The sequence below is a fragment of the Salvia miltiorrhiza genome, chromosome 1 (genome assembly GCF_028751815.1).
Source record: "Salvia miltiorrhiza cultivar Shanhuang (shh) chromosome 1, IMPLAD_Smil_shh, whole genome shotgun sequence".
NCBI lineage: Eukaryota > Viridiplantae > Streptophyta > Magnoliopsida > Lamiales > Lamiaceae > Salvia > Salvia miltiorrhiza.
This window is the reverse complement of record NC_080387.1, coordinates 9,919,336-9,990,601: the sequence shown is the minus strand read 5'-3', so window position 1 is coordinate 9,990,601 and position 71,266 is coordinate 9,919,336. Positions and strand designations below refer to the sequence as shown.

General features: G+C 39.6%; 5 protein-coding genes and 4 long non-coding RNA genes across 10 annotated transcripts in view; 6 read left to right on the top strand and 3 right to left on the bottom strand.

Annotated features, from left to right (window-relative positions):
• Nucleotides 1–14,822: 14,822 nt before the first annotated feature.
• Nucleotides 14,823–18,124, top strand: LOC131006553 (uncharacterized). Its single transcript, XR_009095583.1, has 3 exons — nt 14,823–15,456; nt 17,097–17,177; nt 17,780–18,124. It is a non-coding gene; the product is annotated as an uncharacterized LOC131006553 (long non-coding RNA).
• A 938-nt stretch (nt 18,125–19,062) lies between these two features.
• LOC131006545 (uncharacterized) lies at nt 19,063–22,581 on the top strand. The gene is made up of 3 exons (XR_009095576.1): nt 19,063–19,950; nt 21,569–21,649; nt 22,252–22,581. It is a non-coding gene; the product is annotated as an uncharacterized LOC131006545 (long non-coding RNA).
• Nucleotides 22,582–28,633: 6,052 nt separating this feature from the next.
• LOC131017520 (uncharacterized) lies at nt 28,634–31,180 on the top strand. Its single transcript, XM_057946331.1, has one exon. The coding sequence runs from the start codon at nt 28,634–28,636 to the stop codon at nt 31,178–31,180; it is 2,547 nt and encodes an 848-aa protein (XP_057802314.1).
• Nucleotides 31,181–34,729: 3,549 nt separating this feature from the next.
• On the top strand, nt 34,730–36,904 carry LOC131017365 (uncharacterized). The gene is made up of 2 exons (XM_057946125.1): nt 34,730–36,382; nt 36,431–36,904. The coding sequence occupies exons 1-2, from the start codon at nt 34,730–34,732 to the stop codon at nt 36,902–36,904; spliced, it is 2,127 nt and encodes a 708-aa protein (XP_057802108.1).
• Nucleotides 36,905–38,610: 1,706 nt separating this feature from the next.
• On the top strand, nt 38,611–40,247 carry LOC131006536 (uncharacterized). Its single transcript, XM_057933690.1, has 3 exons — nt 38,611–38,982; nt 39,056–39,159; nt 39,868–40,247. Exons 1-3 carry the CDS (start codon nt 38,674–38,676, stop codon nt 40,124–40,126), a joined length of 672 nt encoding a protein of 223 aa, XP_057789673.1. The 5' UTR covers nt 38,611–38,673; the 3' UTR covers nt 40,127–40,247.
• Nucleotides 40,248–47,213: 6,966 nt separating this feature from the next.
• LOC131006552 (uncharacterized) lies at nt 47,214–48,015 on the top strand. The gene is made up of 3 exons (XR_009095582.1): nt 47,214–47,354; nt 47,443–47,499; nt 47,783–48,015. It is a non-coding gene; the product is annotated as an uncharacterized LOC131006552 (long non-coding RNA).
• Nucleotides 48,016–56,117: 8,102 nt separating this feature from the next.
• Nucleotides 56,118–57,692, bottom strand: LOC131017278 (uncharacterized). Its single transcript, XM_057946024.1, has 2 exons — nt 57,117–57,692; nt 56,118–56,156 (listed from the first exon to the last, which is right to left on the bottom strand). Exons 1-2 carry the CDS (start codon nt 57,690–57,692, stop codon nt 56,118–56,120), a joined length of 615 nt encoding a protein of 204 aa, XP_057802007.1.
• A 4,322-nt stretch (nt 57,693–62,014) lies between these two features.
• Nucleotides 62,015–65,687, bottom strand: LOC131006544 (uncharacterized). 2 transcript variants are annotated; one of them, XR_009095575.1, is made up of 6 exons: nt 64,799–65,687; nt 64,111–64,217; nt 63,760–64,012; nt 63,206–63,314; nt 62,500–62,619; nt 62,015–62,398 (listed from the first exon to the last, which is right to left on the bottom strand). It is a non-coding gene; the product is annotated as an uncharacterized LOC131006544 (long non-coding RNA). The 2 variants fall into 2 exon arrangements; XR_009095574.1 differs by having other exon boundaries at nt 63,760–64,017; nt 64,799–65,672.
• A 5,472-nt stretch (nt 65,688–71,159) lies between these two features.
• The window catches only part of LOC131017083 (uncharacterized), a 624-nt gene continuing 517 nt past the window's right edge, over nt 71,160–71,266 (bottom strand). The window contains exon 1 of the mRNA XM_057945864.1: nt 71,160–71,266. This exon is cut by the window's right edge and continues 517 nt beyond it. Coding sequence (XP_057801847.1) covers nt 71,160–71,266 — 107 coding nt within the window.

Here is a 71,266-nt window from a genome sequence, read left to right as displayed (position 1 = left end):
TCAGAGATGATTGGCGGGCTCCGATTATACACTTTCTGAAGACAGGGGAACGACTAAGCAGAGAGTCCAACCAGAGGGCTCGCTATGAAAATTACTGCCTAATCAATGATCAACTCTTCAAAAGATCTTTTACTCAACCTCTGCTAAAATGTTTATCGCCAGAGGAAGCTAACTTTGCTCTGAAAGAGATTCATGCAGGTTGCTGCGGCGGGCATACCGGATTTCGAGACCTTGTACGCAAGATAATTCGGGCAGGTTTTTATTGGCCTCACATCAATCAGGAAGCCAGAGAGTTTGTCCGCAAGTGTGAAGCTTGCCAGCGGCATGCCGGGAAAATCAACATACCAGGGGAGCCCATGGGTGTAATGTACGCTGCTTGTCCGTTCGATAAATGGGGCATCGATATAGTCGGGAAGCTACCTACAGCACCTGGAGGGAAATGCTTTCTCATTGTGGCAGTGGACTATTTTTCCAAATGGGTCGAAGCTGAGGCCGTGAACAAGATCGATGAAGTTACAGTGGAACGTTTTATCTGGAGGAATATCTGTTGCAGATTCGGAGTGCCACGCATCATCGTGTCTGATAACGGGACTCAGTTCACGGGGCAAAGGATCGCGGATTTCTGCGACCGAATGGATATCACACAGTGTTTTGTCTCGGTGGCTCATCCACAGGCAAATGGACAAGTAGAATTGGCTAATAGGACCATATGTGAGGGCATCAAGAAGAGGCTAAATCAGAGCAGAGGGAAGTGGGTGGAGGAGCTGGATACCGTTCTTTGGGCTTACCGAACCAGTCCAAAAACGGCGACAGGGGAGGCACCGTTCACGCTGGTGTATGGATCCAATGCGGTGATACCAGCAGAGGCACGACTAGAATCATACCGGATTACCACGTATGACACTGAGCACAATGAGGAGCTCCGCCGAGCAGAACTGGACTTGGTGGAAGCACAGAGGGAGGAAGCCCGTATCAGAGCGGCCAAGTACAAAGGCATCATCAAGGCGGGGCTTTTTCCCTTTTCTCCTAGGTGGAGAAGGAGGAGGTGCAGTTTGAGATTCGTCAGAAGTAGAGGGGGAAGGAAGATTTTCAGGATCTGTCCGCGTTGGGGAGGAAGATGAAGGGTCTTGGGCAGAAGGAGAGGGCGAGCGAGAGGGTTGAGGGGCGGAGGTGCAGGCCATGATGGGAGATGCCAACCCTAGGGTTTCTAGCACGCTCAATCAGAGCACCAACAGTTGTACCACTACACTACGATTAAATACAAAATTGCAGTGAAGAGGATACGCGAGTTACCTAGACCGGAAAAAGATGGACGGTAAAACCTGGAGCGGAAGGGTCGTGGGAGAATGCCGGAACAGTGAGGAAATCGCCGAAAAATGCAGAAAATTCGCTCGGAAAACTTGGAGAAGAAGAATAGTGAAAAAAGGGGAGTTCGAATCGGCTAAGTAAGATTGTACGCGGGTAACCACCAGCACGCGGGATGAACGGCACGTGGCATAAGGAAGAAATCAACGGATGGGAATTTATACGGAAAGGCGAAAGGACGCAAAAGTTTAAAAAGTAACCTCGGGTACGGGGAAAATACTGTAGACTGGGCAGACATTTAATGCGGATGACGTCATCCACGCTGGCGAATCCTCTGACTAGTTGCACCTCTCCAGAGTGAACTAGCCAGACCAGGGAGCGGGAGTAACAAAAATGCCAGAGAACAATTTACAGGGTCTCTTTTTACTCTCATAATGTCAAAATGTCAAAATGCTTATGTCTTTATGATTTACAGGGGCCAAGGAAAATAACAAAGCTTTGATGCTGATAACACACCACTGGTTGAACGCGAAGAATACCCGGTTCAACCAGACCAGAGGGGGGAGTGGTTGGTGAGGAGCAATATATGCAGAGTAGGGAGAGAGTACAAATCAGAGGAACCACTCTCATCAGAGGAAGCCGTATGGGTCAGAAGAACCATTTATACCAGAAGGATTTCATCCATCAGAGGAATGATTCTAGCCAGAGGAGTCATCCGTACCAGAGAAGTCATGCTTGACAGAGGAGCCCTCTCCTCCAGAGAAATCATCCGCGCCGGAAAAGTCACCATCGTCAGGGAGGTCATCGTCATCAGAAAAGTCAACTCCATCAGAGAAGTCACTACCGCCAGAGGAGACGCCCTTGCCAGAGAAGACGTGTTTACCAGAGGAGTCCCTCATGCCAGAGATGTCAATATCACCAGAGAAGACGCCTTCGCCAGAGAAGACATTTCCATCAGAGGAGCCAATAAACGCGCGGGAAGGTCTCCCGCGTATTATCGAAATTACCAACGTACCCTTCCACCACGCAGGACGCATGCACCGAAGATGTTTTTACTATTTTACCCCTCCGCTTGTAAATCTATAAATAGGGTCCGAGCTCGTGTATTATTTCTTACGCTATCTCATATTTTCGAATACTGCAGTTGTTTTCTCTCTTGAGCAAGGTTCCCGATCAACTCTTTTTACTCTTTCCAGCCTTCTCGACTAGGTAGAATTTTACGTTTCCTTTCATAGATTTAGGTGTTGGTTTCGTAAACACCATAACCTTTTGATAAAACAATATTAGTGAAACCTCCAACGGCTCAAGGAATTCCATGTGTAAGCCACGTGGGGTGGACAGTTACACACGAACTCCTCAACCAGACTATTTACCTAGTCATTTAATTTCTATCCATGTCAACTTAACCTTTTGACAAAAGAAATTAATAGTTGGCACCTTGACTAGACCATATCATCATCAAGAAGGGACTCTGTGGGGGAGTTGTACATTGTACTTGATATGATATCTAAACAATAACCACATTTTAACCTTAAAAATTAAATTCTCGAAATTAACATACTCACGCGGACCATGTCACTTTCAATTTAATTTTCTTGGTTATCTTATTTAATACCATTCTCCAAAGTACTTATGAAAATTACACAAGTAAGCCACGTGGGGTGGACCGTTACTGCATAACTCCCACTACTTCAATGGTTTAAATATTTTTTTATAGAAACCTCTTCTGACAAACTTATGAGAAACAGATATGAAGTAAGCCACGTGGGGTGGACCGTTACTCATATTGCTAATCACTTTGTCTAGAGACCGCATGTGGAGGTCTGAAAATAATTTTTAATTACTATAAAAATTATTAAACAGCTTAGTCTTTTTCTTTCAAAAGGTTTGTTCATGCTCAAGCACATAAACCTAAACATGCTTCTCTAGAACGCAACATGTAAATCATGCTCACAGAATTCTAAAACATATTTAGGAAAACGATAAACCTACTATCATGCTCGTCTAAGCGCAATTAATAAACAAATATTAACAAGCAAAGACGTGCAAAAGCAGGTAAAGAGCATAGGGATTAACAACCACGACATGCAAAGAACAGTAATAAAAGAATTAATCGTGACCCATTCGTGGAAACCCAACATCTATTCTATTACAAAATAAAATAGAAAACAAGCCCAAAACTGAATAAAAAACTTGGCCCGAACACATGGGCCCGTCAACCTAGGGTTTGGGCCCCCCTAGGGTTTGAAACGCAGCTAGGGTTTGAGAAACCCCTAGCCGCCGCCGCCGCCTTCCATCACAGCCGCCGCACAGCGCCGCCCGGCAGGACGCGGCGACCCGGCGCTGGCAGCAGCTCCTCCAGGATGAACGCAGCAACAGCAGCGGGCTCCGGCGTGGACTGGACAGCAGCAGCGACAGCGGCAGTGCGTCGCCTGCCGGGCACGCCGCGCGCACAGCGCGCAGGCACTGCCCCAGGCGCGCGCTGCCCCCATCGCTCGCCTCCTCCTCGCCCTGACCCGGCCTTGGCGTCCCCGGCAGCAGCAATGAATCGGCGACAGCAGCGGCTCCAGCGTGCGGCAACAGCAGCGGCAGCGTGCCGCCCGCTGGGCGCGCAGCGCGCAGGCGCAGCCCCGGGCGCGCACCGCCCCTGCCCGCTGCTTCCAGCCCTCGCCCAGCCTCGCCACGGGCGCGCACCTTCCTCGTCGTTGATTCGTCGTCATCCTCGTTTCGTTCCTCAGTTTTACAGATTTACAACGGAAAAACAAATACAATTGAAAACCTAATCTAACCACGGATTTTCTCGTGGTGAAAAACGATTACAACGTCAAACGACGTATTCCACGAATCAACGAATCACGAAGAACAACAGCAGTTAAAAGCAACGCACATTATTAATCGTACATAAATTAATAATAGAGCCAAGAAATTAATCCTGGGCTCTGATACCAATTGAAGGAATATTAAATTGAATTAATACTCGATTGCCCGATGATCGTTTCTTGGATTATTATTAATTCATCATACAACGATTAAATCCTAACATGCTCCTATGAATTTAACAGCTGCACACAGGTGTTAGGAAAACTTACTTGAGAATCGGATGCACAAACGGTTGATGATCGTGTCGAAAGAATCTGACTCCAGCTCTGATCTTCTCGACTGTATCCCGCTCAATTCCCAACGTTGGATGGACAACGAGCTATGGAAATTCACAAGACAGAAAGTCACCTCACGTTTTCTGCGCCCCACTCTTCTCTCAAAACCCTAATTTTTATCAGTGTATTTTCCTGAGAGCTGACAGCTGTATTTAATAATACAGAAAAGGAGGAGGGGGCGCCAATTTCTAGTGAGGGCCGAAAATCTGCCCTACTTGGGCTAGGAGACATTGGGCCAGCCCAGGGACCAGATACAAGGAATAAAGATGGGCCTCAAATAAATTAATTTATCTATGGTCAGCCCAGACCATAATTAATTTATAAATATCAGTTCATTCCACTAGAGAACCGATACTGACTTACCCCTTTATTGCCGGTGATGAGTCGGGGCTTTTATTTAGACTTATTAAATCTCCGTATTTAAAATATCCGACATCCATTAATTATTTAGAGCTCTGACAGCTTAAATTAATTAATCTCTTAATAATTCCTTAAGCAGTACCACTCAAACTTTATTATTATGCCTGAACTTAATCAACCTGCAGGGTTTAGCGTAATAAACCTTATTGAGCTCCTTAAGGGGATGTCATTATCCTATACCGGATACGGGTACTAATACAGATAATCAAATATCATATATTAACCGCTATCACCCAAGATACAGAGTACTCGAGTTAGTATATAACTTTCACCCATAGTAAGTCAAAGTGATATACGAATTAATATATATATCTGAATACTTATTAGTATTAAGATTTATCAGTCACCGAGATCTTGATTCTTCACTTAAGTCAGATAGAATAATACATCTCAAACTGTGGTCCTATCAATACGTAATGACGTACCAGTATAGACAAGTAGCCAAGACAAACTACTTCCATCTATACTGGAGCCTAAACCAATAACTTGTCCTAGAGTTATTTCGGCTGTGATCATATTATATCTCTTAAGGTTATTCCAATTATATGGTCTTCTGTGATCTACAACACACCATATAATCTACTTATACAGAGATAAAGAACATACATATGTAATCATGAACACAATCAGATAGGAGATAAGAATAGTGAAAACAGGAATCATTGTACACAAGCATAAAGTTCTTGCTTTTAGTATACAAATCCAACACAAACCCTGTTCAACTTTTTTTGACATTATTACTGAAACAAAGAAAAGGTTAGTAGCAATAAAACAAAAGAAGACCTCACCACCTCACAACACTCGTGTATGTCACTCAAGGATGAATCGCTCAACACTCGTGTATCACACACAGGATGGCTTTTCCCTCTATTGATCTCACCACTCTTGCCTTTTTCCGCTCTATTTCTCGCCTCAAGAAAATCAAACTCCCTCGATCTACCACATGAAGTCAACGTACCAACTGCACAACGAGATCAACAAGCGCACTCGACGAGAGCACTCGATGTCACGCCTCACAAGAACCACAGCAAACACATAGAATTGATAGGACTCGACAAAAGAAAAAAAAAGACTCCTAAACGCAGACTGGAACCCCAAAGTCAGTGCTGCGCAGAAAACAAACGCCGCAACTAGCTATGTTACCCAAAGAATTAAAGAACACACGAAGGGTTAAGAGACAAGAAGTTTCGAGATTTGCAAACACAAATTTGATGCTTTCTGCGTCCTTTTTCTTTCGTACCTTTTTTTTTTTGCTTATGGAATAAGGATTTCGGAAAAAAAAAAAAACTGATGTGAAGTATATGGAATTATGTAGTAAAAAGGGGTGGAATATGGTATATGCGATAGGTATGAATGGTGTGAAAATGAAATATGGAACGTAAAAGAATATGTATAACGAACCCTAATATGGCAACCCTTACGAAACCTGGAAAACTGATACCAGATGATATGATCTTCGCCGGTGCAGAACTGAATCCTGCAGGACTGATCTCACAAACACGTTCGGAAGACTTAAAAACGAGAACTGAAATAAAGATAAAGTGTGGATATCCCAAAACCCCTGACCTAATCTACGTAGTTTCCTAGACAACGAATCTCTAGTCCCCAACGATGTGATCGGTGCAGCAACTCAGAGACGTTGAATGACACACGGCGAGGGATGATGAACTCGTTGATTCGTCGATAGGTTGAATTCTTGTTTGGACAAATCAAGAAGAATTCGAAACTTGAGAGAGAATTAACTCACTGTAATATTATCAAAATTCAATCCCTTTGTCCAACACATAGCGTTCATATTTATAGGTAACAGGAAACCCTAACGTAAAGAAGGAAACAACTCAAACTAAAGGAAACTTAAAAACAAGAAACAAGGAAACACGTTTGAACCAAAAGAAACTAACGAGAAATAAGATTTCTCTGCTCTGACTAGTGATTCCTCTGCTCTGACTATCGACTTCTCTGGCTGTTGGTTTCTCTGCTCTGGAGATTGGTTCTTCTACTCTAACGAGTTGACTTCGCTGCTCTGGCTTTTGATTTCTCTGCTCTGGCCTTTTGATTTCTCTGCTCTGGGAATTCTCTGCTCTGGCTTCCGCTCCTCTGCTCTGGAAAGTCCGCTCCTCTGCTATGGGAATTCTCTGCTCTGGCAATTCCGCTCCTCTGCTCTGGAAAGTCCGGCTCTACTCTCACAAGTAATAAGATTTACTACTTTTGAACTCTGATCTGTCGGCCCTTCTCCAATTGGTCTCTTTAGCTCTTGCCTCCAGATTTCTTCCACCAACGTCATTAAATTAGCCTTGAACGTCTTGGCTCTAGCTCTCGTCACCAGACCAACTGGCACGTATACCGGATCTCCACTCTGTGCAGCTTCTGAACCTCGGCTCTGCTCGGCATCCAGAGCTCTGCTCTGAACTGCATCAACATGGCCTTAACAGAAGCAGTTAAGGAAGCTTTATAGCTAAGAGGTATGTTATTTGAACTAGGGGTTGAGCAAAGTGTTGTAGAAGTTAACTGTGATAGGCAGAGTGCCATTCATCTTGTGAAACATCAAGTATTTCATGAGAGATCGAAACACATTGATGTGAGATACCATTTTGTAAGAGATATTGTCAACAAGGGTAAGGTGAAAGTTGTCAAGGTATCTACTGATGAAAATGCAGCAGATGCATTAACAAAGCCACTGCCTAGCTCTAAGTTTAAGTATTGCTTAGAGTTAGTGAGTGTGAAGTCTTTTAACTGATGTTTGAGGATGAAGCCCTGTTATGGGGCAAATTTGCAGAGGAACATGGGATGGTTAGATTGTATCTGTTGGTAGAAGATTACACCAAGGTGGAGATTGTTATATGTTGGTGTAATTTCCACGTTTGCATATAGGAGTTATGAGCAATTAACTATTGTTCAGGGACTGTTTTGCAAAGCTGCGTAAAGAGTCTGTTAAAACCGATTCTAGAAGAACTTATGCAGCTGAAGATTTTTTCTTCTACTGTTTTTCAGTATATATACATGTATTCTAGTCTTGTATAGATTGCTAAGAGTTTTGATTGGCATATACACTAGAGAGAAGAGTTTCATTACGAGAGGAAAGATCTGGAGATGATTTCTTATAGCATTTCATCTTCGTGGTGTATTGTGTAGCTTGATCAGAAAAGATTCAATCTAATAAAAGTGTGACTCTGCCGTGGATGTAGGCATTCTTCCCAAACCACGTATATCTTGTGTCTTTAGCTTGATAGGGTTTATTTCTCGTTTGTTCGTTGATTGCTTGAGCCAAGAATCGGCATTTGTTCTCAACAATATAAATTCAGTTATGATTCTGAATTATATATTATTGGAGACATAGTCATTACGCTAGTAGTATGTATTTATTTTCACGTAAGAAAGACCGCGACATGAATTAGGGAGTCGGCCAATATTTATTATTTTTAAGTTATAACTGACTTAGCGAAGTCATGTTATTTATGTAATCGAGATGGAATTATAATCCTATTTATTTACATGGTTACGTAAGTCGTGTATTATTTTTGACTTGTGAAGTAAATTAAATGTCCTTCGGGTCGGCCGGTCACGGTACTTGAGAAGGAGGCCTACTTCTCAGTACCTTAAATGATGATGATTTGTAGATGTGGTACATACATAACAAGAACTTTGACCGGTCATTTATTTATGATGTTTATGATGATTGTTAACTGCTTACACAGGTTCTTTTGAGTAAAATCCCCGTGTATTGCTTATGTGAAAAGTTCAATCTATAGCTCTAAGAGCTAGTTTTCATTGATTTTCGGCATATGTCCACTGAGTATTCTATACTCAGCCCTGCATGTATTTCTAAACGTGCAGGATAAGCGAGGAGGGAGATTGGACTGGTGCTGGCAGGGATTTTGTTTCGGATGATCTTTATTATACCGTAATTATATTCCTTGCGGTAACATCAAGATGTTGAGGTTTATTTTGAACTTAATCAAGAAATTTACTCTCGGCTATATGTCTTCATACATATAGTCTGTTCGCATTTTACTGCGATACTCTGTATATCCCGAGTCATTGTGAGTAATTAGCTATGTCTACTTTGTAAAGATTGGCAAGAATCTCGATGATTTAAAAGTTATAAAGCCAATAATATTTTTATTGATGATGATGTCATCTTTCTTGATTTATCACGTTTCAGTGATTGCTTCCGCTTGACGTTCAATCTAGTTTTCTCTTTTTACCTTATTAATTTATTTAGTCGTATCGATACCCGGTCTACGCTATCACTGGCTAGGCGTCGGGCTGCGACAATAGCCTTTTATTTCGCCTATTGAGTTGTCTCCGAATGCAACTTTTAATCCAGCTTTCTCAACGTATTGAGTTAGATATTCTTTATAGCCTGTCATGTGCTTCTAGCTGCCGCTATCTGGGTACCATATTTTAATTGAAGCTTTAACTTCTTCCTTCGTTTTTTGTTTCCTGTTTTTGCCCTGCAAGGAAGAGTTATTTTAGGTACCCAATCAATGTTTGGGTCCTTCAATGTCAGTTCGTGTTCCTTTTGGAACCCATATCTGCTTCAGAATAGGTCTTGATGCTGATCCTCTGCGGTTGACTGGTCGTCTAACTGAAGTGGTTGGTGCTTCAGTTGGCACACGAGCTTTCTTCGGTTGAGCTTTCTTCTTGGTGACCTTTTTCATGTAGAGTCCTTCACCGGTGTAATGTTGAGGTCTGCTTTGCTTCTTGGTGTATATCCTTTGAGATACTTGAGTTGTTCTTGACTGATTGAGTCTTGACTGGTACTGAGGAGCATGAGACTAGTGTTGTCTGAGCTGAGACTGATAACGTCCAGTTGCACGGTATTGTGAATGAAATTGAGCTTGTCTAGAATTGTCATTGTTCTGTCTCCATGGTTGTTGCTCTCTTTGAAACTGAACTGGTTTCAGCTTCGTATTGTTCTTCGCCCTAGACTGTTGAGGAAGACTCTGTCTCTTTGCTCCGCTGGCATGTTGTTGTTTCAGTCTAGATGTTCCTTCCCCATACTTTGACTGAAATCTATTTTCCAGTCTTCTTAGTAGAATGAACTGATTGGGGACCTCCTTGGCTCGTCTGTAGCTTTGTGGAGGTGGAACATTTCTTCTCGCCATCAATTTTCTCTTCTGGATTTCCTCCTTGTCATAATCCCCTGACTCATCTGAGGTGTCGTCGTTCAATGTGTCAGTTACGTCCTGGATTATGACTTTCTTTCCTTTGTCGGCAGGAACCACCTTTCCTCTGATATTCTCCACAATGGCTTTTGATGGAAAGTTGTTGATCATGGGAGATTTGTTTATGCAGTCCTTAACTGTTTTCTCGAGTTTGTAATTGAGCCTCTTGATTTCATGTGAGGCTCTCTCACATTCCGATGTAGAAATCTTGAGCTTTTCTTTCAATTGGTTGTTCTCCCTGATCAGTCCATCAAGACAGGTTTCATCTGAAAAGTAGATGACTATCCTATTCTTGGTTCGCTCTTCATTGATCTCTTTTTCCATTTTCTGATTCTGCAGCAAGAGATCTTAGAACATTTTCCTTAACTAACAGTGATCAGTCATAAGCTGATTAGTATTAAGAGTTCTTGAGTAAGTGTTTACCTCTGGCCCATTCATTCCATTGTCGTAGTTGTCGCCAGTGTTGTCAGCTACGCTTTCGGTGTCCTTGGCCATGAGGGCTTGGCTCTCATCATATGAGCTGGTGGAGTTGAAGGCGGATTATTCTGATGCATATTCGGAAGATCCTGTATCTTCAGCAACCATCGTTTTCTTCTTCGCATAATTGCGATCTCTCCTAGCTTTCATCTCTTTGCGCTCTGCTTGCGACAATTCAGGGCTTTCTGATTTGTAGTGCCCTTTCTTCTTGCATCCATAGCATTCCACATCTTTTAGATCAATTGCGGATGATTTTTTCTCTCCGCTTATGTCAGTGGAATATCTAGACTTGCTCTATCTCACTCTTTTCCTTTGTAGTGCTGTTTGTGGAACTTCCTGTACTTGCGAAACTTGGATTCCATCTTGTTGAACCTCTCAGTCAACAGAATATATTGACTGAAAAAGTCTTCAGGTTTGAGTTCAGTCGGTTCCTTCGACTGCTTCTTGCTCTCCTTCGCTGAAACTTCCAGCACTACTCCTTTCGATGCTGATGGAGCATCATCGTCTGATCCTCCAACTTTCTTTATTTCTAGATTTATCTGGATGTCGAATTTATTTGCCAAGAGATCCGAGAAAAGCTTGTTCGTTGGGAGCTGGTTGAATCCTGACTTGTTCTGATGAACAACAACATAGATCTGCCAATCTCCTCGTGGTAGTTCTCGTAGAATCTTCAGGTTGATCTCTCATTGAGTGTATTTGTCCTTCGAGATGGATTGAACTTCGTTCAGGATCTGATTGAATCTGAGCTCCATCTCATCGATAGATTCATTCTTGAGCATGAGGAAGGAGTCAAACTTTTGAAAAGCTATACATAGCTTATTCTCCTTTATCTACTCTGATCCGATGCACATTCCTTTTAGAATGTCCCACATCTCCTTTGCGTCTTGTACTTGATGATTTTGGTGACGTGCTTGTCTGGACTGTTCCGGAGATGATGCTTTTGGCAAGATTGTCGAGCTCATCTTGCTTTCTCTCTTTTGTGGTAAAGTCGACCTTTGACTTGATCTGTACTTCATCGAATGATCTCTTGAAGTATCCAGTGGCACCTGCTTGACAACTTCTGTGATGACAATTGGTCCGCTGGTGATGACTTCCCACATTCGGCACTGTTGAGCAGTAAGGAAGCTTTCTAGTCGAAACTTCCATATGTCGTATTTCTCAATACTAAACATTAGGAGTGAAGAGACTCTGATGTGGGTAGTTTCCATTGAACAAAAAACCAGAAAAAGACAGATAGGGAAAGCAGTATGCACTTTTGAAAAAGAAATAGATTTTGAGAACTTCGAAAGAACATGATCTAGTTCAGTAGAACTTGGTCAAAGCAAAATTGTTCTTGCGAACAACCTGCTCTCATACCAATTGTTAGGTCCATGAGGGTCTCGAATAGGTGTATGGGAGGGGGGAATACACCTATAGGCTATTTTAAATCGAAAACAAACTGACACAACTTTTTTCAGTAAAGGAAGTTTAGCAAAACTTAGGTTGGCGACTAATACTGAATACTCTTTAGTGAAGAGTTATTAGTTAAGTCAAAGACTTTAACTGATACACGTTAGGCTTCAGTCGAGTTTGTAGAAACAGAGGAGTGTTATGAATCTTACTGACTATCCAAAGATTTATCAGTTAGACTAATAACTGGCAGCAGAAAACTTTTCTTTCGAAATAGCCTTTGTGATTTAAACAAGTTGTCAAGATTTATGTTTCACTTTGCTATTAATCAGTTTCAGTTATCAAAAGATTTGTGCACAGATAAGGAAAGTAAATACAGAAAGCGATAAACAACAAGGAGATTTTTACGTGGTTCGTAAAACACTTCCTACATCCACTGTCAGTTGATCACACTGACAACTTCACTAGGCTTGTGCTTACGGGTGCACAACAAATCTAAACAACCGAAGATCCAATCTTCAGTACCAACACACTGGGTTGGATTTCTCACTCTTAGCTTCACTGAGATAAAACTATCCCTTTTCGCAAAGACTAAGATCTCTCAGAGTCAGAACACTGGTCTGAACTCCTCTCGGCTCAAACTCTCGATTCAGTCGGTTGAAAAGAGGTTCAAAAACTTGCCAACTAGATTACAAAGAATAGGTTCTACGTAATCAGTTATACCTAGGCTTTTGATATACAATATATGCCTAAGTTCTAAGAGAATGTATGTAATCAGTAGTGACTGATTTTTGGCTTTGTAATTCTCTTATTCGATTCAAACTTTGGAATGGCTTTGAATTGCCGAGAGACAAATTCGGCAGTGTTTTAGCTTGTGTAGTTGAATCGGTAAAGATTGAAATGATCTTCGAGCTCTATTTATAGAAGAGGTCTTGAATAAATCCGTTGACTGAAATAGTCTTCAAGAATTCATCCCTTGGAGATAGATTTGAACTTTGCTGAGGCTTCAATCTTTGAGGTTCCTTATTTGGTGAGAACGGCTACTAAGGAGCAGGAGATAGGACATCTCTGAAAAAGGTAATCACCAAAAAGGAATGCTCTGTAGAGAAAGGACAATCCTTGAGATCTCTGCATTTAATGCGGCTGTACTCTGGGAGTGCGTGGCTTCCTTTTAACTATGGAGGTTCAGTCCGAGGAAGAATGTTTAACTGATACTTGACTTTAGTATCAATCCGTTGAATCCATGTGGCCCGCATTAAGTAATCAGTCGTAACTGATTCTTGGACTGTTCAGTCAAATATCAGTATTTGACTCTGCCTTAATTCGTTACATCAGTCGGTAACTTCAGTCTTCAGTCTTCAATCCTCCGGTCTTCAGTCTTCAGTCTTCAGAACACTAACTAAACTAGAAAAAAAATATAACACCTGAGTTCGAACAGTTCTAGTCTATTATAAGGAAAACCTAAGGATTTTGGTATCATCAAAACAAGGATTATGATATTTCATTAAGTTCCCAGCACAATCTGAAGGAGGAATATGACATTATGCAGGAGGAGGATGACATTGTGCAAGAGTTTCTTGATAACCTTCAAGATGATGTGTCCATTGAAGAAAAGTCGTTGGACAAGTTGCCACTCGCAGTGGATATAGTGCAAGAATTCCCCGCTCACTTGAAAGAGGAGCCAGCAGTTGAAGAAGAATTTCTGGACGTGCTGCAACACAAGGATGATGTAATGCAAGGGTTGTAGTGTGTACTGCCTTGGGAAGAAAAGAAAGAGGGAAGTTTTCGATTTGGCTCCCGAAGAAGAGTTGTAAGGAAGTCGTTGGATGCGATGAGCGTTGTATGCTTATTAGGAGGGCCCGCAGCTGCAATTAAAGAGGATGTGTTATCACAGGCATTAAGGCAGCTGAAGCTTCAATCTGACTTTGGTTAAGGGTTTCTCTAAGTCGGGCTGGCGACTTTAAAACTAGCGCTGCATGGGAGGCAACCCATGTTCTTCTTAGTTTTCGCTTGTTTATGTTTTTCTTTGTGCTTTGTTTGATGTTTGTTTTAGTTGTGTTCTTGGTGTTTGATGCAGGTTCTGTGTTTTTGGGAGAGATATTTTGTGTGGAAAAGAAGAATGCAGGGCAATGTAGATTTCCAAGGGCTCAGCTCCTTCATTGATGTTCAGGGAAGTGTTCTCTTACACTTTTATTTCAAGCTGTGTTTTGTTCTAAGTGTGGAGGAGTTGAGAACCTTGGATTTATTGATTTTGGTAAATGCTGGGGAGTATTTTTGTACTTAATTGGTGGGTAAATGGTCCCCCTGCACTTGGCTTGATTCTTGGATGCATACTAATTATTATGAATTTATGGAAGTGATGGTTTTCGATGTAATTTTTGGGTTAGTGCCGATTGGTGGATATGCTAGTTTTTTATTATACATGTGTCTTGTTGGTGCAAATGAATTATGAGTTTTGTTGCAACACTTTTGTAAGCAAGTGAAACGTGATTTGTTCGGTAGATGCTAGAGGGAGTGTTGTCACTGTGATTGCCTACGATCTTATTTTTATGTGTGGAGTTGTATGAATTATGAAATATTTGACAGCTCTGAGTCTCTGCTCCTTTAGTATTTCTATGAGCATGAGAAACCACGTGAGAAGACTTTGGATTTCCTCCAAAAGATTTTACCTCATGAATTGTGGCTACACTGTTGAAATAATAGAATAACTTCTAAAGAGAACACAATATTGTGAAAAGAAAATAGTTGTTACATGACATATTGATTATAAAGGCGATCGCATTAGGGAATTCACTTCTAGCGGAGAATTGGGTCTGGCCGAATCTGTAACACCCCGCCTATTTATATTAAATTTAGAATTATTTTGAACTTAGATTAAGATGATTTATGCCGGAGAAATGAAAATGAGTTTATTCCAACAAAATTATTTTCAAAATCTTTTATAAAATTTAGTCTTTTGAATTTATGTGCATTGCATAAATTGAATTATATGAATGTGATTAATTCTATATGCTAATATTATTTTTAATACTACATGATTTAATTTAAGTCTAAGTTAGGCTTTAATTATTTTGAATGTGTTGAGCCTCGACAAATATTATTTTGGGCCCTAGTCTTAATTAAGCCTTCCTTGTTAATAATTAAGCCCAAAAAGAGAAGCCCAACCCACGCTTCCTAGCTGCCAAGTACAGCACCTCCATTTTTACTCCTTCACCCATCTTAACCATGCGCCCACTCTTTTGCACGCTTCCTACCATTTTTGACTCCTTCACCCATGCTTCCTATCAGCCACCCCACTCCATCTCATGTCAACCCAATCAACTTCAAAAGTCAAGATTTAGTCATGCTTGGCAGCCACCAACTCCCCTAATTTCAGCCCTCAAATATCTCTGCATAATTGAAGGAAACCCATCCTTTGCACTTTCACTAGCAACTCAAATATCCTTCAAATTACTCTCTCGTTCCAGCCTATCCATGGAGTTTCAAGTATACAACAAGAGACCACCATTCAAAGAACTCTTCCCCTACACAGACATCACAAGGTGTTTACCTCAATTTACTTTGCCTCTGTTTCAAGCACACACAGCTATCTCGTTTGTACAGAACACCAACCAAGATTTCAATATTTTCATAACAAATTCACAAGCATGACAAATTATTTACATAAATGCATACAATCTGTATACATGTTTATTCATAGTCTGTGCATATATTTATAAATGAAAGCATGATTCATTGAAAGGAAAAGAAAAGAAAAGATCTTTATGAAAGAAGAGTCTTGAAGCTTTAACTTTTCGAACTTGCTGTGTCGAGGCTTGGTCGAGGCTTGACTGTTGTGTATGTGTGTCCTGTTGAGTATGTGCGGTATGTGTGTGAGTCGGTGGAGGGGCGGCGAAGTGGCGGCTTCCGCTGCTGCTCGCCGGAAACAGAGGGAGATGGACTGAGCTGGGGTTGCAGAGGGCTGGACTAGAGGTCAGGGGGCGGCGGTCAGCGGCGGTCCTCGCTGCTGTCGGCCGGAGGGAGCAGAGGGTAGGGGGATGGGCGACTGCTTCGATAGGATCAGCGGAGGGAGGCAGAGCTCGGCGGCCATGGATGCTGTCGCTCGGCCACGGCTGGAGAGAGAGAGCTGGTCTGGCTAGGATGAGTCTTGTCGAGATCAGGACGGCGGCAGACATGGGCTGTTGTCGCCGAGAGAGAGACCGAGGGAGGGCGGCGGCGTCTGTCGTGGCCAAGGGGGAGAGGGAGAACAGAGGCTGTTTCTGCCGGGTTCGGTGAACAGAGGGGAGAACGGCTGCGGCCGGAACTAGAGAAGAGAGATGAGGATCGGAGATCTGAGTGGAGAACGGCGGCGGTCTGGGCTGTTGTCGCCGGGAGTCTGCTAGATGGAGGGAGGCGGTGGCGTCTCTCCGTCGCTAAAGAGGAGAGAGATAGACGGGTGGCTAGGAAGAGGGAAAACGAGGGAGAAGAAGATGGGGGAGAGGGAGAGGGCCGGTCATCGGCTTCTCGCCGGAGGAGGAGCCGCGGCGGCGGAATTTCGAGGGAGAAGGGGCGGATATGGCGGAACCGAGGGAGAAAGAGAAAAGCTATGTGCGTGTGAGTGAGCGGCTGAAAGGGGGGGAGAAAAGGGCTTGAAGGCTAGGTGTTGGGCTTTGAGGCTTGGGCCAATTGGGCCGATTTTTTTCATTTTTTTTATTTCAGTTGGGCTTCTTATTTGGGCCGGTTTTCTTTTGATTTAATTTATCAGCTGGGCCTTTATTTTAATTGCTTGGGCTGTAAAATTTTAAGAACTAGCCCTACATTTAATTATTTTGGGTAGTCCATAATTTAATTAATTTGACTATAATTAGTTTGATTAATTATTTTAAAGATGATTTGCATAAAAATATTAATATTATTATGTGCATATTTTAAGTTATTACTTATTATATGCTAAGCATGACATGCATTTGCATATGCATTTTGCAATAAAAGTATTTATGATTTAATTGGTTTTAATTATAATTCCAATTTTTAAAGAAAATCGAGTAAGAATATTGTTGGTGTTCTTAACTCAAGAGAAATGTTTTCAATTATTTATTCATTAAATTTTGAAAACCCGGCTAAGTGAATCATAGAATATTAAGCACTTCACCATGAATTAAGTTAGCTTCACGAGACCTATTAAGAATAGAATTTCTTGTAGGCTTTGTGACCAGGGGGATTAGCGCTGCTTTCCCAAGACAGGTTTATATGTGATTATGATCTTCAGGCTTTGCCTAACCAGGTGGGCTTACTTTCCAAATGTACAAAGTATGATTGAGTTATTAAGCTCCAAATGTTTCAATGAAATGCAAATTGTTTATTTAATGTAATGAAAACTGTTTATCCAATAAAATGTTTATGTGCACTCTGCTCTGTTTAAGGCTCGCAACAATGAATCGATCGAGGTTCTCTCTTGACCTAACACGTTATTTGAGAATTGTGTACACCTATTAGCTGACTCGGTGGGTTGATCTCCATTCGGGCACTAATCATGTATGTATGAGGCGTTATAAGGGTGCTCGACGGGATGTGTTCCGGAGCATTGGGTCCCAAATGGGAACTTGACTGGGTTACGCCCTCAGTTCAAGTAATAAGGAGAAATGGATCCGTCGGTGGCTAAAAGGTCCGGGATCACAGCGAGTAACGGAAAGGGAGTGTGACATGTGCGCACAAATGAAAGAAAATATTTTAACATGCTTAGAAGTTATTTCATTTTAAAACCTTCTAAGTTATGTAAATTATGATTGGATAAACTGTCTTTACGAAAATATGAAATGTTTATGAAAATGCATGCCCACTGAGTACATTAGTACTTAGCCCAAAAATACTTTCAAATGTTTTCAGGTTGGCTGGCCGGTGCTGACGGGACTGAGCTGAGGCTAGGGTTCAACTTCCTTTTAAGACTTCCGCTGTAGCAGTAAATAATATTTTGTCTTTTGTTTTCTCAACTTAAGACTTTCATATCAGATTTAGAATGACATCTATGATTGAGCCTAAGCACTTAACTCCTAGTTTTATGCTAATGAATTTTGGTTATCAGAAGCATGAAACAAAACTTGTGATCCAAAGGGGCCTAGCCCGACTCGTTATCTTATTATTCGAGTCTTAACAAGGTTGTTCCTTGTTTATTTCTATGAATTAGTTGCACCTCGATTATATTTATTCATTCAAGAATTGGGGTGTGACAGAATATTTATTCATTCAAGAATTGGGGTGTGACAGAATGGTATCAGAGCATAAGTTTTCTTTCATGTCTCTGATAACCATAAATTTTGATGTCGAGTCTAGAATAGTATCTCTAGACTTCTAAGAATGTCATTAGCCCTCGGCTCGCCGTCACACTGCCGCAACAAAGGTACGATAATAGTTTCAAAAATATAAATATATGTATTTCAGATGTTATGAAAGTTTTCAAGAAAATGTGCGCCTTATGTTTACGATGCTATGTGAATGCTTTTTGTCGTGTTTGGGACTACCTGAACCCATAACAACTCAATGAATGTATTTCGTGTTTGGGACAACCCGAGCCCTTAACGAATCAATGTATGTATGTATGTATGGTCGAGTTAGATTCCTTGAATCTTTCCGGCATAAGCAAAGTTTTTCATGAAAGAGACATTTAATGTCCATATGACTCAAAATTTCAAAGAAAGCAAATATATGTATGTATGTATGTATGAATGAATGAATGATGAGAAAGCTTTATGTTATCATTTTAGGTTCACTGCCTATATGATTAGAATGATGAGTTCTTTTACAAATCGTTTGAGAACCACCCAAAAATGCCTTACGAATGTTAGTTGTGATAGCACCGCTAGAACGACATAAAATGGACCTATATGATACCAAAGATTTATGATTGAAGTACTTAGAAGTAAGTGCTTTAAGTTAGAAGTTGACTTAGAGCTTTATAAGAGATAAGAAGTTGACATGATTGGGGGCGAAGCTCCCATTTGACTGAGTAATTCGTTGTGCTGGGTCTGGCCAGCCCACATGACTAAGATCTCGGTGATTGTCAATTAAGATTTTTGACCTTGAGTAGAGCGTCATTCCAATGTATAGACTCTCACTATGTAGTTGCCACAATAAGATTTTTCTTCCATCACAATAAGCACAATATTATTAGAATGAGTTCGTTTGTCAACAGTTCTCGAGACTATAGACATGGTGTTCTCACAATTAGAAAGATGCGATAACAATCAAGCTATGTAGCCGCACTGATAGTGAAGTCTAGTATCCAAACGAGATGACCCAGATATGCAATTTCGAGGACGAAATTTTTATAAGGAGGGAGGAATGTAACACCCCGCCTATTTATATTAAATTTAGAATTATTTTGAACTTAGATTAAGATGATTTATGCCGGAGAAATGAAAATGAGTTTATTCCAACAAAATTATTTTCAAAAGCTTTTATAAAATTTAGTCTTTTGAATTTATGTGCATTGCATAAATTGAATTATATGAATGTGATTAATTCTATATGCTAATATTATTTTTAATACTACATGATTTAATTTAAGTCTAAGTTAGGCTTTAATTATTTTGAATGTGTTGAGCCTCGACAAATATTATTTTGGGCCCTAGTCTTAATTAAGCCTTCCTTGTTAATAATTAAGCCCAAAAAGAGAAGCCCAACCCACGCTTCCTAGCTGCCAAGTACAGCACCTCCATTTTTACTCCTTCACCCATCTTAACCATGCGCCCACTCTTTTGCACGCTTCCTACCATTTTTGACTCCTTCACCCATGCTTCCTATCAGCCACCCCACTCCATCTCATGTCAACCCAATCAACTTCAAAAGTCAAGATTTAGTCATGCTTGGCAGCCACCAACTCCCCTAATTTCAGCCCTCAAATATCTCTGCATAATTGAAGGAAACCCATCCTTTGCACTTTCACTAGCAACTCAAATATCCTTCAAATTACTCTCTCGTTCCAGCCTATCCATGGAGTTTCAAGTATACAACAAGAGACCACCATTCAAAGAACTCTTCCCCTACACAGACATCACAAGGTGTTTACCTCAATTTACTTTGCCTCTGTTTCAAGCACACACAGCTATCTCGTTTGTACAGAACACCAACCAAGATTTCAATATTTTCATAACAAATTCACAAGCATGACAAATTATTTACATAAATGCATACAATCTGTATACATGTTTATTCATAGTCTGTGCATATATTTATAAATGAAAGCATGATTCATTGAAAGGAAAAGAAAAGAAAAGATCTTTATGAAAGAAGAGTCTTGAAGCTTTAACTTTTCGAACTTGCTGTGTCGAGGCTTGGTCGAGGCTTGACTGTTGTGTATGTGTGTCCTGTTGAGTATGTGCGGTATGTGTGTGAGTCGGTGGAGGGGCGGCGAAGTGGCGGCTTCCGCTGCTGCTCGCCGGAAACAGAGGGAGATGGACTGAGCTGGGGTTGCAGAGGGCTGGACTAGAGGTCAGGGGGCGGCGGTCAGCGGCGGTCCTCGCTGCTGTCGGCCGGAGGGAGCAGAGGGTAGGGGGATGGGCGACTGCTTCGATAGGATCAGCGGAGGGAGGCAGAGCTCGGCGGCCATGGCTGCTGTCGCTCGGCCACGGCTGGAGAGAGAGAGCTGGTCTGGCTAGGATGCGGCAGACATGGGCTGTTGTCGCCGAGAGAGAGACCGAGGGAGGGCGGCGGCGTCTGTCGTGGCCAAGGGGGAGAGGGAGAACAGAGGTTGTTTCCGCCGGGTTCGGTGAACAGAGGGGAGAACGGCTGCGGCCGGAACTAGAGAAGAGAGATGAGGATCGGAGATCTGAGTGGAGAACGGCGGCGGTCTGGGCTGCTGTCGCCGGGAGTCTGCTAGATGGAGGGAGGCGGTGGCGTCTCTCCGTCGCTAAAGAGGAGAGAGATAGACGGGTGGCTAGGAAGAGGGAAAACGAGGGAGAAGAAGATGGGGGAGAGGGAGAGGGCCGGTCATCGGCTTCTCGCCGGAGGAGGAGCCGCGGCGGCGGAATTTCGAGGGAGAAGGGGCGGATATGGTGGAACCGAGGGAGAAAGAGAAAAGCTATGTGCGTGTGAGTGAGCGGCTGAAAGGGGGGGAGAAAAGGGCTTGAAGGCTAGGTGTTGGGCTTTGAGGCTTGGGCCAATTGGGCCGATTTTTTTCATTTTTTTTATTTCAGTTGGGCTTCTTATTTGGGCCGGTTTTCTTTTGATTTAATTTATCAGCTGGGCCTTTATTTTAATTGCTTGGGCTGTAAAATTTTAAGAACTAGCCCTACATTTAATTATTTTGGGTAGTCCATAATTTAATTAATTTGACTATAATTAGTTTGATTAATTATTTTAAAGATGATTTGCATAAAAATATTAATATTATTATGTGCATATTTTAAGTTATTACTTATTATATGCTAAGCATGACATGCATTTGCATATGCATTTTGCAATAAAAGTATTTATGATTTAATTGGTTTTAATTATAATTCCAATTTTTAAAGAAAATCGAGTAAGAATATTGTTGGTGTTCTTAACTCAAGAGAAATGTTTTCAATTATTTATTCATTAAATTTTGAAAACTCGGCTAAGTGAATCATAGAATATTAAGCACTTCACCATGAATTAAGTTAGCTTCACGAGACCTATTAAGAATAGAATTTCTTGTAGGCTTTGTGACCAGGGGGATTAGCGCTGCTTTCCCAAGACAGGTTTATATGTGATTATGATCTTCAGGCTTTGCCTAACCAGGTGGGCTTACTTTCCAAATGTACAAAGTATGATTGAGTTATTAAGCTCCAAATATTTCAATGAAATGCAAATTGTTTATTTAATGTAATGAAAACTGTTTATCCAATAAAATGTTTATGTGCACTCTGCTCTGTTTAAGGCTCGCAACAATGAATCGATCGAGGTTCTCTCTTGACCTAACACGTTATTTGAGAATTGTGTACACCTATTAGCTGACTCGGTGGGTTGATCTCCATTCGGGCACTAATCATGTATGTATGAGGCGTTATAAGGGTGCTCGACGGGATGTGTTCCGGAGCATTGGGTCCCAAATGGGAACTTGACTGGGTTACGCCCTCAGTTCAAGTAAGAAGGAGAAATGGATCCGTCGGTGGCTAAAAGGTCCGGGATCACAGCGAGTAACGGAAAGGGAGTGTGACATGTGCGCACAAATGAAAGAAAATATTTTAACATGCTTAGAAGTTATTTCATTTTAAAACCTTCTAAGTTATGTAAATTATGATTGGATAAACTGTCTTTACGAAAATATGAAATGTTTATGAAAATGCATGCCCACTGAGTACATTAGTACTTAGCCCAAAAATACTTTCAAATGTTTTCAGGTTGGCTGGCCGGTGCTGACGGGACTGAGCTGAGGCTAGGGTTCAACTTCCTTTTAAGACTTCCGCTGTAGCAGTAAATAATATTTTGTCTTTTGTTTTCTCAACTTAAGACTTTCATATCAGATTTAGAATGACATCTATGATTGAGCCTAAGCACTTAACTCCTAGTTTTATGCTAATGAATTTTGGTTATCAGAAGCATGAAACAAAACTTGTGATCCAAAGGGGCCTAGCCCGACTCGTTATCTTATTATTCGAGTCTTAACAAGGTTGTTCCTTGTTTATTTCTATGAATTAGTTGCACCTCGATTATATTTATTCATTCAAGAATTGGGGTGTGACAGAATCATTTGTATTACAGTTTTGTTGCTTCTTAAACTTTAAGTTACTTGCATCATCTAAGAGACATGTGTTTATTGAAAATTTTGAATTGGCTTGTTGAATGTTTGGTTGGAAAATGAGCATCGTTGAACCATCTCTTTATTGGATTCATATGGATTTTGCTTGAGGACAAGCAAAACGCTAAGTGTGGGGAGGTTGTTTAGTCCTATTATGTGATGATTAGATGGGTGTTTAGGTGTGCTATGAGTTTATATTTTCGGTCTCGTTCACTCAATAATTGATTGATTTGAGCTTATGTGCTTATTTTGTTGTCTCACGATTGGATGCTCTAATTGAATAATTAGTGGAAAATTATAGAGTGCGAATTTGGCTAATTGGTCTTTAAACGAATTATAGCTCGTCTCGATAGGAGTTCGTAGGCAAAAATAGATTCAAAATCGGACTTGTAACGAGAAAGAACGGGCCGAAACAAAAACATCGCGTAGTGCAGTCTTCGGATGGCAACCCCGCTGGCGATGGCTCTTCCCCGCGGGCGCCCCGTTGCTCCCAGCACCAGATGGCTATTCTCCACGCCCGATGGCACTCCGCCATCGCCCGATCACCCTCTCCCCAACGACGAAGGCCCAACTCCTTCGTCGAGCTTCTCTTTCTCCCCGCGCCGTGGCCCTTCACGCATTGCCGGTGCACAATTTTCCTCGATCGAACACTCAAGTCCCTCGGCCGACAATCCTTCCTCCCTCGGCCAAGCCAACATTCCCAGCGGCTGAAGCCATGTACCCCTCGGCCGAGCTATTTGCCCAAGCGGGCGAGTGCCTCGGCGCTCCCTTTCGCTCATCGGTCGAGCTGTTTGCCCAAACAGGCGAGTGCCTGGCCCATTCCAGCGGCCGAGGCGTTCTAGCCAGCACCCGATCTCTCATCACACCCTTCTTTTGCTCCAATTAGAATGCGCCATGTGTTCCAGTCCAAAATAAAATGTTAAAGGAGTATTTCACAATTTCGGAGTATAAAATAACGGACTTCTCATTTCCTAGGGTTAACATCCATTCTCACCCTTTTAGAGACGCAGTTCTAGCCAGACTTCAGTTCTTAGTTAGGGTTTATTCGCTTTCCATTTTCATTCTTACGCCGAGAATAATTAATAGTTAGAGATTTATCCCAGTCATCATCATTACTGTAAGTTTCCATTTTATTTCCTAGTTAAACTCTTAGATTTATGATTTCAATGCAGTATCTGTTATTTCTTTCTGTATGCTCTTTAGATTTATTTTAGTTAATCATTTAATCCGCTGTCTAGATAATTGTTATTTTGTTACGCAATTAGTTTAATGAATTACTGCATTTCCTCAAGAACCCTAGCGTAGATTTTCATCCTATTTATTTCTGCTTATTATTCTAGTGCTTGCTTAGATAATTTTACATGCTTTATTTCTTGCCTAGATAATTTACATGCTTTATTTCAACAATTAATTACTCTCTTCTTCAATTCGAAATTCTATCTATGAAAAGGCTGTCATAAATTTGAGAGAGCTTCAACGTATGTCTTCGAATCGGTGAAGATTGCAGGCGTTCCTCAAGCTCTATTTATAGGCGAAGTCTTGAATAGATCCGTTGGAGAGATGGTCTTCAGGATTTCTACCATTGTGAGAGGATGTCACTTCTTGGGCTGAGGTGTCAATCTTCAGATACTGCATGTACCAAATATTTGAATTGTCTTGTATTTGGAGTATAGTGCTTCTGCATCTTTAACACGAAAAGAGAAGCTCAGGTACTTGCAAGGACGATCTTCATATCTTTGGCATTTAATGTTGTTGTGCTCGAGCATTTAATGCGGCGTGTCTGATACCCTTCACTTCAGTCCGATGCAGAATATCGACTGGTATTTGCTTTGGACTTCAGTTTGACGATGACATGAATTGCTTGAGTAACTCTGACTGGTGACTGATGACTTTCAGTCAAGGTGCGTCCTTCAGTGGTTCGTTCAATATGCTTCAGTAAAACCGCCTTCAGTCTTTGCCGCTTCAGTCAAAACAAGTGAGGGCAAAAACACTTGAGTCCATAATGTGAATATAAGACAGAGAAGCTTTCAAATGGTTTTGGTATCATCAAAACTAGGATGAGGATATTTCATTTATTTCCCAACATTAGTGATTTTGAATCAATTTTTAAGGCGATGTGTGACACCATCGTCATATGCGCTCTAATCTTCACGACCTCGCATGCCACCACCTCCTTGTACTTTATCTCGTGGAGTTGGTCGCCGCCGATGATGGCGGCGCTCTCTGCCGACCAGTGATGTGACACCTCCTCCCTCACTCACACGAGGGCTTGCATATGTAAATCGAACAGCACACAACAACAACGTGGAGACGTCCTGCGCGGTGGTTGCATCCAAAAGTCGATCAAGAACGATAGCTCTTCTTCCCCGCTCGCCATCCGTCTCTCACTCGCTGTGGCGCATGATTTATCTAGGTAGATATGGGTGTAAGGGTAGAGACTAAGAATCAGGAGATCAATGAAGAATTTGTTAGAGATAGGGTAGAGCGGCAGAGAATCGACGAAGATAGGTAGGGTTAATTTGGCTATTTGGATTAACTAAGAAAAAAATTTGGGGTGTAATTAATTTTATTAATTAGAGCTTTAAGTTGCTTATTTTTTGTCGAAAAAGGAAACAGTTCATCTTCGTTGGAACGACCCGAGAAAGAATACGTGTCATCTTCGTTGGGAGGAAAAGTATTATTTTACCATTGTATGTGTAGTGTGTAGTGTGTATGAATTTTGACAAGAATGCTCATAATTCTCCAGCTTCATAACTCAATAACATACAGATTTAGGATCATTTTGTGTATCCAGTGGGGGGATTTCGGTTATAACTTATAAGACAAATATAGATATCTTAGTCACATATATCCAATAAATTTTGTAAGCAATTATTCCCCGTAAGTTTTTTTTGTACCTTTTCGTTATTTAATTATATTTTAAATAATGTTTCTCAAAGAGTTTAGTGCTCCAAATTACCACAAGTAATACTGTGTAATTTATAAGGATATTATTTATAAACATACTATTTACTTTTTCACATATTATATAAATACAACTCATGAGTGCCTCATGACCAAATCCACCATGTTCATCAACAATACAAGATTTCTTAGTGGTCAATCTTTACAGATTGTCTGCCTAAGATTAAAACACTTATCTATAAACTGCACCTATTCATGTTGATATAACATAGAAAAATTAACAATCGAATAATCTAACGTTAAACAGACAAATACACAACGTACTATGCTCTAATATTCTTGATCTTCAATCCTTGTCTTTGACCTCCCATTAATACAGAGTAAGTCTTTTCAGATTGGTTGCCTAAGACTCTTTCGTCAAAGCCAGACTTGAAGAATCGGTGCCACATTTGTAGCAGGAAAAATGACGAATTGGTTGAGGTGAATGTTAACTTGCTGAAATTACACTTCCAAGACGTACGTATGAGAGGTTTATCTTGTAGCTTTTATAGAAAGCCATGTCGTGGTCAGTTTCCTCGACTTCCCACTTCCAGAAGGTTTCTATAACCGCTGCAATATCTTTTCAAAAACTGCCAATCGACTAGTCATGGATGTTGGTTGAAGATTATGGTACCTAAAAAATATGAATAATTTAACTGGCCACTACTTTTGGCCATGATTAATCCACCTTTTCACTTATTAAAAACATGATCAAGTGCATAGAACACACCACAATCAAAGAAAAGAAAAACCTCTTCTTAAAAAAAAAAAAAAAAAAAAACCTGAAAGAAATGATTAAATATATACAGTTACTAATGAAGAGTCAAAGTTCAGCTTCAAGCCGTGGCTGAGCCAGAAATTTTTATTGGGGAGGACTGAATTTGTATGGGGGTTCGAGAGTGGTAATCCCGAGCTAATTTTTTTGTCTGTCAATCGAATTATTAAATAAAAAATGCATAAATAATAGGAACAAACAATATTTTCATACATTAAATAGATCTAGTATACACTATAAATAGCTTAAAATAAATACTTGACGAACTTATTATTTTGTTGTTCGAAAAACTAATGACAAATAATTTTAATGCATTGATTGAAAACATTGCAAAATATTTTGGTTATCAATTATTGAGAAGAATATTCTCAATGTACATGACTAAACAAGTTATGTTATCTTTCCTATTTCTTCTCTTAATAACAATAATAATAATAATAATAATAATAATAATAATAATAATAATAATAATAATAATAATAATAATAATAATAATAATTTGGGGGTGGGCTGAGCCTCCATGTGATTCCGCCACTGGCTTCAAGAAAGACTCTAGAATATTGGCTGATTCTCATAAATGTTGACAACAAAATTTTATTATCAGTATTCATTCAACCCAACAATGTTGAATTCAATATTGATTCTAATCGTTTCGGAGTTTAATATTTCCCATGTCTTGTATATGTAGGCTGATTGGAATTTACACAAGTATTAAGAAAAATCATTAGAAATTAATGAAAATATATAATTAAATTTCATAATATGTTCATATTTATTATTTAATAATGAATTAAAATTAGAGTAAATTAAAGAATTAAATAAAAATATAATATTAAATGAGTAAAAAAATATTATTTTTTATAAAAATAAGCTTATATAAATAAATGGAGTATCCAAAAAAAATAAATGGAGTCTGTCTATATATAGGGGACGAGGAGAGTAATAAAGTACTTTTCCTCATCAACTCTCATTATTTATGTTTTCTTTATTGTTTTTTATGTTTTTCCACCAAAAAATGATTTATATTTGAGCACAAACGGAAGTGAAAGCAGCAACTAATGCAAGCCTTAGGCAGTTAGGCTTTTCCTCAAAAAAAAAATAATAAAAATAAAATGCAAGCCTTAGGCTTGCAAATGAGATCCTCTGTTCCACTATTATGTGTGTACCACTTATTTATCTGGTTTTCATAACCCAATTTTAATGCAAGCTGTTAGAGTCAATGTTGACTCCGACAATGTTGGGACCAATGTTGATAATATTCATGGTGTCAACATTTCTGGGTTTCATCCAACATTCTGGAGTCTGCCTTGACTCTATACTTTGACTCTCCATTGGTAATTGTATATTTTTAATCTTTACCTTCCTTTCACGTTTTCTTATTCTTTGGTTGTGAAATAACAGTTCTATGCTTGTTGACCACGTTTCTAATAAGTGGATAGGCGGTTATGCATGATTCAAAGTAGTGGGAAGGCTGTTGCTATTTTTCAGGAATCATGATCTCGTAGCCAACATCTCAAGGCTGGTCGACTAGCAGTTATTGAAGACGGATTGCAGCAGTTATAGGAAGGTTCTGGAAGTGGGAAGTGGATGAAACCAACCACGACATGAAAGCCTATAAATGCAGCAAGAAGCTTCAATCATCCTTACGTTTTGGAAGTGCATTATCAGCGACTTAACATTCACTCACAGCCATTTCATCATTTTCCTGCTGCAAACGTGTCACCGGTTCTTCAAGGATTGCTTTGACGAAGTAGACTTAGGCAGCCAATCTGTAAAGTCTATCTTTGTATCGACGGGATGTCGAGGGCAAGATTTGAAGTGCAAGGCCATTGAAGCGTAGCAGGTTGTTTGCTTTGTCCGATTAACTTTAGTTATTCGGCTGTTTTGGGTTCTGTGTTGTATCAACATTGTAGTACTGAGAGTAGATAGGTTGATTCATCTTAGGCAGCTATTCTGTAAAGATAGATCTCCAAGAAGATCCAAATCTGTACTCTGTATCGTTGATTCAACATAGTGAATTTAGCCTTGAGGCACTCACGGGTTATTTATAATCCGTGGAAAAAGTATTCCTGTGTGTTTTTACTTTCCGCTGCATGTTGGTTATAATGTTATTAACATTCTGTTGATAACATTGCATCCAACATTACTCTTTTCTTTACACAGTTTTACTTTGTTGGTAATTTGGGGCACTAAACTCTTTCAATTGGCATCAAGAGCAGGTTCTTGACGTACTAAGAATCGATTCCTGTGTGCAAAATTACCACCAATGGATTTGTCAAGTGTGTCGGCTCGACCTCCTACTCTTGATAGTGGTGGGAAGAACTACAACTTGTGGAAAACTAGGATGAAAATTTATATCAAATCTATTGATGAACGTGCCTGGGTGGCTGTGTTGGATGGGTGGACCCCACCGCGTACCACTGATGAAAATGGAGTGACTTCTCTCACACCCGAGAGTAAATGGTCTGCTGATGAAAGACTTATTTCTAACCATAACTCCAGAGCCTTGAATGTTATCTTTATCTCTGTTGATGTTCCTGCATTTCGCATGATTTCTAATTGCACGGAAGCTCGAGATGCTTGGCTCATTTTGCAGGAACAATGTGAAGGTTCAGCTAGTGTTAGAGTAACAAAAATGCGAATGTTGACCACCAAATTTGAGATTTTGAGAATGCACGATGATGAGACTATCTCTACATACTATGAAAAACTTTGTGAAATCTCAAATGAAGCTGTTGGACTTGGAGAACCTATTAGCAACGAAAGATTGGTCAGTAAGTTACTGAGATCTCTGCCTGAAAGGTATAACACGAAAATCTCTTCAATTGAAGAAACTGCTGATGTTGCTAATATGCGTGTTGGTGATCTGGTCAGTAAGTTGTTAACTTTTGAGATGAATCTCGAACAGCAGAAAGCTGGTCATGTGTCCAAAAGTGTGGCTTTTCGTGTTGAAAAGATTCATGAAAACTCTGAAATTTCTAATTTGTCTGAGTGTACAGATGTTGATCCCGAGGAGGAAGATGATGTTAATCTTGCTATGTTGGTTAAAAATTTTAACAACATGCTGAAATCCTTTAAGAAAGGAAAATCCAAAAATGGTTTTAGGAAACCTTCTAGGATGTCTGCTGGATCTTCATCCAACATCACCAGTGTTAAGAAGAATGTTGGAACAACATCTGAAGTTAGAAGTTTTGATCACATTCAATGCAGGGGCTGTCAAGGGATGGGTCACTACGCAAATGAGTGTCCCACAGTTGCAAGAAAAAGGCATTCTGGTCTTACTGCAACTCTTAGTGATGACTCAGATTCTGAGGAGGAAAAAGTTCTCCTTATGGCTACAGTTGATGAAGAGGATTTGCAGGAAGAAGACATGATTGGAGCTCTTGAAGATCTTGATGATGAAATGATTTATTCAGATAGCTTTTCTAAATCTGAAACTCTGAGTGTTGATGACAATATTTCCAGATCCGACTGTGATGTTGAACTGATTGATGTGTCTGACAATATGAATGTTGATGTTGATGTTGCCAACACTGATGTGAACATCTCTTCTAAAAATGATCAGTTTGATGTGATTTTTAACAATGATGTTTTTGACCTGGATACTGATGTTCAGGAGATTGATGGGATGAAGATCCCCACTAACACAACAAACTGGTATGAAATGACTATTCTTGATGATTTCAACTCTAGTATACCAGATTTTTGTTGTGTTGCAGCCTTGGAAGAACAGGAGAGTGATCCACTGAAAGAGATGGAGAATTTTAAAGATCTCTATGAGGTTGTTGATTCTCAATGTCGGGAGTTGAGAAATGACATCTGTATGTTGGTTGATGAAAACCAAAATCTCAAAGAGCAAATTACAAGGCTTGAAAGGATGCTCTCACAACGTGATGTTGAACTGGAAATACTCCGAGGTAAACTTTGTGATTCTGAAAGGATGTTTAAACGGTTCAACAAAGGGACCTCATGTTTAAATGAAGTTCTGTCTCAAGGTCAGCATAGTAATTTTGGTATTGGTTTCTGTGCTGAGGAGCAAAGAAAGCAACATCATAATTCTACTATTTTTGTTAAAGAAAGAAATGTCAGTGTGAATGTTGACAACATTAAGGATCCTCATAAGAAAAGCAAAAAGAAAAAATCATATGTTTGTCATTATTGTTATGCTCCTGGACATATCAAACCTCATTGTGTCAAATACATTAGTGATTGTGCTGTAAAATCTGCAACACAGATGTTTGACTGTTACCAGAAGAATGTTAGTAACATTGGCAGATTTGACTTTAGCAGATTGTTGGATAAGAGAGAACAAAATGAAACCTGTAATACTGTTGTCTGCACATCCTTGAACGCTAATATTTCTGAGAATTGGTACTTTGATAGTGGGTGTTCTAGACATATGACAGGAACAAAGGCTTTACTCTCTGATTTTGTTCCAACATCTGGAGGAAAAGTTACTTTTGGAGGAGGTGCGAAAGGAACAATTCTGGGGAAAGGAGTTCTCAATGTTACTGATTTTCCTAAATTAAAAGATGTGTATCTTGTTGAAGGGCTTAAGGCTAACCTGTTTAGCATAAGTCAGTTATGTGATGCAGGTATGACTGTAAAGTTCGACAAACATCTTTGTGAAGTCTTTGATGACACAAATCAGTGTGTGATGATGGGAAAAAGGTCGTCTGACAATTGCTACAAGTCCCAAGAAGAAACGTTCTGCAATGCAGTCAAACTTGATGATGTTGAACTTTGGCATCAACGACTGGGACATGTCAACTTCAAGAATCTTCAAAAGTTGATCACACATAATGTAGTTTGAGGCCTTCCTAATCTGAACTTCAAGAAAGATGTTGTGTGTCAACCTTGCCAGAAAGGGAAGCAACACAAGACAGCTCATCCAATGTTGTCAACATGCTGTACCTCAAAATGTTTCGAACTCCTGCATATGGATTTGATGGGACCCATTGAAGTTGAAAGCTTAGGAGGTAAATGGTATGTACTTGTGTGTGCTGATGATTTTTCAAGATACACTTGGGTTGAATTCTTGAAAACAAAATCTGAAACCTTTGCTCATTTCAAGAAACTGTATAAAAGGTTTAGAGTTCAATATGGCCAGTATGTTGGAAGAATTAGGACTGACCATGGCAAAGAATTTGAGAACTCCCTCTTTGATAACTTCTGCACTAACAATGGTATTTTCCATGAGTTCTCTGCTCCCAAAACTCCTCAGCAGAATGGTGTTGCCGAAAGAAAGAATAGAACCATTCAGGAAATGGTGAGAGCTATGTTGCAAGCAAAAAGTCTCTCCAAACGACTATGGGCTGAGGCTGTGAGTACAGCATGTCACATCATCAATAGGGTGTACATGAGACCAGGTACTATGTTAACTCCGTATGAGATCCTTAAAGGCAAGAAGCCCAATCTCAAGTACTTTCATGTTTTTGGATGTGTCTGTTACATCTTGAATGACTGTGATCACCTCAACAAGTTTGATTCCAAAAGTGACAAAGGTCTCTTCCTTGGATATTCTGTGAATAGTCATGCTTTTCGTGTATATAACCTGAGAACAAAGACTATTCAAGAGACTGTTAATGTTGTGTTTGATGATTCTCTTAGTCTCATTGATATAACAGAGGATGAAGATGTTACTGAGTTACTTGAGGAGCCCAACAACATAAGTCATACTTCTGACCACCACAAAAGTGGCAATGATGGTACAACATCTGTACCAACATCTGATGTTACTTCGTCCGGGTCAACATCAGAAGGAGAAGCTGACAACTACGTGTCGGACTCTGAAGAAGAATTGGAAGCTCAATTTCTTCATGATTCCATCAGACGTGATCCCCCAAGTCATGTGAGAAGAGATCATCCAAGTTCTCAAATCATCGGAGATGTAGGTGAGAAAGTTGTCACTCGACAGAAGAAGGAAGTCAATTACAAAGAGCTGGTAAGAATTGCATGTATGACTTCTGTGTGTGAGCTTGCTGAGTTTGAATGTTATCTGTCTCTTGTTGAACCTAAGAATGTTGATGATGTTCTTAAAGATGTTATGTGGGTCAATGCTATGCATGAAGAACTTAATCAGTTTATTAGAAATGATGTGTGGGATCTTGTTCCTAGACCACATAACAAGAACGTTATTGGTACTAAGTGGATTTTCAAGAATAAAACTGATGAGTCTGGTAACATTGTTAGGAACAAAGCTAGATTGGTAGCACAGGGATACACTCAAGTGGAAGGGATCGATTTTGATGAAATTTTGCTCCTGTTGCTAGAATTGAGTCAATTAGGTTGTTGTTTGCCATTGCCTGTCAGTTTGGGATCTCCTTGTTACAAATGGATGTTAAGAGTGCTTTTTTAAATGGTGTCTTATCTGAGGAAGCCTATGTTGAACAACCTAAAGGGTTTGAAAACACTAGTAAGCCTGATCATGTGTTTAAACTTAAAAAGGCTTTGTATGGCTTAAAACAAGCACCACGTGCATGGTATGAAAGGTTGACTGTGTTTCTCCTTGATTATGGTTTTTCTCGTGGTCAAGTTGATAAAACTTTGTTCATCAAAAGGCATGCTGGTAACACTATCATTGCACAGATTTACGTTGATGACATTGTTTTTGGTGCAACTAATGATAAGCTTGTGAAGGATTTTGTTAAGGCCATGTCTACCACATTCGAAATGAGTATGGTGGGGCAATTGAATTTTTTCCTAGGTTTACAGGTAACACAAACTCTTGAAGGCATTTTCTTCTCCCAAAGCAAGTACTCAAAAAGTCTTGTTCAAAGATTTGGACTCGAGTCTGCCAAACACATGAGAACTCCCATGGGTTCCACTGACAAATTATGCAGGGACGATGTTGGACGTGATGTTGATCCAACACTATACAGAGGAATGATTGGCAGTTTGCTTTATCTAACTGCAAGTAGACCTGATATTCTGTACAATGTAGGAGTGTGTGCTAGGTACCAAGCTCAGCCAAAGGAGTCACATTTGAAGGCTGTTAAACGCATCATACGCTATGTTGCTGGAACATCTGAACTTGGAATGTGGTATTCCAAAGACACTAACTCTAACATTGTCGGATTTAGTGATGCTGACTGGGCAGGAGATGTTGATGACAGAAAAAGTACAAGTGGAGGATGTTACCTTTTGGGAAACAATGTTGTGTCCTGGTCAAGCAAAAAACAAAATTGTGTTTCTCTCTCTACTGCTGAAGCCGAATACATTGCTGCTGGCAGTTGTTGTGCTCAACTTCTTTGGCTCAGACAGATGTTGGATGACTATGGTATGGAAAGTAACATCTTGACTGTCATGTGTGACAACACTAGTGCTATAGAGATTTCTAAGAATCCTGTTCAACACTCTCGCACAAAGCACATTGATATTCGTCATCATTTTATAAGAGATCTTGTTGAGAAAAAGCTCATTGTGTTAGAATACATTCCTACTGAAAAACAACTTGCTGATATTTTTACCAAGGCTTTAGATTTTGAGAGATTCTCCCATCTTAGGAAGTCTCTCGGTTTGTGCTGCATTTAAGTGCTCTTGCATGTGAGATGTTGGGTCTTAGGTTGTCTTTGTTGGACCCTAACATCTGTTTTTTGTTTCTTGTGTTTTGTTTTTCTTTTGTTTAGGCATATGCATGTTGGAGCCTGTGTTACTGACAGTGCAAAGTCCTTGTTGGTTGTTTTGATGTTGTTCGGTCTAACCGGTTTATGCTGTGTTCTTTTAGCAGATGTTGATTAAAAAAAAAATTGATGTTATAAGACCGGTAGCACAAGAGTGAGGCTTAATGGTCATAAAACATCTGAAAATAAATGGGATCATCTCCTCTCTCATCTAAGTACTCGGGGCACGGCGTTCGCTGCGACGATGCACTCAGGGAAAATGGATGTTGAGCTTTAAGGTCCCAAAGTGTTTTGTTTAAAAGTTTCTTCGTCTGCTGAAAGTTTCACAGTCTGTTGTTCCGGATGTTGGATAACATTAACTTCTAATGTTGGACTTACATTTGAAGTAACATTGGCTCTACTGTTTTGTTTCTATAGGCATATCTCTTCTTTTTCTTGGTTCTCTCTCCTTATCTTTTTCCTTGGTGTTCTTATCAGTTTTTTGTGTTTCTAGGGTTTGTTCTTCTGATGCTTGATCCGCCTCTCCTTGTCTCTTGTGATATGATTTTCGAATTTTGATTTGTTTTTGTGAGGGAGATTTTTATGGGATTTGATTTTATCTCGTGGCTTAGTGGTTGATGTTGGCTGGGATCTTCTCGTGTGTATTTAAAGGGGTTGTTCTGATTGTTCATTATTACCTTTCATTTCACAAACCCTTCTATCGAGATTTGTGCAGTGTCTCCATTTGAAGCTCAAAAGTCATGGACAAAAATCCTGATCTTTCCTCTCTCATAAAGAGTCTGATCCAACACTTTGGATCACCGGAAAGTGCAGCCAAACATCTCTCCGCCCTCCCTCAGATGGCCGAATCAACCGACAAACCCTCGTCTTCTCAAACTCCGGTGGAAGTCCCAGGAGGAATTTTTCCTCCAGCTCCTTCTCCAAAGGGCTCTCCGAAGAGAAGTACCACTGAATCGTCTGTGGGAGCTGATGTTGATCCCGTCTCCTTGCAAATGATAGAAACTCCCATCAACCCTGAGCCGATCTCCACTGTTCCTCCTCTTGAGAGTGTTCATTCAAAAATAGCGCCTGGTTCCTCTGCGAAAGGTGACGAAAACCTCACGAAGGGGAAAACTTCTGTTCATGCGACCTCGAAAAAATCCACAGAACATCTAGCTTTTGGTGTTACTCAACATCAAACTCCTCTTCCTACTCCAAGCGAAGAGTCAATTCCGTCTTCAAAAGAGGAATCAGCGCATGCTTCTCAAGATACCTCTATGGAGAGAATTGGGGAAATTGCCAAAGAGGCCCTGCTTGATCTTGCTTCACAACCGGGGTCAGATGTTGATAAAGCTTCTATTGTTGCTGAAGAAGAATGTGTTGCTGGTGATATACCCACATCCATGGATGTTGATGACTCTGAAAAGATTCCTGATGTTGGTCAGGATGTTGATCCAGAAGAAAGCACAGATGTGATTGATGTTGACACCTTTGTTCCTGACAAGAAAAGCCGAAAACGTAAAGCTGGAGTTGCCTCTCTCAGGCGGTCCTCAAGGTCAAAATCCACACGGGTGATCCCTTCTACTCTCAATCTTCCCAGCCGAGAAGACAGTGATGTTGGTCCAATATCACAGCCTCCTGTTCTCAAGCCAAAGGTTGAACATTCTCCCAACTCAAAGAGCGGAAAGGTATCTTCTGCCTCTCACACTACCTCCCCTCGCATCAGCTGCTCTGGAAGCTCCTCTGAATCAGAGGTTGAGGTTAGTAAGTCGTACTCCACTCGTTTTTACACTCGTGAAGCAAAGAATGCTCTCAAAGTGTTGGCTGCTAGGAAGTTTCATAATGATAGACGTGCGGATGAGGATTTCTTTTCAAAGTATAAGCTTGATATCCTTTTGCAAGATAGGGGTATGTGGGGTACAGTTGTTAATGTGTTTCCTTATGATGCTGAGATTGTTAGGGAGTTCTATGTTAATCTGATGACAGAAGCTTTTGACCCAAAATCTGTTAAGTTTGGGAAAGTTTTTGTTAGGGGTAAGGTCTTTGATTTCTCCCCAACTGCCATTAACAAAGCATGTTACACTGCGAATACCAACACTGATGATGTTGAGGTTAATGATGATGAGATGACTAGGGAGTTGACTGGAGGGAAACTTAAGGCTTGGACCTCGAAGTTTGCTGCATCCACTTTGTCTTGGAAATATTCTGTGCTTCACAAGATTGCAGTTTACAACTGGCTTCCAAGCAAAAACACTACTGCTCTAACCAAGGAACAAGCTGAATTTATCTTTAAAGTTGGTAAGCCTCTGGCTTTCAACTTTGGTGAGCAAGTGTTTGCTAACATCTCTCGTGCAGCCTTCAAATCCACAGGTGGAAGTATGCTTCCCTTTCCAAGCCTCATCTACAATCTCTTGGTTCAGCAAAAACTTAAGGAGAGAGAGGAAATTGTGCTTGTTGAATAGAAGAATCTACTTGAGTTTTCCAAAACCCTCCTCACTCTTGATCGTGTCAAAGATCTCCCCTACGAACCTTCACGTGCTGGTCCTACTTTGTCTCCTCAGCCTGATGATGAAGCTGACTCTGCTGAAGCTGAGATTGACATGTATGGTGAAGACGAAGATGTTGATCGTGGGACTGCTCCTGATGTTGCACTTGATGTTTCCAACATCATTTCTGTCAAAGCACATCTCACTAGAGAAACATCCACATCTCGTAAAGGCAAGGAACCAGCTGGAGATTCAGAAGTTGAGATTGATCTTGATGTTGCAGAGCTCATCAAGGCCAGAGAGGATCTTCTCAAGCTCAAAAGACAAGTGCAGTTGATGGTGGATCGGACGATCAAGATGGGACAGGACATGCTTGCACGGGTCGATAGCTGTGAACATGTTTTCTCAAAACTCCTACCTTTTCCTTCTTCAACAAAAAAGGGGGAGTAGTTTTTATCTTGTTTGGGAGTGGTTGTTTCAAAACAATGTTTTTGTTTCTTTGATGGTGTGTTTGATGCGTGGACATCGTGAATTTTTTTTGTGGTGCATGCGCACCTGTTTTTGGTAACATAGTTTTTGTTATCTTGGTTTTTTATTATCTGTTGGTTCAACATTTATCATGTTTTTGATATACCTTCGTATATTGTGTTGGGCAGGTCAAATGAAGGTCTTGGCCTTCGGCCGACCTTCATTTTGATCAAATGATTTGATCAATGTTGATCGAGAGGTTAAATGCAATGAAGGCTGTTGTTTGTTTTCCTTCTTCTTTTTACAGGTTCTGTTGTTTGTTTCAGGGGGAGTGTTTTTTCGACATCTCCTCTGGACTGATTTTGAGGTTTACCTCTTGTTTGATTAAGGGGGAGTTTTTCTTACTCTTCCTTGATCTGAGCTCCTGTAACATAGTATTCTTTTCTGTATATAGTTTTTGTTTGTTTTTGGTTTTTGTTGCAGGAAGGAAAAGATTAAGGGGGAGATTGTTAGAGTCAATGTTGACTCCGACAATGTTGGGACCAATGTTGATAACATTCGTGTTTTCAATATTGGGTGGAATGTTGATAACATTCATGGTGTCAACATTTCTGGGTTTCAACCAACATTCTGGAGTCTGCCTTGACTCTATACTTTGACTCTCCATTGGTAATTGTATATTTTTAATCTTTACCTTCCTTTCACGTTTTCTTATTCTTTGGTTGTGAAATAACAGTTCTATGCTTGTTGACCACGTTTCTAATAAGTGGATAGGCGGTTATGCATGATTCAAAGTAGTGGGAAGGCTGTTGCTATTTTTCAGGAATCATGATCTCGTAGCCAACATCTCAAGGCTGGTCGACTAGCAGTTATTGAAGACGGATTGCAGCAGTTATAGGAAGGTTCTGGAAGTGGGAAGTGGATGAAACCAACCACGACATGAAGGCCTATAAATGCAGCAAGAAGCTTCAATCATCCTTACGTTTTGGCAGTGCATTATCAGCGACTTAACATTCACTCACAGCCATTTCGTCATTTTCCTGCTGCAAACGTGTCACCGGTTCTTCAAGGATTGCTTTGACGAAGTAGACTTAGGCAGCCAATCTGTAAAGTCTATCTTTGTATCGACGGGACGTCGAGGGCAAGATTTGAAGTGCAAGGTCATTGAAGCGTAGCAGGTTGTTTGCTTTGTCCGATTAACTTTAGTTATTCGGCTGTTTTGGGTTCTGTGTTGTATCAACATTGTAGTACTGAAAGTAGATAAGTTGATTTATCTTAGGCAGCTATTCTGTAAAGATAGATCTCCAAGAAGATTCAAATCTGTACTCTGTATTGTTGATTCAACATAGTGAATTTAGCCTTGAGGCACTCACGGGTTATTTATAATCCGTGGAAAAAGTATTCCTGTGTGTTTTTACTTTCCGCTGCATGTTGGTTATAATGTTATTAACATTCTGTTGATAACATTGCATCCAACATTACTCTTTTCTTTACACAGTTTTACTTTGTTGGTAATTTGGGGCACTAAACTCTTTCACAAGCCTTAGGCCTGCCACCACTTGTTCATCTAGTTTTCATAACCCAATTTTAATTTAATTTATAATTGTAACTGTAGTTACCCTCCAAATAAAAAATGATACGTTAATTACTACCAATTAAATATTAAAATAAAGTTTACCGGCCTAACATCAACATATATAAATTCCGATTTGGAAGCAAAGTCTGTGACTAAAAAATCTAGCTAGTTGCAGATGGGAACAGTAGGGAAGGCGAAGAAGGAGCTAGAAGAGTTGTATCTGGGCGTCCCAGATGAATCAGTGAACCTCACATTCCAAGACTTGGCTCAACTCACCACCCATCAAAACAAGCCCAAATCTCCTCTCTCCAAGCTTCCTAGCATAGACTTTCCGAGCCCCCACCACCACCACCGCCCTCACCACCACCACCATGATGAGACTAGCGTCGTCGAGAGAGGCGGGAGGCGCCGTCCCGGGATTCCGCACTCTAATATTTGTGCCCTTTGTTGTAACTATATATATATCTGTCGCCATCGTTGCCTCGTGAGTATATATTATCTACCTTTAAAATAGTGTCTCTTTTTTGGTGGGGGAGTGAAGGTAGATTTTTTGGCAGGTTTGTGGAAGAGTTTATTGCAGGCAATGTGTGAGCGATGGAATGGGGGAGATGACTCAAGGTAGAAAGTGCATCGACTGTTTGGGAAGAAGATTCAGCCAAAGGTACACGTCTAATTAATTATTTCAATTTCATTTCAACTTTTTCCTATTTCTGGACTTAAATGTTAATTCCAACTTCCCCACTTAATTGCTCTACATCTAATATCACAAAATTAAAATCATCCCAGAGCATACGCGGCACTCAATCAATTTTGAATTTCTAAACTCTTTTCAATATTTTCCATGATACAATTGGTATACATTAAAAAAATAATACTCCCTCCGTCCCGCCGAGCTTGAAGCGTTTCTTTTGGGCACCAGAATTAAGAAGTTGGAGATTAGTGTTTTAAGTGTGTAGTAATAAAGTGATAAAGTAGGAGAGAGAATATAATAAGAGGTGCAATTAATTTTGTAAATTAGTGCTTTAAATTGCCTAATTTATGCCAAAAAAGAAAATGACTCAAGCTCGGCGAGACAACCCGGAAAGGAATACGACTCAAGCTCGGTGGGACGGAGGGAGTAATAAATTTTAAAAATTAAGAGAGAATATAAAAGTATTACTACTATATAAAAATCCTAAACAGAAATTGAAAGAAACATAATTAATGGAGTTCTTTATGGTGTTAACGATGACAACTACTAATACAAAACAGAAATGCCGGCCGGCGAATAATCAAATACGAAGCAGGCCTGCTAGTATATAGTATTATATATATGATGAAATATTGAGTTGGTAGTGGAATAATAGTGATACATCATACATGCATGCAGGTACATACACAAGGCAGGTAACATGGGGTGGTGCATGGCGTATCCATCGGTGGTGAAGCAGCAGGAGCTCAAGTGGGCGGAGAGAGGAGCCAGGAGAAGCGGTGAGAATAGATACCAAAAGAGTGCTGTGTCGTCGAGATCGCGCAGCCCCGTGGCCGTGGGCCTAGCAACGCCGTCTAGGCAACACAGCAACCCTCCTTCCTTCGTCATCAACTCTCCTTATAATTCCCCTACTAATCACCACCCCATGCCCTTTTAGTTACCTCTTACCCTTTCTTACTCTATTAATCAATCGTCTTTGATTTCGGAGTTTGTTTGGTATATCTTTTTATTTATTTTGTATGTAAGACCAACCACTTATATTCCATATATTATTTCATTTACTCAAATTTCAACCATGCATGCACAAAAAAGAAGCAAGCCTAGAAGCCATGTGAAGTAAATTGTACATTGCTAGTTTGAAAGCTTTGTTGCTATCGCAAATACAGAATTGTTGAGTAGAATGTTCAAATTGTAGGAACCAAATTTGACATATGATTCACGTGCCCGTGATCTATTCCGGATACCAAACGAATACATACAAAAATCTTTCGTGCCTATTACAAGAGAACGAGTCTTACTTGCAAATCCGGCGATGAACGACTCCAGAGTGAATCTTCCGACTTGTTTCCCACGGCAAGACTTGACGTTGGATGGAAACGATCTTCAAGTCCTCTCCCTAGTGTAACTGTCGATCTCCCCTTCTCTATGCTCTCACAGATTTCTTAATTTTCTGTCTTACGTAATGTCACAACTATAATTAGAATTAGGGTTGTACCTATTATCTATACTGGGTATTAAAACCCTAAACAATAAGCCCATCATCTAATTAAACTAAGACAAAGCCCAAAGGCTTAAGTGAGAGTGAGAAGAGGCGTCCAGCCCACTTAGAGCAAAGCCTTTATTGGGCCAAGCGGGGATCTACTAGCTCGAATAAAGTTTGGCCTCCCAGTGCTCGATTTTCTTATTCACCCCAGAATAAAATCAAGACATAAGTATTAATTTATTCCACTAGAAAATTAATATTGAATTACCTCTTTATTCTTTAGGTGAGTCGGGGCTAGTATTAGACTTAATTAATCCCCGTGTTTATGATATCCAATATCCATTAATTAATTAATTAATTAATCTGACGATCAATTAATTATTTAATTAGTCGTTTAATTATAAATGACATCTCGAGTGCTACCACTTAAACTTATTATCGTATCGGAATTAATTCCACTTGCAAGGTTTAATACGATAAACTTATTAAGTTCATCGAGATGATATTATCATCCTGTTATTAGCGAGACACGGATCCTCACTACAAGAAAATTGCACATACATAACACAGCATACATAACGGTTTTTCAAAAACCGTTATCTATGAGCGTTTTTTTGACATTAGGTAACGGTTCGATAAAAATCTGTTATGTATGTAGTGTTATGTATATGCATTTATAACGGTATGAAGCAATGCGTTATGTATGAGCGTTATCTATTAGTTAAATACATAACAGTACTCCTTAACCGTTATGCAATGTGTAATCTATAAGTGTCTCTTTTATAACGATTGTTAAAAGCATTAAGATAAGCGTTGTATATGAACATCTATTATAACGGATATTATTACCACTAGTTTGTAATCCGTCGAAATTCGACGGGATACCATTTTATGTTGTAATTTTATTATTTTATATATTTTTTATATAATGAAATTATTTTTATATTAAATATAATACTCCCTCCGTCCCAACGAAGATGATACGTATTCTTTTTTGGGTCGTCCCAACGAAGATGCTATATTTCTAAATATGAAAAAAATAAGGGATTTTAATTGCAGAATTACAACTAATTAATCACTCCCTTATTACATTCTCTCTCCTACTTTATCACTTTATTATCTTTTCTCTCCTACTTTATTACTTGAGTAAAATTTTGAAGTAGCCAAAATGAAGCATAAAACACAATTTATGGCCACACATTGAAAAAACACAAAATTTGGTCATTTTTATTGATTTGGACGTTTTTACCCTTAATAAGGCGGACCGGGTAGGATCAGGCACGCGGGTCGCGTGCCAGGTCGGGTTAGGCACTTATGGCACTATTAGTGCCATAAGTGCCAAGATTTTACTTTGATTTTATTTTGGATTTCCGTTGGCACTTATGGCACTAATAGTGCCAAAAGTTCCAACGGAAATCCAAAATAAAACCAAGTAAAATAGTCATTTTGGCACTTATGGCACTAATAGTGCCATAAGTGCTAACGGAAATTCAAAATAAAACTAAGTAAAATGGTTATTTGGGCACTTATGGCACTAATAGTGCCATAAGTGCCATACGTGCAGCGCAAATACAGAAACAACAACATCATTTAAACTCTAAATGGAACATTTAAACCCTAAATGGATAATCTAAACCCTAAATGGAACATCTAAACCCCAAATGGATAATCTAAACCCTAAATGGAATATCTAAACCCTAGGGGAAAGTGTGCACGTATGGCACTTATGGCACTAATAGTGCCATAAGTGCCATACGTGCAACACAAATACAGATCAGATTAGATCTGTCGATGGCTGAAATCGAAGGAGGCGGAGATCAGATCTGCTGAGGGAGGAGGCGGCGCAACGATCAGATCAGATCCACCGTCGCCGCCTCATCAGATCAGATCCACCGCCGCCACCGAGGGAGGAGGGAAGTACGCCGCCGAAATTAGAATCACGATCGATTTCTACCGATTTCTGCTCTTCATCGACGCGGAAGAGAGAGAGAGAGAGAGAGGAGGGAAGCACGCTGCCGGAATTAGAATCACGATCGATTTCTACCGCTCATCATTGATGCGAAAGAGAGAGAGAGCGCGAAAGAGATAGCGCGAGAAAGAGAGGAGGGAAGCTTGGATCACACGTACTGTTACTGGGTTGGAGATGGGTTGGAGATGGAAGGGTAAGTTAGTCATACCACCTAAAAAATGGCCAAAATTTAATTTTTTTCAATTGAGGGGTAAAAAATGAGTTTGTAAGCTCAATAGGGCCATCCGGCCCTATTGTTTCTTATTACTTTTATACTACACACTTAAAACACTAATCTGCAACCCCTTAAATCTCGTGCCGAAATAAAATGTATCATCTTGGCTGGGACGGAGGGAGTAGATTACACTTATAACAACTAAATGTATTAAGAACTAATTATTGATCACATCTGTCTTCTGAGCATCATATCATTTTAACCCTGTAAGACCATATCATCATTTAGAGTACGAAAGATGATATCTGACTTTTTAGCATCAGACTTTTGAGCATTATCTTGTTTGTACCTTGAAATTCTATATATGACTTATGAGTCAAACTTTTAACCATAATTGACTTATAAACATCATCTTATATGGAGCTGATCATGAAGTAGTTTTGTACATCATCTCACGTGGAGCTTGAAAGTTCATATTTGAGTTTCGAGCAACATCTTATTTTGAGCGTGAAAGGCGTAACTGACTTGTGAGAATCATCTCGTTTGAAGTTTGAAATATTATAACTAAGTTATGAGAATCACAGTGGCCGTTTCTTATGCAGACACTAATAATCAAAATCCATTAAGCATGAAAGAAATCAAACTTAACTACAGGTTCAAAATATGTGGAATATTTTTCAGATTCTTATATCCAGAAAATACAACAATTTATAATTAGTAAACAACCTTTTTGCATAAATATATATAAAAGGGTTATTCTTATATCTCAAAGTAGTATAAAGTTATTTCTGCTAATTAGGACTTGTTTAGAGTTCTCATGTTAGACTTCACGAGACTTTAGTGATTCAAACATTATATAAATTCATTAATAAATGTACAAGGAAACCACGGGAATAACTTACTACAATTGAGGTAGCAAATTCAGATTACAAGAGGATAACTTACTTAAGATGATTCCCTTTATTCAAGCTGCATTGTCGCCAGACCATCATTCACCAAGTTAACCTTCACATCAAAAACAAGAATATAAGCACACCAAGTTAATAACTATTGACAATGTTGATACAAAGTGATGATAATGCATATCATTTTTAACTGCATCAGCACTATAAACATTCTGAGAATCCATGAGTTTTGGTCTTCTTCTGCACTTTGAGGTAAATCTTGTATGATATCAACATGAATACCATAACTTCATTCCCAGCATTTGTTTTAGAATACCTAAGAGTAACAACAGTTGAGTTCTGTTAATGACTCGGGTGAGGTGGCTACCTAATTAATACTCCCTTATATCCCTTTAAACATTACTCCATATTTTTTTTATAAGTAAAATCAATTAATCAGGTGCAACCCAAAACAGGAAACAAAGCTTAGAAAAACAAAAAAACATAAAGAACCTACATATCAAAGCAGCAGCAGCAGCAGCATATTTGTTATTCCAACACTTCTTCTGCTTCGAACAACCTAATTAGCATGCACAGTTTCAGCCCTAACTTTGGGAAAACAAACAGTTTCTCCTATTGGGAAGGAGAAAGTGGAGCGCTCATCAGAGATAGGGGCAGCAATGGCGATGAATTTAAGCAACTTCTTTTTAGAAAGCAGTGTTCAATATTCTCAATTCAGAATAACCGAGAACAAAAAGATGAACTGAAACAAGAAAAAAAAAACTAGCGAAAATTCAAGCCATAAATCCCTAAAATTCGAGTCCAAAATGCCCTAAAATTTGCTACCTAATGCACTCTTCAATTTCATTTAGTTGTTACCTGAAGAATGAGAGCGACTGTTGTCGGAGTCAGAGGCCGGAGGCGGGTGCCAGGGGCAGTGGTGGTGTGATTGGAGCGGTGGTGGGCGCTGAGCCGACGACGAAGGTTGCTCTGCCCAAATTCAAAAATTACGCAAAGATAGAAATACATATAGAAAATGGAGAGAGAGAGAGTATACCGTGGTGGTGGAAGCGAGAGAGAGGTGATGGGGATGGTGGGCGACGCCAGGCTGGAGAAGGTTGCGGCTAGCGGCTGCTCGCCGGAGACAAAGGCGGCGCAGAGAGGAGGTAGAGAGAGGGAGAAGGGGCAAAACTCTTGTTCGACGCCCAATTATCAACCTCATCCGATCTCGATTGCAAATCGGAGAATTAGGGTTTCCCCCTTTCCTGCCTCGATTATGTGGAGTTGAGAAGAGAACCGGCCGTAGAACACCATCGGCTCGCCGATCCTCGGACCACCAGCAACGATGGGCGGGCTCTAGGTCGCGTAGCTCGCCGGTCTCCCTGAGATGGCGACGGCTGGGTTGTACCGAACAGAGAAAAACTAGGGCTCGACCAATCGAACAGAGAAGAACTAGGGCGCGGGGCAGCAGCGAGGGTGGGCGGCGGCGGAATCGAGAGGGGAGAGAGAGAGTCGAGAGACAGGGAGGACGAACAAAACTAGGGCTTGTAGTTTTGGGGGGTTAATTTCTAAATTTCCTAAATAAAATCTATTTCTTTTTTCTTTTCTTTTTTTCTTTTTTTTCAATTTTAATATTCAATTTTTGGTATTTAGATTTCTAATTTAGATTTTATATAAGTGTTACTTAATGATAAAACAAAAAAATGTTACTATGATTTTTTTATTTTTCAAAGTCTATATCTAGGAATAAATTCAGATTTTAGGATAAACAATTTATTTGTTATTTTTAATGTAATACTTCCTCCGTCCATGAAAGAACTTCCTAAGAGGGAGTGGCACGGGTTTTAAAAAAATATTGTTGAGTGTATTGAGAGTGAATAAAAGGTAGTTGAGTGTATTGAGAGTGGTGAAAAGGTGTTATAATTAATATTGTGAGTTGTGAAAAGTGAAAAGTATGAGGATTATAAGTGGTGGGTATAGTCCAAAAATAGGTAGGAAGTTCTTTTGTGGACGTCCCAAAAAGAAAAGATAGGAAGTTCTTTCGTGGACGGAGGGAGCATAAAATAATTTTTAAAAAATTAATAAAAAGTTTATACATAACAGTTTTTATAGACGCTCATACATAACAGTTCAAAAACCATTGTAAATTACTCTTATACATAACGGTTCTTTAACGTTATGAATAACCGCTATAAAAGATGGTCATAGATAACAGTGGCTTAACGATTTTTTAATACCGTTATGTATGTAACTAATAGATAACGCAAAAACATAACGAATTTGTTCAAACCGTTATCTATGCATATAGACAGCAATACATACATAACGGATTTTTCCAAAACCGTTATCTATTCCTAAAAGTGCGCTCATACATAACGGTTTTTGAAAAAAACCGTTATCTATGCACTGTTATGTATGTAAACTTTTGTAGTAGTGTCGTCTGAAGTTTAAGAAAATTAATTTGGGATTCAAATCATATCATCTTATTTAATATTCTAATTGGCAAATTTTCATTAAAATTATTTGGAATACAAAATTCATTTTAAAGAATGGTAAAAAAAAAATCTTATTTTTTGGCCAAATTAAATTGAAGAATTGATTTATCTAGTCACAACTATTTATTTAAAAAAAATAGATTAAATTAACTTTTTATTTAACCAAATAAATTTAATGACATTAAACTAACCGTGCAATTTAAATTGTATTAATGTCAATCACTCTATTAACTAAATGTGAATGTTTGGTTTGAGAAGTAGGAGCATCCTTTTTATATAGATTTTGTTTTGGTGAAATCTCATAAAAGATTAATATGCGATGATATGACTTAGATATACGAGAATGAATAAATATGGAGATGTATTATTATTATTATTATTATTATTATTATTATTATTATTATTATTATTATTATTATTATTATTATTATTATTAAACTAAAAGGAAAAACAAAAAGAAAACGGATGAATTATGCTCAACAATAAAAATTCATATGTGCAAATTTAATCAAAATAAGTAAATTCAAATTTTGTATGAAAAATTATACAAATCAAATTGAAGAAATAATTTTATTTTGTCAAAGTATTAATCTCAATCACTCCACCAATTAAACATGGAATTTTGGTTTGAAGAGTATGATCGCATTCATTTATATAGGTTTTGTTTTGGTGAAATCTCATAAAAGATCAATGTGGAATGATAAGATTTAGATAAATGAGAATAAATAAATATGGAGATCTTTGGAGAATTATTAAGATGAATAAAAATGCAAAAATGTAGTGATGCCACATATTATTATTACTATTATTATTATTATTATTATTATTATTATTATTATTATTATTAAACTATAACATATTCAATCACAGATACAATATAAACTAAAGAGAAAAAGAAAAAGAAAACAGATAAATTTCGCTCAACTATAAAATTTCATAAGTTGTTAGTCCATCTATTTCTTTATCTTGAGCTCATTGAGCCTCAAGAAAAGAAGCCGTTAGACTAAATTGCATTATGTGTCTGCATATGAAGGGATTTTCTTGTTGAAAGTGCCAACAAAGCTAGAGTCGAAGGAGCAGAGGAGTTTCTTGCAAATATACGAACAATGGGCTGAATGAGGTAAAGTTTCCATCTACAAACGAATTTTCTTGTTACTTCATCAACCCAAGCTTAAACTTGCTCTTTTTTTTTTTTTTTTAATGTGTAGATTAATGAGGGACTTAAGATCTATCCATCCAATATTAATGGAGTCCCTCATTATGTGGTAAGTCTTGCTTCAAATATATTATACTTAACCTGTCCTTCAAGCATCTTCTTAAAGGAGGAGGAGTTTCAATAAAAATTAGTTATGTTATTTGATTAGTGGAGAATGGATCTCACAAAAAGTGAAGATTGTAAAGATAATAATTAGTGAAATTTTTTCCAAAAATAGATTAGGAAGTTGTTTTGGAGACGAATCAAAATAAAAAGAAATGAAGATGTTTGAGGGACAGAAAGAAGCATTTTATTTCCAGCAAATGTTAAGTAGCATAAACATATTGTGACAGATTAATGGCAAGCACCAGTTGAGTGGAGGGCAGTCTCCTGAGGTCTTACTAAGAGCATTTCAGTCTGCTGCTAGCGATTAGCGTCTCGTTTACAATTGGAGATGAGGATGAGAGGAGTATTATGCGTCTGTTATTGTTGTTGTACTAAAAAAGTTTAATCTGTAACTGGTGTATGAATAGTAAATAGTACTAAAGGGGGAATAATGTCGCCCTCTGTTCTTACTCATATCGTCTTTGTCCATTCATAAAACTGGAATGAGATTCAGTGTACCACACTTTATGACTCACTTTCAATTTTATTTATTTTCTTATATATTTTTTCTTCAATTTCAACTTTATATGCTTTAGTTTAATTTTGTGATTATTAACTAGGGTTTATTCCATCAATTTAGGCTATATAATTATTTTTTATCATTAAATTTCACTTTTATTAACTAATAATAGGTTGATAAATTCAAAGTCATGGTATATACTTTTTAAAAAATCTAATTTTTTAAAATAAAAATTAAATATAATTCATAGTATCATAATAAATTTTATTTTTATAAAAAATATTTTTAAAATAATAGATATAAGCATGGAACACAGTGGCACACATAAAATTATGGGACACTGAATCTCATCCGCATAAAACTTGCTTCATAATCATAATTCATATTGGTAGAACCGTAGAAGATATAAGACTATCTTCTTAATCATAATCCAATCTAAGCCATCAAATAATCATCAACTCATGTATTGCCAAATGACACCATTTTATAGGTGCGTTCAATTTATACTCCATCCTTTCCTTAATAATAGTGTATGTTTTTTTTTTACTTTTAAACACTATCCCATCACAAATTCCTTACCACACCTTCTCAATTTATTTCTCCACTTATAATGCACTCATGTAATATTTATTAAAATTTGTATCATTAAAAGTGATCACATTCTTAGTGGATAAGGGGAGTATTTAGATAGATTTGAAATGCATATATATATTAGAATTCATATAAAAAACTCTTTATAAATAAAGCCAATGCTTATTAAAATCCATGTAATTAAAAGTGATCACAATCTTAATGGGTGAAGAGAGTATTTAGATAGATTTGAAATGTATAATATTAGAATTCATACACAAAATTCTTTATAAATAAAGCCTAATAATGTTATAATTTGACAAACAAACAAACAAATTCTCTATTTTCCCATATATTTCTCTCGCAAAATTTTCTTTCTCACATATTTTATATCATTTCAAATCATGTATTTAAAATATAAAATATTTATTATGAACCTTTTAAGTAAAGTAAAAATATCATTAATATCATTAAAAATATAAATAATGAATTCGATAATATCATTAAACCCAGACACAATGAAAGTTCCCTCATCGGCAATCTCACGCCATGAAATACAACCAACAATTTAGCAGCAAGACCAACAATTTAGCAGCAAAAATCGAATATCGATGAACCGAAGATGACCTGTGTTTGATTGTTCGTATATGCATCGGACTGGATACAAGTGTGGGGAGGTAAAAAATAAATCTTTGAATTAAATCATGATTTATAGTTGAAAACGTGGGCCATAACCAAGCCTGATTATTGATCGACGTTGGTGAATATTGATTATTGATAATGGAAAGACTAATTAGGCTGAGATTAAATGCTGAGACAATGATGAAGACTGAGATTACAGAGATGTTAAAAGGGAATGGGAAAGGAAAATTGGGAGATGAAGGAGAATGGAGAATTGTACAAATACTGAGATTTAAGGATTGCCACGTAGGTTAGGATGATTTTTGAGAAAAGAAACGGCTCGGCTGATTGTATGAATTTTCGAAAAGAATTTTGAGAAGATGATACTATAACTTTTGAGTAACGGCTGATATAAAATCTTAACTCAGCTGATTGTATGGCTTTTGGAGAAGAATTTTTTAGAAGATGGGTTTTGAGTAAGTAATAATGTAGATTAATGATTAAGAGAAGATGATATGACTTTTGAATTTTGAAAATCTTAATTAGTGATCAAGTCCAAAGTGAGGCGAGCATGTATCTCCGCGCCTCGCATGGATACTTGGCGTGCGACATATTGGCGAAACTTCGGCGGAGCCCTCTGCGTGGACGAGCTGCGGCAGAGCTACTCGAAGCTTTGTCATTGCCCTCGTCTGCCCATTCCGTAGCATGGTCACCTTCGTCTTAGACGATCATATTGTACAAAATGATGCACGTGAACATGATGTCGCTCAACTCTGCCTTGCTCCAAACACGCGCTGGTCCTTTGATGATAGTCCACCGAGCTTGAAGAACACAGAATGCTCGTTCAATATCCTTGCGAGCAGCTTCCTGCATTGATTTATGCTTAATTGTTCTTAATTTAGGGGTTTGCATGTGCTTATTTTGAGTTAAATATTCTGATGCGTTTATGGGTTTGTTTTATGCTTTGCAGGAGATTCTGATTTTATAGATGGAAGAGTGTTATGTTGGAGATTTTGGGTCAGAATTGCGTACTTAGGCGCAAGTTGGTGTCCAGAGCTAAAAGTCCGCGCTAGAGCAGAGCTGCGCGGATAGGTCTGCATCAGAACAGAGCTGACTTCCATAGTCAGAGCTGACCATCTCCAGAGCTGAACTTCACTATCAGAGCTGAATTCTCCAGAGCGGAACAAACTTGTCAGAGCAGAGCTAAAACTCAATAGAGCTAATCTCAGTCACCAGAGCTGACTTTACGCACCAGAGTCAACACAATTCCAGAGGTGACTTCCAGCTCTGCCATGTCTCATTTACCAGAGCTGGGAAGACTTGGCAGAGCTGACTTCCAGCTCTGCCATGACCGCCAGAGTTAACATGATACCAGAGCTGGCGATTTCTCGCCAGAGCTACCGCGTTACTTGCAGAGCACGCTGCCAGCTGGACTTTCCATTAATTTCACGATGCTTATTTTTAAGAGTCCAGTTTTGCACGGCCGAGTTTGATGGTAATTAGGGTTGGAATGAAGTCTATAAATAGGGTCTTAATATTCATTGTAATGATCAATCCTTTGCCCTAATCTTTCGTTCCACCTTGGAGAATCATACTTTCGCAAGGCAACCAAAGACTTAGGCTTTTACAAGTTTTTTTAGTTCTTTAAGTTTTTAAGGTTTTTGTTCTAGTTTACTTTCAAGTTTAGTTTTGTTTAGTTTTCCTTTCGAATTTGTGAAGTGACAGCGGTTGCACCTTCGAGAAGTTTATGGTATTTCATATTTATTTTAATTCCTTTGCATCATTTAAATTATGTTTTGCTTTCAATTATGCACTTACGTTATGTTTATGCTTTGCTTTAAATTATGCAATTTAGTTTATGTCCATTAGATTAGAAGCTTTTATTTACAAGTATTTAAATTCTTAGTTGCCTTTACTTCAATCGTTTATTCTTGCCAAGGGTTTAGTAATTTCTTTATGCATGACTTTTTACGTTTTGTTCTTTTTCGCCTAGATTAATTCTAAGTTCAGTTTTTAATTAAAAGTCTTAGTTAAATAATCCAAGTTTACTGCTTTCTCGTGATACAATTAGAAGCCCTTAAAGATCTTCCTTGATAGACGACATTGAGTTAACTTATCACTGCTAGGATGTCCTTGTTCTATTGCAAGTCAATCTAGAGGTGTTTCTAGTTAAGTCAAATTTTGGCGCCGTTGCTGGGGAAGGTTTTAGGCTTTTAGTTGTGTCACTTTCTTTTTCAGTTTTTAATTGCTTTCTTTACTTGCTTTTTCTCGTTGTTTTTACTTTTCTCTCCAGCCTGTGCGTTTAATCCGTTTGTTTAGTGTTGTGCATGCAGGGACGCCGTAGTCTAAAAGGCAAACTTGTGTCTCCATTGCACAGTACGAGCGAAGGGATTTTCAGAAAGAACAGCTGCAAAGGTGTTTTTGCTGAAGACAGAGCAAACGATTCTGAGTCTGACTCTCAGGGAAAGGAGCCTGCCAGAGCAGACGATTTCTACTCTGGCTCTGGCTCTGGATCTGTCTCTGACTCTGACTTTCCAGAGCAGACCGTAGTAGAGGAGAAAGAAAAGCCTACAGAGTTTCCAGCGAGCTCTGACTTTGACCAAACAGAGCAGCTAGTAGAAAAGGCAGAAGAAGAGCCTACAGAGCAGCCCAAAGTAGAGAAAGAAGAAGAGTTTGCCAACCACAACAAAGAAGAAATGGCGTTAAACAATATGGAGTACATGGGAGATTTCACCAGGCCCGTCATAGGGGACACTAACACCTCGGCTATCGTGTTCCCTACCGCCGTCCGAAACTACAACTTGAAGTCGAATGATTCGAGCTTGTTACCTCTATTCCATGGGATGCTGAGTGAAGACGCCTTGCAATTCATTCGTGATTTTTGCCCTCAAGTGCAAACCATCCCACTGCTGAATCTTACAGATGATCAACTAAAACTTAAGTGTTTCCCTTATGCACTTAAGGATCGGGCGAGGACGTGGATGCTAACTCTGCCGCCAAACTCCATCACCACTTGGGGAGAAGCTTGTGAGAAGTTCATGCTGAAGTACTATCCGAATTACAAGACACAGGAGATCAGAGCTCAAATCATGGAATTCACCCAAGGAATGGACGAGCCTTTTCATGAGGTTTGGGAGAGATTTCAAGAACTCCTCCGCTAGTGCCCGCAACATCAACTAACCAATGTGATGTTGATGCAATTTTTCTACGATGGGCTAGTGCAGACTGCCCAATTCATGGTGGATAGCACGGCAGGAGGGAACATTGCTAGGATGACGGCAAATGAGTTAAAGGAAATATTCGAAACCTTAGCCGAGGGTTCTCAACAAAAGTCGGTCCGTGGAAAGAAGGTCGAAGCCAACGTTGTTTCACAGACTGGCAAGCTGTAGAAACAATTAGCTACACTGATGCGCGAAGTGCAACAGCTCAAGATGAGCAAGATGGAACCACCCCCTGCCCCTGTGCAGAATGTAGAGCCTTGTAGTATATGTGGAGATTTCAGTCATGGAATAAACGAGTGTCACCGAATGGGCGAGTTCACGCCAGAAGGGCAAGCTGAAGTTTTCTCTGCGCAAGGATTCCAGAGCAGACCGCAATTCGGGCAGAGCTATAATCAAGGGCAACAGAATTTCAATGGCGGCTGGAGAGGTCAACAGCCTTATGCACCGCAGCAAAACTTCTCCAAACAATTAATATCCATCGAGGTATCAGCAGCAAGGGAACTTTCAGCGCAATCAACAATTTCAGAATGCTCCACAGTTTCAACAGCCGATGCCACCGCAAAAACAGTCTCTAGAGGAGATTATGCAGGCTTTTATGGAGGTTAGCAAGCAGAACATGGAGTCTCAGGCTGCCACTATCAAACGCCTCGAGACAACTGTGGGGCAGCTATCGGGAACCTTGAACCAATTGCAGCGGCAGCGGCAGCAGCAGCCAGGAAAACTTCACAGATAGCCTTTGCAGGCTGATCAGGCGCTCGCTATTACAAGGATGCCAGAACAGACAAGGTTGCCAGCTCTGATATGGCAGCCAGAGCATAGAAGTATGCTAGAGATGACCAGACGGCCGGAGCAGATAAGGGCGCCAGAAGCTGAGAAGAGTACCAGAGCAGACTAGGGCGCCAGAGCTAATAAGGAGGCCAGAGCTGATAAGGTTGCCAGAGCAGAAACTTCACAAGTCCACTACGCCATATCGACCACCGAAAGCTATCCAACGTCCCAGCCCGCCTCTGCCACTAATGATTTTTGATCCAACCCAACCACTACCGAAGCAAGGATATCCAGGCAGTTTCATTCTTGGTATTAGCTTGGGTAGAGCTGGAGAGTTCTCGGGCATGTTAGACTTGGGTGCGGCAGTCAATTTGATGCCGTTTGCTATATTTCAGAAATTGAGCAGGAAGGAAGATGAGCTTAAATGCACGAATATGAGACTTCAGCTGACGGTGCAATTAGCAGCACTCGTGGCCTTTTAGAGGATGTCGAAGTCACGGTGAGAGGAATGAAGGTGCTGGCAGATTTTGTGGTGCTCGAGGCAGGGCAATGTATTACAGGAGAGAACGGCCAGCTTGTTCAGCTTAGCCGGCCTTTTATGGCTACTACCCAGATGCGCATTAATGTGGGTTCTGGAACTTTGAGTATGGCCGGGTCAGGTAGATCAGTAACATTCTCAGTTTTCGATAAGAAGCCAATTATTTCTACTTCTTTAATGCATATCTATTCTTTTGTTGAGATTTCTGACCATGTGGAAGAAGTGGAAATTTTCAGCGCTAACAGTCTTTTGCCAGCTCTGCCCAGTACTGCAGCTCTAACCATTCTGCCAGCTCTGTCCACCACTCCAGCTCTGACGATGGACACCAGAGCAGAAAATCTTTCGCCGGCTCTGAACAGTCCGCCAGCTCTGACCAGGCAGCCAGCGCTGGCAAGAACCTACCAAAATTTCGCTGAGGAGAAATTGATGAGCACATGCCCGGAAGAGGACGAAATAATACAGGAGTTCCTTGACAACATGCTAGATGAGGTGGCCATTGAAGATAAATTTTTGGACAAGCTGCCACTCGACGTCAATGCAGTTCATGAATTACCATCTAGCTTGAAAGAGGACACCGCAGCTGAAGAAGGATGGACTGAAATGCTACTATGCAGTGATGGTGTCGTGCAAAGAGTGCATTGTGTACTGCCAGAGGAGAAGAAGGAGGAAAACTTGCGATCGGGCTCTTGGTTCGAGAGAGTGATGAATGTGATGAGCACTGTTTGCTCATTAAGAGGACCCGCAGCTGCAATTGAGGAGGATGTGTTTTCACAAGGATTAATGCAGATAGTGATTTTGGTTAAGGGTTTCTCTAAGTCGGGCTGGCGACTTTAAAACTAGCGCTTGGTGGGAGGCAACCCATTGTTGGTTTGGTTTTTGTTTATGTTTTTCTTGTTCTTTGCTTTCTGTTTTTGTGTTTCCTTGTTTTTGGTTGCTTGTTCGGTTGCTTTGATTCTGGGTGTTAATGTTTTTATTTCCAGCGCTGCAATTCTACTCTGACTTTGCCGCCAGCGCTGAAGAATGTCAGCGCTGAAAAGTCCAGATCCAGAACTAAAATTCTACTCTGAAAAGGACCAGAGCTGACATTTCTACTCTGCCGAAGGTTGCAAACCTGACATTTCGCCGCCCCCATAGCGCTTCTATTTTTCATCACCTATGATCAGGGACGTCTTCTAACTCTCTTTATTTTGTGCCCTGAGGACATGGCATTCTTTAAGTGTGGGGGGGTGAGTTATTTTGCTTATGCTTTCGATTGGGCGATTGGTCCCTTTATTCTTAGCTTGCTTTTGGATACTTTTGAATTTTTTTATGAATTTGTGGAAGAGAAGATGGTTTTCGATGTGATTTTCGGGTTTGAGATTGTTTAGTGGTTATTCTTGTTTTACTCTTGATATATGTTTCTTGTTTGTGCAAAGAATTATGAGTTTTGTTGCAACACGATTGTAAGCAAGTAAAACGTGATTTGTCCGGTAGATGCTAGAAGGAGTGTTGTCATTGTGATTGCCTACGATCGTATCCTTATCTGTGAAATGTTTAAAATGCTGGACGAATTGCCAGATTTGAAAAGGCCAGCTCTGAACTGGCCAGCTCTGAGTCTCTGCTCCTCTCGTTTAACTATGAGCATGGGAAACTACGTGAAAAAACTTTGGATTACATCCAAATGGTTTTATTTTATGAATTATGGCTCAACTATCGAAATTTAAGTGTTTAAGCACACAAAGTGTGAAAAATAGAGATATTGATTATAAAGGTGATCACATTAGGGAATTCACTTCTAGCGGAAAATTGGGACTGATCGAATACTTGCATTACTGTTTTGTTGCTTCGTAAACTTTAAGTTACTTGCATGATCGAGAGATGTGTGTTGATTGAAAAATTTTAAATTGACTTAGTTGAATGTTTGATGGAAATAAGCATCGTTGAAACGCTCTCTTCCTAGGATTCGTACTGATTTTGCTTGAGGACAAGCAAAAGGCTAAGTGTGGGGGGAGGGGGGTTGATTTATGCTTAATTGTTCTTAATTTGGGGGTTCGCATGTGCTTATTTTGAGTTAAATATTCTACAAATTGGTGCGTTTATGGGTTTGTTTTATGCTTTGCAGGAGATTCTGATTTTATAGATGGAAGAGTGTATGGGTCAGAATTGCGTACTTAGACGCAAATTGGTGTCCAAAGCTAAAAGTCCGCGCCAGAGCAGGTCTGAGAAGCTGCGCTAGAGCAGAGCTGCGCGGATAGGTCTGCATCAGAGCAGAGCTGACTTCCATAGTCAGAGCTGACCATCTCCAGAGCTGAACTTCACTATCAGAGCTGAATTCTCCAGAGCAGAACAAACTTGTCAGAGTAGAGCTAAAACTCGACAAAGCTGATCTCAGTCACCAGAGCTGACTTTACGCACCAAAGTCAACACAATTCCAGAGGTGACTTCCAGCTCTGCCATGTCTCATTTACCAGAGCTGGGAAGACTCGCCAGAGCTGAACTATCCAGAGCTGACTTCCAGCTCTGCCATGACCGCCATAGTTAACATGATTCCAGAGCTGGCGATTTCTCGCCAGAGCTACCGCGTTACTTGCAGAGCACGCTGCTAGCTGGACTTTCCTTTGATTTCACGATGCTTATTTTTAAGAGTCCAGTATTGCCAGGCCGAGTTTGATGGTAATTAGAGTTGGAATGAAGTCTATAAATAGGGTCTTAATATTCATTGCAATGATCAATCCTTTGCCCTAATCTTTCGTTCCACCTTGGAGAATCATACTTCCGCAAGGCAATCAAAGACTTAGGCTTTTACAAGTTTTTTTAGTTCTTTAAGTTTTTAAGGTTTTTGTTCTAGTTTACTTTCAAGTTTAGTTTTGTTTAGTTTTCCTTTCGAATTTGTGATCAAGTGACAGTGGTTGCACCTTCGAGAAGTTTATAGTATTTCGTATTTATTTTCATTCATTTGCATCGTTTAAATTATGTTTTGCTTTCAATTATGCACTTACGTTATGTTTATGCTTTGCTTTAAATTATGAAATTTAGTTTATGTCCATTAGATTAGAAGCTTTTATTTACAAGTATTTAAATTCTTAGTTGCCTTTACTTTAATCGTTTATTCTTGCCTAGGGTTTAGTAATTTCTTTATGCATGAGTTTTTACGTTTTGTTCTTTTTTGCCTAGATTAATTCTAAGTTCAGTTTTAAATTAAAAGTCTTAGTTTAATAATCCAAGTTTACTACTTTCTCGTGATACAATTAGAAGCCCTTAAAGATCTTCCTTGAGAGACGACATTGGGTTAACTTATAACTGCTAGGATGTCCTTGTTCTATGCAAGTCAACCTAGAGGTGATTCTAGTTGAGTCATGCATCACCTTGAATCTCTTGCTCTTCTCGTCTGTAGGATGTGTAGGACTCTTCACGAACATAGGCCAATTGGAGTAGATACAGTCGGTCAAGTAGTATCCCTTCTGATAGAAGGAGTTGTTGACTTGAAACGTGACCGGTGGAGCCTTTTCTTCGAGTTGATCGTGAAATAACGTCGAAGAGTTGAGCACGTTGATGTCGTTGTTTGCACCAGGAATCCCAAAGAATGCGTGCCAGATCCATAAATCTTGGGAGACGACAGCTTCGAGGGTTATAGTCGGCTCCTCCTGATCACCTCGAGTGTATGCTTCGTGCCATGCCACTGGACAATTCTTCCACGCCCAATGCATGCAATCAAGACTTCCAAACATTCTTGGGAAGTCGTGTTTCACCTCGTGCATTGCCATGAGCCTTTGGCAGTCGGCAGGGGTTGGTCTCCTCAAGTACTCTGTGCCGAAGCATTGGATGACCACCGCACAGAAGCGGCGCATGCAATCCAACGAAGTAGACTCTGCAATCCGTAGGTACTTGTCGTACTGGTCAGCTGCTCCACCATTTGCTAGCATACAAATAACAACCAGCATTTCTGCAACGGTGTGAAGCCAGGTCTCCTTGTAGCATCCTCTCGTTGTTGGAAGTATGGATCTGACTGCACCTCGTCGACGATGCGCAAAAATAAAGGACGACCGGATTTTCTGCAAAAATAGCATCGGTGTAGACCGGATTTTCTGCAAAATAATTCTCGTATAATCGTAAAGCTCCGGCTTCACGATCCCGACGAATGTACGCTTTCTTGGTCGGCCTTCTTCGAGGGCGTGCATGATCCGGCTCCGGTTTACCAATAGCTTCAACAATTTGATAAAATTGTTAAAGGAGTTGGTCGAATTTTTGGATGTGTTCCTCGTCGGCGCCACTTGATGTAGATGAAGACATTTTGTAGAGAGAATTTGAAGGAGATGAAGATTAATTTTTGAAGTGATTTGAGAGTGAATGAGAGGAAGTATATATAGATAATCAAATTTAAAAAAAAATACAAAAGTTCGATTTTAGCCGTTGCTTCCAAAATCTGATACCCCTTTAAAATTTGAAATGGTCAAATTTTGTTTTGTTTTTTTTTTTTTTTAACCAGTGCGTGCTAAACACGCGCCAGCCTTTTTCCGCCTTCGGCCCGGATCTCCAGCTCGACCCCACGTCGACGCCGCGCGGGTCTCCAGCGTGCGGGTCTCGCCTCCAGCCGGATCGACCGTTCCCTTCGACCTTGCCATTGGAGTTGCTCTAAGATATGTGGTTGAGTAAAGGTATGCTGAGTATTTAATTCTAAATATCTAATAATGCTTAAATAACCATAAAAAAATATTTGATTGTGTGACTTATCAATGCTAATTCTTTTATCACGTATGTCTTGTTGTTACTATGAATCATACGAGTGCTTTATTTTTAAGTGGCTAATTATTGACTGCTCTCTACAGATGGGATGTTGAGAAACTAACTGCAGTTTACGCTGAGAAGGAAAGATCGTGCATGTTTTCTGACGCTGGTGTTTCTATGGTTGAAATTGTTGACCTAGATCGAGCAAAATCTTCCTCTACAATGATGTGCAATATATGTATGGATGACAATGTATCAATAATGATGTGCAAGATATGTATGGATGACAATGTATCAATTTTTGGATGATATACACGTTATTGATGATTTTATTATCATTTTATTGTTTTAAAATTATTTATTTATTTTTTGAGATAAGTAACAAGAAATTTTTTAAAAAAAAGTTAATATGATGAAAGTTGTAGTTGGAATACATAACGGTATAAAAAATGTCATTCAAAATAGAAAAAATTGGATAACGGAAAAAAACCGTTGTGTAAATTACAAAATACTGTTATGTATGAAAAAAAAGAATATTGTTGTAAATATATCTTCTAGATATATCTTATGTGTGTTGACCAAGAAATCTCCCTAAATCCCTAGCTCCCTACTTGTATAAATAGAGGTCTTTGGCCCTCATATTGAAGACACTTAATACATATTCTCTCTATTCTCTCTAGTTTATAACACGTTATCAGCACGATAGTTCTAGTTTTCTCATCATCTCCTTTCGATCGTTCTACTTTTCTCATCTTGATCGTAAAAGATTGGAGGTATGCCCTAGGAAAAAATCATCGTTTTACTTTTCTCATCTTGATCGTAAAATATTGGAGGTGTGCCCTAAGAAAAAATCGTGTCTTTCCATCGAAGTAATATTATTGTATCAATAGCAGTAGTATAGAATTACTTGCACATAGCAGAAAATAATTGACAGAAGGCATCTAGAAATTTTGATCGAAGACATCTCGAATCAAAGACTCTTATATCTCAATAGCGCATGATTTTGGATATTTGGTAATATGATATCGATGGGTCATGTGCACTACTAAAAATGTTAAGGTTTATGGTTTTTCTAATTTTTATAGTTTTAGGTGCTTTTGATTTTTATGCCTCTAAATAATGGATAATTCAAAATACGTTTGAGGATATCTTGGTTGAATAATGATTAATTTTTAGAAATTGCGTAATTCATAATATGATAGGAGTACTAGTTTTCATGATTGAGTTCGACTATTTCTAGGTACTATTCTATATTCTGATAATTTTATGTTCGTTGATTTTTTTTATATTGTTAGAGCTTTTGGATTCGATTGATACTATATTCAAATGAATATTTTGATAGTTCAACTTTTGGATTCAATTGTTCGATCACTTTAATTTGCTTTTAATATTTGCTATTCAGATTATCGTGCCTCTTTGTATTAGATTAAGTTAAAACTCAGATTGCTTTAATTGTTATTTTACATGCTTCAAAATGGAGATAATGGAGGCTCTTTTTTCAGATTCAATTTATTCACATGCTTTTGTGATTAGATCAATAAATATTCTTTTTGTTAAGAATTGATGGGGTTTAGCATACGATAAATTGATAGGATTATATCAAATTTATTATTTTATAATTTCCTCAAATATGACGAATTGATATTCATTAAAATAAATCAAATCAATTTATGAAGTTTATTGTTATCAATTTTCATGCCAAATTCAGTATTTTTTTGTGCTCTTATTTCGAGATTTGACATGATATATTCTGAAATATACACTATGTATATGCAATCTATTTTTTTTTTCTAAATAATCTTGAAAATTAATTGATGCTATTTAAATAGCACAAGTAGTATTCCTAAAGAATATTACATTCAAGATCTTAAAAATTGATGCTATTAAAGTAGCACAAGTTGTGTTATCCCTTCATAAATCTCTATGGCTTTTTGATATTTGATAGTGTTGAACAATATCAATTCACTTGTGAGGATAATTCTTGCTTGTAAGGTACCTTTGCTAGGAGATTCACATTTGTTAACAGCAAGAACAATATACTTGGGAGAATAGTTCTTGCGCAGCCAATCCCCCTATTTCAACATCGGCGACAGTCAGAGCTGCCTGTTAATTTGTCACAGCCCACTATCCCTAAGGACGGATTAACCGGGGCTATGACTCGGGGTGAAAATTAAGAAGCGGGAATCAAAGGGGATTTGCCAAGCATTTCAAGAAATAACATTCAAATCAACAAACTAGTAATATATACAACTGCTTAGGTAATTTACAAACGATCATGCCATAACGGCTAGACCCAAGTGAAAGTTAATCAAAACAGAAGAGTAATAAGTTCAAGTAGAAACGATTACAAAGTCAGAGTGTTTGCAGCGGAATACGTGTGAGTTAGGCATATGGAGATGCATACTCAAGGTTTCATTACATAACCATCAAAAGAGAATCCGCTCAACGCCAATCCATTCCATCGCCTGCTCAACCTGTACATTTAGAAATACATGCAGGGCTGAGTATAAAAATACTCAGTGGCATAAGCCGAAATACAACATGCATACATATATAAATTGTACTGCCAAACAGTAACACACATGAGTTTTCTTGAAAGGCGTGTGCTTACTAAAAACATTTCTTTTATTTTCATAAAGGTGGATGCATCCCATTTTTGGTCTATATGATCTAAATCTGTCCTTTCTGTCACGCGCTGGGAAGGAGGCCTCCTTCCACGGACGCCAAGACCGATCGCAAGCGACTCGCGGTCTCCATGAGTGTACACGTTAACCCGTACTAGCATACCTTCGTCTAGCATAGGGTCCCAATTGGATTTCCTTTAAAGTTGGCGAACTAACACAAATATGATACATATAAAAGCATAAACATTTTGGTAATCAATCATTTCATAAACGTTTCATTTATTATGTGAGCATCTAAAATTGAAATTAACAGTTAAAATCATCTCATGCGTATATTCGTATAAGAGGCCTACAACACGCAGGGGATCTCTATATACATAGAGTAAAGTAATTCCCACCTTATTGCGTTCTTACACTACTAAAAAAAACACTCATACATAACGGTAATTTTCCGTTATCTATGTACCAAAAAAAGTGTTCTATATAGTGGTGTTATGTATGAGGGCGCTCATACATAACGGTAATATACCGTTACCTATACTATGTATACATAACACATTGATTACCGTTTTGTATGAATGTAATACATAACGGTAAAATCTGTTATAAAATGTATTTTTTCCGTTATGTATTGTAACTATACATAACGGTCTTTTATATTTTACATAACGGTTAATTACCGTTTTCTTATGATGGCAAACATAACAGTTTTTACCGTTATAAAACTTATTTTTTCTGTTATAAAATATATTTCTTATATACTTTGTTGTCGTTATACATAACATTTTTTTATATTTTACATAACGGTCATTTCCATTATGTATTTTTAAATAAAGAATTCAAGCATTTTTTTCGATTTTTGTAATTTCCTAAATACAAATTATACAATATACAATATCATCAAACACAACATATACTACAACCAAAACATATATTATATAAATATTAAATCATCCAAATAACTTCATCCATCCATAATCAAAATGTCAAATATATCTAAATAACTTAACCATCCATTATTTAACCAACCGAATAATGTATCTAAGTAGCTAGAGTAATGTATCGAACACGTCACTTTCTCCCCGTATTCCTCTTCGTCTATGTTCATCATTTCTTGCTCCTCCATCTGCCACTTCGACACTATCGCTGAGATTCGGCGTTTTGAAGGGTAGAAATATGTTCATCAAATTTGAGGATGAAGGATCAAGAAGGTCAGTAATTTGTTCATTGTAAATCTAAAAAAAAAAAAAGCATTTGCAGTTGTACTTCAGTTGCTCATCTCTTCGACTTTCTTCTTCCTACAATGGAAAGGTGCCATGTCAATTGCTTGTTTCAGGAATCAACTTGAACAAAAGACACACAAGAGCACCAAAGAAAAAGGTAAAACTATTGTGGTTACCACTCTAATCCTGGCAAACAAGAATTCAAATATGCTAGGAGTCATTCCACGGTTTGTACTAAGCTTGACTTCCAGGTCATCAATCTCTCCAAGCATTGTATAAGTCTTCCCACTACCAGTCTACATATGCAAAATTACAATGTTTAGAGTAAGAATTGAAATACTGAAGTAAGAGATGACAATGTCTGATACAGTTCAACCAGAAGTAAAGTTCTGCAGCAAATGATTCGAAGAAATAGACATGTACAATGCCAATGAAGGAAAATACTTGAAAATAATGATAATGCTGCCACTTTCAAACACTAATACAAACATTTTTTACGCCTTCATTATTGCACAATCTTTAAAACAAGAATGAGCATATGCTATTTATGTGCTGCTAGTAATGCTAAGCATCAAGAGGGTTAAATGATAGTCAGCTTCAGGCAAACTACAGGAATAGCTGGAAAATTTTAATGAGTTTTTTGCAGTCTGCAATGGATATTGCTTACTTACGTTATACAGCAGAGCACCCAAAGGATACAGTTGATTAAAAACAAAATACAAAAAAGGCCAAGTCTTTTGGGACATTAATTGAAGCTAGTTCAAAGAATCATACACCAAAGCAAAATTACATCTAATAATCACACTTATAATATGCTATAGGAACATTTTAGAAACCATGTGCGTGCAACCAGAAACAGAAATGTGTATGTCAAAGTGTTACCTGTCCGTATGCAAGATTCTAATCAAGTAAGGCCTAGTGTTTTTCAGCTTTTTAGCTTTGAATTTTTGCCACCAGATTGCGCCCTGTCCCTCGATCGTTCCATTCCTTCCTAAAACAATATATCAAATTTTAGAATAGTTAATAGTGAAAAATACTTGCTTGGATTTAGTAAAGATGAATTGTACCTACAAAGTGCAAGAACGCACTACAAGAATTCACACTTATAGATGACATAATATAGACAACGAGCTTCAAACTCCGTTGTCTATACGTTGATAGACAACGGTATAGCATAGTCGTTGTCTATCAGCGAGAATTTAGACAACGAACATATCGTTGTCTAATATGACTATACGTATAAAATAGAAAAGTTAAATAAACAAGGGGGATATCAAGTGCTAAATCAAAATAATAGAGTCACAGATGATCGTATAATCCATAGTGGGCATTTTCCAAAAGTTGAACCCAAAATATTGATATCAGACTTGCTTTCTATGAAAGAATTAATCATTTTCTTAAAATTTATCTCAAAATTAAAGTCTGATGCTTTGGACCTCTATGAAAACTAATAGTCCAAGACCAGCAGCAACTGCAACGCCAAGGGCTAGAGACACGGCTTCAGAAGCATCCTGCAAATCCAGCGTCGCAGATTGAGGGGTTGAATTTGAATCTTATACAAGGTATTCAAGAACACCAAATATGCAGCAGTGAAGTATTAGTAGGCAGCTGAGATGTTTCCCCAAACGAATCCGTGAGACTACTGAGGTCGATGCCACTGCCTTCTTCGGAGCTATCCAAGAAAGGCCACTGTTCTGCTCAAGTTGGCATTTATCTGTTAGTTTCATCTGCTGAATTCAAATAACTGAAGGGAAAAATGGGTTGTGGGGTAGGGAGGGGGGATAAACCTTCCATCATCGCAATCCCTCAACACCATCTTTGATTGCATAAGCAGCTTTGAAGCCATTGACTGTTACCAGCTCAGCCACAAGTTTAGAGTTTACATCAAATTTGGCTTCATCACAATTCAGAAAAATAAAATATAATTGGAAACCTTAAAAATGAATTCTATCTCAGCAGTATTATCAAACAATCAAAGAAGCACCTCAACATTATTGACCTTGTTTACTCTACTTGACTATCACCACAATCACTCAGCATAGCTGTTGATTCATCTAAACTTTGGAGTTGGTTTTCCAGAATCTCCAACCACACATCCAATAACCGAATCACCCTCATATAATGACTCGTATTTGAGAAATTCCAAAATCCAACCACACAAATACAACATAGGATTTACAAATTCAGTCTGACCGTCATCAACACCTTAATTTCAAATATTTATAAAAAGTTTACACAATGAGCAGTCTATATGGTCATTGGACTTGTTATTGCTGCTGCTGAATCAAATACTTAATCAAATAATGAGGAAAAGAGCTTCCAATGGCAGTAGGGATTGAAGTTTGATTAATTGATAATGAAGATAAACAAATCTTTAAGCATTTGATTAACTGACTATGAAGATATCCAGAATCGCACTCTAAGATTTCACAAATTCAACTCAATAAAACTAGATAAATTAAAGTTCAATCTCACCGAAAATATGAGTAAAGTCGAATCAAGCATAAACTCGATCCTCTAATGTACAGAAGAGACGCGATTAAAGATGGGCACCGAATTGGGGTGGCGGCAGCGACGACCAGCTAGGGTTCAGGAGGTCGTCTAGGGCGCTGAAGATTGGGGTGACGACACATGGCAGGGTGACGCAAGGTAGAGCCTCAGTGGAGGTCGGAGGAGAGAGAGGCAAGGCGCAGGGTAGGCGGCGCGGGGAGGTCGGTGAGATTGAGATTCGACTGACACTTAAAATCGCCACCTGAGCCTCCTCTTCGCCGCCACTCCACGGTCGCCAGGCAAGGGGGCTGAGGAGCACACGGTTGGGGCAAGAGGCGGCGCGGGTGATGGTGGACTGGTGGGAGAAGGCCGAAGGGGAAGGGGAAGGGGAAAGGAAGGGAGGAGGGACAAACCCTAGATGAAATCTAATTTGATAGCCATGGCGCCAAGCTTAAAATTCTCATCCATCTCCCGAAAAAAGACCTTGACCGAGTGAATCACAGCTTTAGCCTCAAAGCTACCATTATAAAAAATACAACGGTTTCGCTGCATCCATAAGCTCCAAATAAGAGTGATAATCCCTGCTTTCCAATAACTCTCCAACTGGGAACTGAAGTTATAACCCCAAGCAACCACCAACATTGAAAAAATGTCGGAATTATGGATATCATACTCCTTCTTAAACCAAGTCAGGAACTCCAGCCAAATAGGTCGAACCTTACTACAGTTACAGAAAACATGCTCTATCGTTTCGCTGTCCATGAAACAGAAAGGATAGTGACTAGGCGTGATGAGGCCCTGACAGATGAGAGTGTCAAGAGTTGGAAGACGGCGATGCAGAATCCGCCAGCAAACCATAGAACGGCGAATAGGTATGTAATTTTCCCAAATCCACTTACCCCAAAGAACCTCCAGGAAACTGTGGCAGTGATGTGCAAAAGCCAAGGAGGCGATGACATTACCATGAAGCGAGGCTCTCTATACAATATATATATATATATATATATATATATATATATATATAATGTACGTATTATACGGACATATACTGGTGATAAAAATGATGGATATTACAATTTATCTGGAGATAGGGCTGCACCTCGGTCCTTTGCTGAATTTGTGTTATATCCTCCCCAACCAGTGGCGTTTGATCTGGCCGACCTCCCTTCTTCTTGGGAGAATGTTCTTAAGGAATTGGCCAAGCTTTATAAGGATGAGGCTAATTTCACTCGTTCTCTGATTTGGGGACCTGTCTAAAGATTCGGATCACTTCCCCGATGTAGACACGACAATGACTCTGCCCATATTTGCTGAAGGTCCCTCTCCTTCTATCCCCAGCTCTGATGCCTCCGATCATGTCCCTGTTCCTGCCCCAGCTCCCTCACAGCCTGAAGTTCCCCCTTCCTAGATAGGCTTGAATGTAAATTTTTGCTGCTGAACATGTGTCTGTAAATTTCTTTTGATCTTGTATGTTTATGAAATTTGTTGTTTTTTATAAATCACTTAGCATTTTTCTTTCTTGACTACTATTTTGGTAAACTCGTTGCTAGTGATGAATTAATTTCACATCTCCCTGCTTATATCATTTTCCAATCTTTGCTGAGTGCTCACGCTAAGACAGCTCTGAGAGCTTAGTGATGAGGACTGTAATACCCATCAGCGTTGTGCTTAGCAATACAGGGACATTTTACCTAATCATTGTTATTATTATTATTAAATAAACTAACCAGAGACTGCCTTACCAGAGTGCAGGTTGGCAGAGACCGTCTCGCCAGAGTGCGGCGTGGCAGAGCTAACCTATAGAGCCAGAGTTGGCCTTGCCAGAGCGCAGAGCTACCCGTCTTGCCAAAGTGCAGGTTGGCAGAGACCGCCTCGCCAGAGTGCGGCGTGGCAGAGCCAACCTACAGAGCTAAAGCTGTCCTTGCCAGAGGGTACAGCTACCAGAGACAACATGCCAGAGCAGATCCACCAGAGACAACCTGCCAGAGTGCAGAGCTACCAGAGACAATATGCCAGAGCAGAGCTACCAGAGACAACCTGTCAGAGTGCAGAGCTACCAGAGACAACATGCCAAAGCAGAGCTACCAGAGACAATATGCCAGAGCCAGAGTTCAACCAGAGACAGCTCTGCCGAGAGCCCTGCCAGAGTGAAGCGCTTCCATAACCAGTCTTGCCGAGAGCCAGCCTTACCACCAAGTTGGGCTTTATGGGCTTTAGGGTTAGGCCCAATTAGTTATCTATAAATAGAAGGTTTAGCATTAGCATTAGCGGTGGATGATTTATTTCGGAGCAACACTTGTAATCTGTAAACACTCTCAATATAGTGCAAAACTCAAAAACACCCGTGGATGTAGGTCTTAATGACCGAACCACGTAAATCCTGCCTCGATTATTGCTTTTTAGATTAGATGTTGGTTTCATGCTTCATCACTTAGACTTAGGCGATATTTGAAATTCTGACCCTCTTGATGCCCGCGCTAATCCAACTCTAGGAGCTCGGACTTAGGCGATATTTAAAATTTTCACCCACTTAATGCCCGCACTAAAGCAGCTCTGGGAGCTCATGTTTAGACGACTTCTAGGTCCTAAGTGCTCGCGCTACTACCAGCATTGGGATCCGGTGTAGGCAGCTGCCCGCGCCAAGCCAGCTCTGGGAGCTCGGACTCAAGCGACATCTAAAATTTTTACGCACTTAATGCCCGCGCTAAGGCAACTCTGGGAGTTCGCGCTTAGGCGACTTCTAGGTCCTAAGTGCTCGCGCTACTACCAACATTGGGATCCGGTATAGGCAGCTGCCCGCGCTAAGCCAGCTCTGGGAGCTCGGAGTAAGGCGACTTCTACATTTTTAAATTTTTTATTCCTAAAAAATAGGATATGTCTCGCAGTGTGGTGGGCGTATATGGGGTATACACCCCTACTCCCCCCCCTCCAGTGTCGTGCACGTACTTTTGAAGTCAAGCACGATTGTTTCTCAGCCCTTGAATCCCTGCTTAGTTAGAGATAAGTAATGCGTTGTAAATAAGAAATGCTATCAAACACGGGTGACTACCCTAAAACCAAGAAGCTCATTTTATTAAAGAAACTTGGTCCTAAACCTCGTTAAAACCCCTGTGGGAAAAAAGAGTATTTGGTCTACAATGATAAATTCGAGTTGTAAGTCTCTCAAGCATAAAATTTCTTTAGAGCATTGACGTTCCAAGGCCAAGTGAGAGGCCTCCCTTCACTGTCAGACGAATGATATGTTCCACCGCCAGTACTTCTGTCACCACAAAAGGGCCCTCCCAGTTAGGATCAAACTTATTGGCTGGGTGTAGCGCATCCGTCCGCTTCAATACCAGATCTCCCTTGTTGAATTTCTTGATTGCCACTTTCTTGTCAAGCCCTGTTTTGATGATGCTCTTATACTTTGCAGCCCTGAGAACAGTTGCGTCTCTGCTCAGCTCTAGGAAATCCAGATCCAAACGCCAGAGCTCATCATTTTGTATGGGATCATAATGTAAGACCCTGTGTGATGCCAACCGTACCTCCGCTGGTATTACAACGTTAGAACCGTACACTAATGTAAATGGTACCTTCCCTGTAGCTGTCTTCGGACTGGTACGATGAGCCCACAAGACCCCGCCCAGCTCTTCCGCCCATCTGCCCTTACTTTTTTCCAGACATTTTTTCAACCCTTCACATATTGTGCGGTTGGTAAGCTCCACTTGACCATTAGCCTATGGATGAGCTACAGACACGAAGCGCTGTACAATATCCATTCTGTGACAAAAATCCTCAATCCGCTTTCTTATAAACCGTGTCCCATTATCAGAGACAAGTACTTTTGGTGACCCGTATCTGCAGCAAATGTTGCGCCATAAAAATCTCTCGATGGTACACTCGTCAATCTTTGTTATCGCTTCCGCCTCCACCCATTTAGAAAAGTAATCCACCGCCACTATAAGGAAGCATTTTCCTCTCGGGGCTGTAGAGAGCTTCCCCACAATATCGATTCCCCACTTGTCGAAAGGACAAGTGGCATACATTGTTCTCATGGTTTCCCCCGAGATATTAATCCGTGGGGCGTACCTCTGACAAACTTCACATTTTTTGACAAACTATTTGGCGTCTTTTGCCATCGTAGGCCAATAGAACCCAGCCCTGACTATTTTTCTCATAAAATCTTTATACCCTGCATGGTTTCCGCAGCAGCCCTGATGAATTTCCCTGAAAGTGAATTGCGCTTCTTCTGAAGACAGGCATTTCAACAATGGATGAGTGAAGGACCCTTTATATAGTTGATCGTTGATTATACAACATCTGCCATAGAGGCACCGCTGAGAAATGACAGGGCCGAGTCGTTCCCATGTTCGTAAAAAGTGGATAATGGGTGTCTGTCAATCCTCCTTTATGTCCACGCTTAAGACACCTTGTTTGCCCTCTGTACTAGGCTCAAAAAGCAAAGTTACAGAATCTGTCCAACTGTGTTCGACCGCGCTAGCTATTCGTGCCAACAAATCAGCTCTGTTATTCTGTTCTCGTGGTATCTGTTCAAGGAAGCAGTCCTGGAACTTAGACATTTATTCCCTAGCCCTGACGTGGTTTGCAGCCATTCGGCTTTCCCGGATGTCGTATTCTCCCAATAATTGCTGCACTACCAATTGCGAGTCGAATTTCAGATAAACAGACTCAGCTCTCAGCTCTGACAAGATCTTCAAAGCTCTGACGACAACTTCGTATTCAGCCTCATTATTAGATAAGCATTTCTTATATTTGATAGTAAACTGTAAGTCATTATCCGTGGGGGACTGAATATAAATGCCCACGCCGCAGCCCTCCTTGGTGACAGACCCGTCGACGAATGCCTTCCAGGGCTTCTGTTTTTCTACTGTGGTAGTCTCTTGTATGAAATATGCCAAAGCCTGTACTTTGATCACAGTCCGTGGTTCAAAATCCATGACGTACTCACTTAATTCGATTGCTCACTTCACCATTCTCCCTGACAAATCTGGTCGCCCCAACGTTTGTTTAAAGGGCAATGACCTACGCACAATGACCTTGTGCACTAGAAAATATGGTTGTAACCTTCGAGCCGTGACTAACATGATCAGCGTTGCTCGTTCAATCTCAGAGAAATTAAGCTCTGCTCCGTGTAACATCTTGCTAACAAAATAAATTGGTATCTATTGTCCCCGCTCTTCCCTGATGAAGACCGACCCCAAAGATAATGTTCCCACCGCTATGTACAGGTATAGAGTTTTCCCGACTTTCGGCTTGGTAAGCACTGGGAGCTCCGCCAGATATCCTTTCATCTGATCAAAAGCTTGCTGACAGCCCTAACTCCACTCAAATTTTGTTCATTTCTGCAAAATTTTGAAAAAGGGTAAACTTTGATCCGCCAATCGAGAGATAAATCGCCCAAGTGTCGTGAGTCTCCCATTTAACGTCTGCATCTCTTTGATATTCCTGGTGGTGTCATGTTCATGATAGCTTGTACTTTATCCTTGTTTACTTCGATGCCCTGCGGGGTCACTCGATAGCCCAAGAATTTTTCAGTTCTGACCCCAAACGTACACTTCTTCGGATTCATCATCAGTCTGTGTTGTTGAATAACCCTGAACACCTCCTCTAGGTCTGACGGGTGTGAAGTGGCAGCCTTGCTTTGAACCATCATATCATCCACATATACTGACATAACTCGCCCGATTTGATTTTGGAAAATCATATCCATCATGCGCTGATATGTAGCTCCAGCGTTCTTAAGCCCAAATGGCATTCTAGCAAACCCCAAAACCCCACAACATACCGCGAAGGTTGTCTTAGCGATATCTTCTGGGTCTATGCTGATTTGGTGATAGCCTTGAAATTCGTCCAACATGAATAACAACTCACACTTAGCAGTTGAGTCTACTAATTGATCTATACGGGGCAAAGGGTAACAATCCTTTGGGCAAGCTGCATTCAAATCCCTATAGCCCACACACATTGTTCACTCTTTTTCTTTCTTCTCAACCATCACTACATTGGACAGCCAAACAGGGTATTGCACTTCCACGATATAACCCGTTTGTAGTAAAGCTTTTACTTGCTCCGTGATTGCTGCATCATTTTCTCGCCCAAAATGCCTCATTTTTTGAATAACTGATTTCTTCGCCGAATCAACGTTCAAGAGGTGCTCCGCTAGTGTTCGGTCAATCCCTTTTAGATGCGCTGTGGTTAAAGCAAACACGTCGGCATTTCGCCGCAAGCATTCTATCATTTCCTTCTCTAGGGCTGGAGACATCTCAGTACCCACTCGAGTGGTGAAACCTATTTTCCCTGGGAATAATTCCACTAATATGCATCTGTCATCGGTTGATATGATTGGTTATTTCTCAAGAGACCTCCCGATCTCTTCGATCTCAGTCTGCTTTGCCGTATTCCCAGAGCCACCTCCAGCTCTGGCAATCTTCTCCGTTGGCCCTCCTTGCGAAC

What these genes read in the sequence shown, in the direction of transcription:
- LOC131006536 (XM_057933690.1), top strand. Translation starts at nt 38,674, where the DNA reads ATGGGAACAGTAGGGAAGGCGAAGAAGGAGCTAGAAGAGTTGTATCTG. An exon ending in TCTGTCGCCATCGTTGCCTC is followed by an intron (nt 38,983 to 39,055) that starts GTGAGTATATAT and finishes ATTTTTTGGCAG; the next exon opens with GTTTGTGGAAGAGTTTATTG. An exon ending in GGAAGAAGATTCAGCCAAAG is followed by an intron (nt 39,160 to 39,867) that starts GTACACGTCTAA and finishes ACATGCATGCAG; the next exon opens with GTACATACACAAGGCAGGTA.
- LOC131017365 (XM_057946125.1), top strand. Translation starts at nt 34,730, where the DNA reads ATGGACAAAAATCCTGATCTTTCCTCTCTCATAAAGAGTCTGATCCAA. An exon ending in GCCTCATCTACAATCTCTTG is followed by an intron (nt 36,383 to 36,430) that starts GTTCAGCAAAAA and finishes CTTGTTGAATAG; the next exon opens with AAGAATCTACTTGAGTTTTC.
- LOC131017520 (XM_057946331.1), top strand. Translation starts at nt 28,634, where the DNA reads ATGGATTTGTCAAGTGTGTCGGCTCGACCTCCTACTCTTGATAGTGGT.
- LOC131017278 (XM_057946024.1), bottom strand. Translation starts at nt 57,692, where the DNA reads ATGCTGGTTGTTATTTGTATGCTAGCAAATGGTGGAGCAGCTGACCAG. An exon ending in AGAAGAGCAAGAGATTCAAG is followed by an intron (nt 56,157 to 57,116) that starts GTGATGCATGAC and finishes TGGTGCGTAAAG; the next exon opens with TCAGCTCTGGTGACTGAGAT.